Source organism: Sorghum bicolor, chromosome 2 (genome assembly GCF_000003195.3).
Source record: "Sorghum bicolor cultivar BTx623 chromosome 2, Sorghum_bicolor_NCBIv3, whole genome shotgun sequence".
Lineage (NCBI taxonomy): Eukaryota > Viridiplantae > Streptophyta > Magnoliopsida > Poales > Poaceae > Sorghum > Sorghum bicolor.
In genome coordinates, this window is record NC_012871.2 from 66,170,627 (window position 1) to 66,240,974 (window position 70,348).

General features: G+C 47.2%; 7 protein-coding genes across 7 annotated transcripts; 3 read left to right on the top strand and 4 right to left on the bottom strand.

Moving 5' to 3' along the window:
* LOC8070914 lies at positions 1,807-2,829 on the bottom strand. Its single transcript, XM_002462702.2, has one exon. The coding sequence runs from the start codon at positions 2,557-2,559 to the stop codon at positions 1,957-1,959; it is 603 nt and encodes a 200-aa protein (XP_002462747.1). The 5' UTR covers positions 2,560-2,829; the 3' UTR covers positions 1,807-1,956.
* Positions 5,840-8,604, bottom strand: LOC8070915 (acyl carrier protein 2, chloroplastic). Its single transcript, XM_002462703.2, has 4 exons — positions 8,426-8,604; positions 7,218-7,316; positions 6,636-6,758; positions 5,840-6,223 (listed from the first exon to the last, which is right to left on the bottom strand). The coding sequence occupies exons 1-4, from the start codon at positions 8,471-8,473 to the stop codon at positions 6,086-6,088; spliced, it is 408 nt and encodes a 135-aa protein (XP_002462748.1). The 5' UTR covers positions 8,474-8,604; the 3' UTR covers positions 5,840-6,085.
* On the bottom strand, positions 12,756-16,879 carry LOC8074826 (GDSL esterase/lipase EXL3). Its single transcript, XM_002462704.2, has 5 exons — positions 14,270-16,879; positions 14,027-14,157; positions 13,692-13,925; positions 13,302-13,557; positions 12,756-13,196 (listed from the first exon to the last, which is right to left on the bottom strand). The coding sequence occupies exons 1-5, from the start codon at positions 14,535-14,537 to the stop codon at positions 13,003-13,005; spliced, it is 1,083 nt and encodes a 360-aa protein (XP_002462749.1). The 5' UTR covers positions 14,538-16,879; the 3' UTR covers positions 12,756-13,002.
* LOC8067287 (mediator of RNA polymerase II transcription subunit 4) lies at positions 17,046-18,580 on the bottom strand. The gene has a single exon (XM_021453820.1). The coding sequence runs from the start codon at positions 18,469-18,471 to the stop codon at positions 17,263-17,265; it is 1,209 nt and encodes a 402-aa protein (XP_021309495.1). The 5' UTR covers positions 18,472-18,580; the 3' UTR covers positions 17,046-17,262.
* LOC8067288 (histone-binding protein MSI1 homolog) lies at positions 18,785-22,460 on the top strand. Its single transcript, XM_002460541.2, has 5 exons — positions 18,785-19,519; positions 20,447-20,590; positions 21,044-21,168; positions 21,632-21,727; positions 22,072-22,460. Exons 1-5 carry the CDS (start codon positions 18,884-18,886, stop codon positions 22,280-22,282), a joined length of 1,212 nt encoding a protein of 403 aa, XP_002460586.1. The 5' UTR covers positions 18,785-18,883; the 3' UTR covers positions 22,283-22,460.
* On the top strand, positions 33,256-34,649 carry LOC8063325 (bZIP transcription factor TRAB1). Its single transcript, XM_002460542.2, has 2 exons — positions 33,256-33,922; positions 34,033-34,649. Exons 1-2 carry the CDS (start codon positions 33,350-33,352, stop codon positions 34,105-34,107), a joined length of 648 nt encoding a protein of 215 aa, XP_002460587.1. The 5' UTR covers positions 33,256-33,349; the 3' UTR covers positions 34,108-34,649.
* Positions 52,314-56,921, top strand: LOC110432766. The gene is made up of 3 exons (XM_021453575.1): positions 52,314-54,194; positions 54,423-55,331; positions 56,100-56,921. Exons 1-3 carry the CDS (start codon positions 52,314-52,316, stop codon positions 56,919-56,921), a joined length of 3,612 nt encoding a protein of 1,203 aa, XP_021309250.1.

Sequence of the window (70,348 nt, forward strand, 5' to 3'; positions counted from 1 at the left end):
CATCCATCGATGGTGTAGAGTCCGCCGCGGGCGCAGCCACGACCACCACAGCGGGTCCTCCTTGAGGAGGCACGACCTGCACAGGCGACGATGGAGGCGGGTCCGTTGTGCCCGGAGTAACCGTTACCGAAGATGGGGCAACATGAAGCGTAATGGCGAACTCCTCTGGCATTGTGTCGATCCACGCGGGTGGCTCTAAGCTCATGAGTGGCTCCAACCCCAAGGGGTTAGGCACGGGGAAGCCATCGGCTTCGATGACAGTAGTGGCATGTCATCACCGCTAGGGTGTCGGTCCTCGCTGGCTTGCCTCGTCGTCGTCTCCGACATTGCCGGCTTCCCCCGACGCCTACCACGGTAGCCTGCACGTCTCTCCCCTCTGCGCAAGTGGAGCCTGGGCCACGTGCTGGGCCAGCGCAGCATGCCTGGGTCCCTATAGCCCCTGGCAAGGTGGTGGAGACCGCGATAGCGTAGGCAACGCCGAGGTAACCGGCAAGTCGCTACCAACGTCGTCAGTCCACCGGCGATGCGTCGAGCACTCCCTCGATGCAGGCCAAAAAGGAGTCGCGGTTGCCGAGAGGGAGGAGCTTGGGGTGGTCGGCGCTGAAGACCTAGTCCCCGACCCAACAGCGGCCATCACAGTCGCAGTTCCTGGGGTGGGGTGAACCACGATGGTAGCGCTAGTGCAGCCCACCGGAGGCGACCGACACGCCGTGGGGAGCGAGGCCCTGAGACCACGGTTGCCAGGGTCGATGTGCATCTAGAGGAGATGGGTGGCGCTGCTTCAAGCTGGGCCACCACTGTGCCACCGCCACTACCGATGAGGCCCGTCCCCAATAGGGAGCCAGAGCTTGGTGGCGTCGGTCGCCTCGCCTAGCTAGGCAGAGCCAGCATGGCAACGGCCGACGCAGGCGGTTCCACGCTTGCGCACGCGCGTGCACGTGGAGGAGAGGAGACAGCGAATCCAGGAGGGGCGCAGCGAACCCCGCGACCGGCACCATCGCCGCTGGTGGCGAACAGGTGATAGGCTGGTTGGGGTGGGGATGAGGAGGGGGACGCGGGGGAGGTAGGGAGGCAAGGTGGGTGGAGGAAGGGAGGGAGGCGGAGGAGGTCGATGTGGCTGATGGCGGCGCGGGATCGGGCAGGGTCGGGTCAGGGTCAGGGGGCAGGGTCGGAGTCCCCTCTCGCTGTTTCAAGTTTCAAAAATTTCCATTTGGCAAGCGCTCGAGCGTGTATACATCTTAGTGTTGAGTCTTGGTGTGTCGTGTGTGCATAACTTCTGATAGGAATAAAAAGACAAAGGAAAGAGAAGAAAGTAGAAAAAAAACCGTAATATAAAATCAGTATAGAGTAGGGCTTGAACCGGACGGACCAATGGTTAGAAAGTTATAATATTGAGAACCATAATCTAATAATATTATGTATGTATCATAATATTGATATTTTCTTATATACTGCCTCTGTTTATGAAAGCTTCAACTTCTATAATTGTTCTAAGTCAAATTTTTGAAATTTTGATTAAATTTCTAAAAAAAACAATAAGTTTTATAGTATCAAATTGATACCATTAGATTTATCATAGAATATATTTTAATAAGATTATTATTTTATATTATAGATATTGATGTTTTTTTTTCTAAAGTTGGTCAAACTAAAAAATTGATTGAGTTGAAGCTTTTAGAGATATAGACGGAGTATTTGATTTAAGTTGTAAATTCTTGAGCATTACCCTCAGTATGTATCATAATATTAGTATTTTGTTATATATCTGGTCTATAAGGTATAAATCATTGAGCATTACCCTCGGTCTAATGGGAAAAAACAAGCAAGCGAATTTGCATTAAACTGACGTCAAGAGAGTAACTACACTCAAATGAAAAAGAAAACTTGGAACAAAAATTAAAAATTCTTTGAAACTGGGGACGAAACCATATATGTTTGCAACACACACAGAAGGTGTCAAGAGCATGGTGCCGTTCTAGCGTTGCTTCGGCGGGTTCCGGACGAGAAGGAGTCGACCCTGAGGTGGTGCCGGAACGCCGAGATGAACTCTTCAGCCCGCTTGTTCACCTCCTCCGCATTGCCGGCCGCTTCCTCATCTGCCGCCACCACCTCCTCCTCCATCACCACCGCCGCCGCCGTCTCTATCGGCTCGTCCGTGACGACCAGCGCCATGCAGCAGCCATCCGCAACGGCGGCCTCGGCCGCCGTTCGCTTCTTGCTCCTCCTAGTCCTCTTGGCCCTCCTCGCGGCGTCTCCCCGCGCCGCCGGCGCCTCCCGTTCGTCGTCGATGGCGCCCGCCGACGACGCTGCCGCTCCCCGCCGCCGCGGCTGCACGGACGCCACGACGATGGACGCGATGATGACGTTGAGGAGCAGGAACAGCGCGGGCGACGGCACCGAGAGCGACGACGACGCGGGCCACCACCACGGCGCTACGGCCGCGGCCGGCGCCACCACCAGCCTCTTAACCCCCGACACGAGCAGCGCCGCGGCCGCCGCGGCCAGCGCGGCCTCCACGAGCTCCTCCTCCCTCGGCCTCGCCTTCTTCCCCTCCGCCATCCGACACTCCTCCTCAACTAAGGATCAGCTGGGCTCAGCTCGCTCTCCCTTCTAGCGCTGCGCTTTGTTTCGCCTCCGCCAGCTCCCTCCTCCTCGGATTTGCGGTGGAGCTAGCTAGTATGTATAGCTGCTTTTCTGCTGTGCTTGCAGCAAAGTTTTTCGGGCGCGAAAAGGTCACAGCCAGGCTATAATCGATGGGTGGGCGCGGGGGTGTCGTCGCGCACGCGCCTGCGTCTGCCGTGCCGACAGCCACGCAGGCATGCAGCCCGTGGTGATGGCTGTCGGGGGAATTTGCTCCGACAATGGCAGAATATTTTCGTTCCTGCAGAGGCAGAGAGCCCGCCACTGCTGCTTTGGCGAGGCGTCTCGAGCTGACGACGCCCACGGCAATGGCCGGCACCAAGAAGGCAACAACAGCACTGCAATCTGCAGGGCCACTCATGGACATGCTCACATGGTATGGTCTCTGATGAAAGTGAAATTATTGGATGAACATAAGGACACTAGCGTATGTTTAACCTGCTCGAAAGCAGGCATAATTGATTGATTCCTTTCTTTAACATGTTTGATTGTTTGAATAAACTAGGGGCGTTTGACTTGTATGGTTGTATTGTTTTTTGTTTTCGAGTATAGTCGAGTAATACTGTCACCTGCGAGTGGGTAAAGCTAGGCAGGGAAGCAGCACGCTTGAGGCTCGTGCGTTTTCGTTTGTCCCGTGCGCGTGCTTGGCGGTCTGCAACCAGAATGATGACCTTTTCCCTCGGTTTGCAGACTCGCAATGAGCAGTATAATTATAATCATGTCATCAAAAAGCACAGCATGAGCCTACTGAATAACTCGGGTTTATGCCTTTATTTATGGATAACCCCACTTACCTCTTGTACTTCAAACTCAATGAAGTACACAGGCTAGCTTTCGAGTCGCTCGGATCAAACCGTAGCTCCACTTATCAAGAACAAGCATATATAAGGCCAGTCTCAATGGAGGTTTCACCAGGATGTCATGCACATTTATTAGAACGCCATGTCAGCAAAACTGCACTTTTTGCATGAAACGAAGAGGAGAGAGAAGGAAGTAATTTCACCATGGTGAAACTCCACGGGCGTTGTTTCCCACACGGTGAAACGGGATGAAATCCCCACTGAGGACTAAATCGTTTCACCATCTTGCATATGATCCAATCATTTTGCAGTAATTAAATGCTTTGCACAGCCTAGGAAACTTCAAGGTGAAACTCATGCATTGTGGAGGTTGTTTCATTGCTGGTTTCATTGATGCTCTGTCAGCAGATTTGTTTTGGAAATAGTGCACTGAAACGGACCACTGAGACTGGCCTAAGCACGATTCAAGCCTCCTTCAATTTAGTTCATAGGAAACATACAGGATTTAGAATTCATATAAAAATTGGTACTATAGTACTATTCATGCCTTTGGTTCACAGGAAGTACATGGATAGTATAGCAAAATTTCCTTTGTATGCTATTTTAGAGAAAATTGTAGGAAACTTAGCGTGTGTTTGGTTCTAGGAACCAGAGATATGATACATGAGATAAAGAGTCATGTTGGTTGGAGTCATCTCTTTGAAAGAATATTCTCCAATTGTTTGGGTCACAGTTGTTCTCCTAAAATTAGGGGACGGGCACGCCGTCTCACACGGCATCACACCTCCGTTTGGCTAGAGTTGTTATCGTCTTCCTCTCTCACCTATTCCTAGGTGTTCGTCTCTATTGCCACCTACCTCTGCCACTTCCTAGGTGTGCCCTCTTCTTGGTCGGCACCTCTTTGCCAGTGTTGACATGGATGTGCGCAAGCACCAATAGTGCCCTCGTCGCTCAAGCTCGCATGCGTCAAATCTCTCGCCTCTCACTCCAGCCATGGTGCTCTTCTTCCTCGTCCTCACCTTTGCACGGTTGCCAGACCACCTACGCTATACGGGAGCACCGCGGTGTGACACCGACGCTGGCTGCCAACCGGCTTATGCGCTTGCATGTGGACACAGTCCTGAGCATGAGCAGGCTCCCATGTGCTCTTGTCCCAGCCATGGACGCCCACGCGAGGATTGCCGCACCGGCGTTCCGCCCTTGTGCGTTGTCCCAAGTCACAGGCATTCATAGAATATGCAGGCTGCTTCGCTTGGCTGGTCAGCGCCCATGCGTGGCGGCAACGGCTGCCCAACCACCTCCATGAGCATTTGCATAGGAGCAATGTGGCCCCCATCCCAAGTCCGAATAGGACCTCCGCCTCCTCGGCCACCAGGAGCTCCGCCGCGGTCGGATCTAAGCGAGAAGGGAAGGTCGGTTGTTGAATCGGCTACGGGGGAGGATGTGGGCGACGCTAGGATGGGTATGGTGGAGCGAAGGTCAGACGACACTAGAGGGAGTGTTGCTGCTATGCAGTTTACTCTGGTGGACTAGATTAGTGGCAGCGCGACGGTCGGATGGACGGGTTAACTACCAATTGCCCTGCGGCCAGTGTGAGGGAATGAGAGAGAGCGATCGTGAGAGAATGGGAGAGAGAGGATTCCCTCATTATTGTTCGATTTAGACCCTACTGTCGATAGCCGATTGCGTGAGCAAGCAAGACATGAGGAGGGGCAGTGACAAGGTGCGTAAGTCCGACAAAGCAAAAGGCGTTTTCGAGAGGTGACCAGATGCGAGATGAGGCTTAGCCAAGTCTGACCAGAAAAAAAAAAATGAATCCTCATTTTGTTTTTCTAGAGTTAGGTTAGGGCCTCCAATGTGGTTTAATTAGCTGCGCTTGGCTTCAGGTTGTTTACAAGCAACAAACAAAACAGACCGTAAACTCTCTCTCTCTCTTGCTTGCTACGCCGCTGCCAACACAGGCACGCAGCCACCGCCACGGCCGCTGCCCAGCACTGCCGCTGGCCTACAAGCCACGCGAGCCCCCTCCCTCCCACACACCAGCCGGATACCAGGTCAGCCATGGACGGATGGCCATGAGCTCAAGAAGAAGATGAGCAGTTGACCACTTTGGAAAAAGGTAAGAGGCAAAAAAAAACATTTGCTTCTTCACCTCCAGACGTGCATCTGCCTCGGGCATACGCAAAAACTTTGTATTAGAGTAAATTTTTTTCTTTGTTCCAGACGGCACATGACATCAGCACAATTGGAAAACCCATGATCCAAACAGGGTCGATTTGGAATGGAGTGGAGGACTAATCTGTGCCGTTAGCATGCTTGGCAGCAGGTCTAAATCGAACTCTGAAGGAAACCTCCCAGTGGCTAGTATGCTATAGCAATAACAAAATTTTCCTTGAACATGCGAAAAAGCTTCAATATATAATAACATATATATCGCAACATTTTTTTTTTCTTGAACAAGCACAGAATCTTCAATATGATAATAGTACCGCGAGATCCACAATGACAGTCATGACAAAGAAACAGCTCTCCAGGGTAGAAAAAGGGAAGGAGGGTAGAACAAGAGGGGCATAGAACAAGAAGGGATGCGCTGGTACAGGAGCAGGGTAAGCACCCAAAGCACTGCGACCATGAGTTTAATGCAATTATTTTGCTTTTGCTGCTTCTGCCGCAACAAGTTCGTCAATGAGATTAGCAGCATCTTCCACAGTTGCGATTGACTGTGCGCTTGACTCCTCCACAGTGATCTTGAAAGCCTCCTCAAGGCCCATAACAATCTCAACCTAAAAAACAGATCCATGGAAGATATTGTCTCATTGGGAAGTAAAGGTGAGCAATATAAGTTTGGTTTTATACAAGATTGGTTTATACTTAAAAACACAAATGACAATATAAGTTGGCATAAACTTCGGTGCAGAATTAGGTATAACAACTGTTCAAGAGGAACAACTACGGGAACATGGCACATCTACAAATGAAACTTGATCTACTGGCATAATAGAGAACTTGCAGACCGAGTAGAGAACTGGAAAACTGATCCTAAATGTTATTGAGTAATCAATTTATGATTGGTAGTTTGGTACATGTACAAAACGAAATAACCAATTGTTGTTCTGCTACCACAGAACCATACAAAAAAATTAAATAGATAAATTAAGTTGTTGAAAACTTAAAGGTGTGTTGTAGTTCACTTACAGTGTCCAATGAATCAGCACCAAGTTCTTGAAACTTAGAGGAGCCACAAACATCAGTGCCCTCAGCAAGTGCAAGCTGCTTCTTGACAATCTTACAAACCTCATCCACGGTCTCCTTTTTAGCCTGATCAAGTGCATATTTTACAGCACCAATAGAAAGATCATAATCATTAGGTAACACAAACTTCAGTTTATTGAAGATTGCACCAGTATAATCTACTGGCTAAAAACACAAACACAATGTGATGGGACGTTTTACAGCCACACCAGATGCTACACGTTAAAGAAAAATCCAGGGGTGCCAAATGCAAAGGAATAAAAGGATAAAGAAAATACTTCAGGAATTCTCTTGGAAATTCCTTTCATCAGAGCTATGTACTCACAAAATGCAATCAAGTACATAAATACACAGTGGAAGCACTTTAGTGCACAATGCATACAAAATCTATTCAGAAGCCAAACAAAGTAGTTGAAACTATGGCATATGACAGAAAAGAAATTAAATGGAGATGCATAGATGCAGCATCATGCAGTGATCAATTTATGCGGTTACAGATACATAGTACAACAACTAGTTACTTACAGGACAGCAGACTGCGAATCTTTGTGGCACTGGCTGCAGGCGGAAGGCTACATTATCCTTCCTTAAACCAGAGAAAGAGGAAGACTTAATGCTGATTGCCTGTGAAACACCAAAGGTAACATCGTAAGATATGAGAACCAAGTCCAGACAGCATAAACCAGTGCTTCAAATTGTCCACTTGACTTATTCTTTTATAGAATTGTCCACTTGACTATGTGTCATTGGTTCAAGCTTATTGTAGAACCATTGCCATGTACTATCACTTAACTCTAAGAGATAGAGTCAAAGACCTATATCGACATTACAAGCTTATCGAGAAGAAAAGCAAACAAGTACACACCAAACTCAAAGATGCATACTACACAGAATAAAATAAATCTCGGTATATCTCTTCACATATTATCCAAACTGTTCCTTTTGTTTTCAGCCAAACGGTAACACAGAACTACAGAAGAAAAAGGTTGGCGTTCGCCAGACCACATATGGCCACTGGATTTTGTGTTAGTTCAAACTTTGAAAAGAATATAACACTTGTTGGTCGAATGTCAATCCACTTGCAGGGCAAGAACATAAAAACATTCAGATACAGGTCAATCAACCTAAAATATGCAAACTAGCTATTCTTCTGACACACTAGGAACCAAGTATGTAGACACCACACACCAGTCCACATATAATCTTAAAATCATGAATGAACCGTTAATAGTACACAGGTGGTTAAGGGTGTAAGCCTGAAGATGATATAAGCATGGAAAGCTTTGTCACCAATATACCCCTAAATCATTGAGTCAGGTGAGACAATCTCAGATTTGATAGACAATTCCAAAAATCTCATGGCACGGATACAGCCGTACAGAACTTCTGACTCCACAAACATTCGGATACAGGTCCATAAACACCACGGACGCTGCGCCACTAATCCAAACGATGAAGAAGTGAGAGCGTAAACTTACGTCAGCGCAGATCTATCGATTTGAACTCTACAATCGACCGATATGATCACCGTGAATGGCTTCGCACCAAAGGGCGTCTCAAACGCGACCAGACCCAGTAAATAAACCAATAAGCACGCAGACATAAACCAGAGAGAGTAGAGAAATCGCGACCGGGGCAACAACCGGAAACCCTGCGCCGCTAAAGCTAAAACCCTACCCGTAATCGGATTATCTCACAGATCAGACAACTCGAGAGGTGATCCGGCGCTATACCTTGACGGGCCTCGCAAAGGAGAGAGCGGATCCGGTGAGGGAAGCCATGGACGAAGCTGGAACGGGCGAACGGCGGCGGCGGCGAGTGGAGGCTCACGGCGGGGCTCGGGAGAAATGAGTTGCAGGAGACGGGTGGGGGGCTAGGGAAGGTGGCGGGCCGTGGTATATACTCTCGGTTGGGAACATGGGCAGCTGTGTGCGCATCGGGCGTATCGATGCGACTCCGGGGACGGGCGGAGCGCACGAGGCCCGGCCCGTGACCCGTGATGCCGAAGCGGCGCGGCTGCGTCAAGGCTGCCCAGGCCAGGCCTCACACGGACCAGCGCGGCTCGCTCGCTGTCGCTGGCTCCGCCGCCTCGCCCTCGCGTACGGACGTGCCAGGTCGCGCGGCGTGGGCTGCTCCGCTCAGTGTACATTCCGGCTCGCGTGATGAATGTTGCCTCACGGCTGCGATTTGTATATCAAAAAAAAAAAAAGACTTGTGCGATTTCCAGCCTGCTGTGCTGTCGCCAGGAAGTCCAACATGACAGCCTAGGGGGAGAGATCGCCTACTGATTGCGAATGCCCCTATGGGCACGCACGACATATCCGGAGTTGGTGCGAACGTTGCATTGCATCTAGAATGTCAAGGATCATTTTGGAATGGAGGGAAAGTATAAAAAAAATGAAGAATCTAAATTCTATATGAAAAAAAAAATCATGTCAGGCTCTTTGGAACAAACGAATATTTTATAGCAATTTCTTTGAAATTCGTATGGGTTGGGCCATTATGAAGAAGTTTTGGAGAAACTAAACATGAGCTCCAAGTTCATTGTTTTTGTTTCATGTGTTTTTCCTACACATCTAAAACACATATATCACTTGAAGTGTTAAGGCATTTATTCCTCATTTTTCATATTCCTATATTTTATAAATCCTTTGTTTTAAAGGATCGGTCTCAACGGTATTTCATCATAGTTTTATGAACATTAAATATTCTGATGTGACATTGTATTAATGAAAAAAGAGGTGATAAGAGTTTCATGGAAATAAGATCAGTCTCAATGTGGTTTCGTTGGAGTTTCATGAACATTAAATATGCTAATGTGACACCATATTAATAAAGAGAGAAATCATAAGAGTTTTATGGAAGTAGAGATAGTTTTATGGGGATGAAACTCTTTTACACTGTTTTTAAAATATGGATGTGTTGGAAACTGGGCTATAAAACCTGCACTCGGGATGGCCTAAAGAGAGTTTCATGAGAAATAAAACTCTTTTACATTGTTTTTTAAAATATGGATACATTGAAAATTGAATCATGAACCCCACTGATGATGGTCTAAGATTTAAGAATCCCTTGGTTCTTACTCCATCACAAATACATGATTCTAAATAGACAACTACTGCACATATATGTTAATCTTTTATTCCTGTATATTTTTCAAATTGTAAGCATCTTCGTTGTCGGTCTTAGCATCATCCGTATTTAATTAGACTAGAGAAAAAATAAAATAACTTATAATTTAAAACAAAGGAAATACATGATAAATTGGCTAATCTATATTTTCGCTTTGTGCTGGTCATTTTGCTATCAAAATCATGATGCGAAGCGGTCTATCTTTTCTAGTATGTCCTTTAGAGTTTGAAAAAGACATCATGAATACCAGTAAACTAAACAACACTAAGTTTATCAAAACCAATCGACCCTCTACCGAAAGCAATTTGTCTTTCCATCCACTAAGCCTCTTTTTGATTTTGTTCTCAATTATTTTCCAGTCTTTGTTGTTTATTTTTCTAGTATTCATGGGTAGGTCAAGGTAACGAAAGGTATACTTACCAGTCACACAAACCAAACGACTGTGAATAGAACACTTCATGCTCTTTGGCTTTGCCAAAATAAAAGATTTCACTTTTGTGAAAATTTATTGTAAGTCCTGATAGTTGTTCAAAGGTGCTGAATAATAATTTCATATTTAGCGCCTTTTTAACATCATGGCTCATAAAAATTATTATGTCATCTGCATACTGAAGAATAGACATACCGTATTGAATTAGATTAGGAATGGCCCCTCCCACCTGTCCTGCTTCCTTTGCTCTGGCAATCAGTATAGCAAGCATATCCACCACTATATTAAATAGTATTGGCGACATGGGAGCACCTTATCGTAGGCCCTTTTTTTGTCTAGAAGTAGGAACCTAATTGACCATTAACTTTTATTAACATTGCCCCCTGCATGAACTTCTGCAACTAAGCACACCATCTGTAAAAACCCTTTCATTCTTAACATTTGTTGTAAAAAAAACTCTGTTTAACCTTATCATAAACCTTTTCAAAATCTATTTTAAAGATAACCTCATTCTGCTTTTTCGTACGAGGTGTAGTGTTTCATAAAGTATAACTACACATTTCATAAAGCTATGATTTTAAAGATAACCTCATTCTGCTTTTTCGTACGGCGTGTAGTATTTCATAAAGTATAACTGCACTCTTCATAAAGCTACGATTAAAAGTATTATTTGTTAATTCATCATGAGAAAAAATACTATTATATGGTTGGTAGATTCGACGAATAAATTAAAGCGAACAAAACAACTAGCTTTTTACTTGTATAGATAACGAAACAGCTCTAGCTTGGGGTCTTAAACTAATTTCACACCGAACAAATAAACAAAACAACAAGCTTTACAACTTTACAACAAGCAGTCATTGCTGAATTCTGAGAACTGGAACTGGGTGTCATTTCCTTCAAATGCACGCGTTCTCGTATCTTCAGCAATATCACACCCTGGACAATTCCAATTTCTTAGATGATCTCATTCTGTTGAAGGGAACAGCAACAACCATCTCCGGTGACCGTAAAATACAAATTGTAGCATATTTATTATACTATATATAAGTTTTTTTAGAGCACGTTTAAGTGCTATTTTATTAAGCAGGAGAGAGTTTAAAATACAAATTACTTGGTAACAGAGACGTTACCAACCTAATTGAACCTATTTCTACTAGATCCAAGACTTAAGTGCTACATGTTGTCACAACTTCCACCAACTACGGAGACGGCAAAAGTTCAATCAGCAATGCGGGTCAGCACTCTTGCCAGATGCGTGTTCCCAGCCTCATGCCACCTGTCAGCTTCATCCTTGATGATAGAAGCCAGCCTCTGCGCATTTGTAGCCCGAGCCGGGAAAGTTCTGGCATTCCTCTCCTTCTAAAGGGACCAGCCAATAAGTAAGACATAGGAATCGAAACCATGACGGAAGAATTTAGGTACCGATTTCCTTGAGTTAATCCACCATTCCAGAGTAGACTGCTCCCTTTGCTGGGCGTCCAGCCAAATGTACACTCTCTCCAAGCAGATATGCTACACCTCGTGGCTATAGCAACAATCCATCAGAATGTGGTCCAAAGTCTCACACTCTTGGTCGCAGAAGATGCAGAGGTCGGAGTCTTGCAAACCATGGCGAAAGCAACGAGCTCCAGTCGAACAACGGTTGTGAGTGGCGAGCCAGAAGAAGAACCACACGCGAGGCGGAGCGGCCGTCTTCCAGACGTCTTTGGCTCCAAAGACTGGGGAGGAACCGAGGAATATGGCACTGTACGCCGAAGCAGCCGAGTAACGCTCATCCAAAGATGGACTCCAAATGAGCCATCGGTCTGTCCAAAAGAAAGTCGATCTCCCATTGCCCAAATGGTGCATCGTTGCTTCCTGGAAGAGTGCAATCACAACACGCTCACCAGACGCTGGTGCACGCCCACTTGTCCTGTCCTTCCAAACCCAACGCACGCGAGTGCCACTCCTGCTTTCCTGAGGGTCAGTTATGCCCAAGCCGCCCAACTCTTCCGGGCGGCATACACAACCTGTCAATCGAGTCGATCACCCATGGAGAGAGGCACAAGGCGATGGACGTATGCACGAGTATGGCCGAGAGAGTGACCTTTACCAATGTCGTGCGTCCAGCAACGTTGAGAAGATTACCTTTCCAAGTTGGGATCCGCACAGCCACCTTATCCACCAAATCCTGCTCATCCGCGCATCGAAGACGGTGAACGAAGAGCGGAACACCAAGGTAGCGGCATAGAAATGGCTCCGTACGACACATAAGAATGTGCTGCACCCTGGTCATGTCCTGGGAGCAGTGGATCGGTGTAGCCACACGTTTATCCAAATTTGAAAATAATCCCAAAGCAAGACCAAAGATTGATAGCGCTCCTTTAATGGTCAGCAGGTCCCGCTCCAAAGGTACAACAAAGCTGACCAGGTCATCAACATAGAGGCTGACCCTAGCGCCCGGTATCCCAGCCAACGGGGTAAAGAATCCATGTTCCTCCACCCAAGCAAGGAGAGAGTTAAGCACCTCCATGATCAATACGAACAATATCGGCGAGAGAGGTCGCCTGGACTGATACAACACTAAACTCCCTGCAATTGAGCTTTTGCTCTAGGACCTATTTTATTGGTTTCCTCTGCTCATAAGACAACAAATGTAGATAACCAGCAGTTGGAACAAAAATGCCAGAGCCAGTTGAGTTTAAACATACACCATATAACTAGGACAAGAAACAAATGAAATAAGCGATGCCAAGCAGGAACAATTCATAGTAGGTTCTCTACGTATCTTGGGAACAGGTAGTCCACGATAATCTCGTATGCTCTCTCGGTAGGATGAAAGCTGTCCCAGAACACATACTTCCGGTCGTCGGGGCACGTCGTCGCCGTCACCTGGTTGCACAGCAGCGACACCTCGAACTCCCCGGTGCCGCAGCATCCTCTCGTCGACACCTCGAAGCCTGCAAATGCAATGCAACCAACGAGGAAGCCATCAAATTCAGTCACAGGCCAGAGGCTCAGAGTCAGTTCAGGATGGCGGCCAAGGCAAGCGAGGTGGTGCGCACCGTATTTGCAGGGGTTCGTGATCATGTCCTGCAGGATGTCGTAGATGTCGACGTAGCCGATCTTCTGGCACTGCAGCTCCTCCTGGAGCCGCGCGATCTCCTCCTTCAGCCTGGAGTTGTACAGCTGCGCCGCGTGGTTGCGAGCCGGGTCGCAGTCCCTGGCGAGGCCGCCGGCGAGGGTCCGCTGCAACGGCACGCACCCGACCGGCGGCATCCCCAGGATCGCGATCCTCCTGGCCCCTTGCTGGTACAGTTGCTGCAGCGACAACACGAGCAGACATGACAAGAGACGTGAATGTGAATATATATGCAAATTGGTGAAAAAAAATATATTCAGTAAACTCCAACGCTTGGATAGGTTGCGTTTGCGAGCGGGGAAGAAGATTTCACCCTCATGAAGTCGCAAGCCTGCTCAACGAGGAAATCCACGTATGCTGAGATGTCGTACTGCAGAGGTCTGACAGGGGCGAGGTAGTAGTTGTTGGCGATGTCGTCGGTGCCGGCGCAGACAAGGAACAGGCTGTCGGCGACGATCCCCGCGGCGGCCGCATCTCCGACGACCCCTGCGAGCTTCTCCTTGTACTCGGCGAACATGTTGAGCTCCTCCTGCATCGGCAGGACCGCCTGAAACAACGAAGAACGCACATGGCGCGCGGCATTTCAACATGCATCTCGACAGCAGGGGACATGGACGAGATGATCGTCGTCTGTGGTTGTTTAATTACCACGAGAGTGGAGGTGAGGGGGTCGTAGCCGGTGCCCCCAGAAGCGAAGCTGACGCCAGTGCAGAGGTCGTCGTCGGTAAGGTCAGTGCCAAGATACGCCGGAACCAGGTCTTTCAAGCCGAGCCGTGAAGCTGGACACAGCGTATATAGTCACGGGAATGTCGTATTACAGGCATTCATATATTCATATATACTAGTGATTGTTCGTTAGCTTCATGCTTGAGCTGGAGAGTCGAAACGCACCTACGAAGTCCGTCGGAATCCGGCCGTTGGAGAAGCGGCCGGTGGGGACGCCGCCGTTGAGGTCCTTGCCGTATGGCCTGAAGTTGGACTTGGTGAGCGTGAGGACGGCGTTGTTGTTGCCCGTGTCGACGATGGAGTCGCCGAACACCAGGATGGCCGGCACCCGCGGCCTGCCGCCTCCCGCCGCCCCGGCGGCCTGCCATGGCGACACAGTGAGCACGAGCACGAGCAGCAGCAGCAGCGACATTGCGGTACCGCCGAGCTCCATGCATGAGCTGTATCCTAACCACTAGAGTTTGTTGCCTTCGAACGATTCCATTCTCGCCACTGTGGCAGCAGGTTGATTGGGATAAGATGTGCCTTTCGGCTGAGAAGGTCGTGAGATACCAATGCAAGACGCACAAGGGGGCGTCGGCAGCAGCGCAAGAGAGTTCCAGCCACTACTGACCGATCCTGCATCCCTGATCAACCTTTGTTCCGACCTGGGACAGCTGAATGCACCGCATGCATATCTGGAGTCGTTTGACACCTAACCACGGGACCATACGAAACGACCTTATTCAGATCACATGCATCCTAGGACCTAAGAAATGCAGCATTCACATGTATAAGCATCGCCGACAAGATTCGGCTAAACAAGAAAACAAATTCAGTTAAAACATGGTTGGAGCCGATCCGGTACTGCTAGTCCCAGTACATGGTTGAACGAGAACACTCTACTCTCTTGTTGCACATTACGATCATAAAAAAAAAACAATTGTATGATTGAATTGCTTCAGCCCTGGAACAGTTCAAGGCAAGCTCCCTTCAAGTCTGAAACAGTTTATGGCCGACTGTCCAAGAGTTGCTCACTTCAATATAAACTGATACGATATATTGATATGAAAGCAGATGACAAAAGTAAGACAAGTCCTTTTTATTCGTTGGACGTCATAGTTTGCGACACACTGTCATCACCTTATTCTTCTTGTGGGCAAAATTGTATACAAAGTATAGAAAGGCATGGAAAAATTGAAGAAAAAAACACATGTAATCTGACAGAAACGAACACTCACCATATATGAGCATATCTCCTGTATCAGACCATTTAATCCAATCTCAAGATTCAGGAAAACAAAGCATGACTAAAAAAAGCAAAGCTACAGAGGGAAGGGGAGGATTACAGCACCAATCCAGTGCGCAAGCACTACAAGAGGGAGAAGAGGAAGGGCCCTGCAAACCTGCAACCAATAATCCCATCCAGCGAGCACCACCAGATCTCAGGCACCATGAACGGAGAGGCACAACTTTAAACCTGGCCACCTCAGATATGCAGGAACTATCAGAGGCCATGTCACCTCGTAGGCTCGTACTCACCGTCACCAACAGCGCCTTCCCCTTCCCCTTCCCCTTGTGGCCTTCTTTTGAACAAAACCATCCACAGCAACAGATGTAGGTTCTCCTCTCCTCAAGCGGCTTGGACACAGACAGGGGTAGAGTTGCAACGATCCCAGAGACAGCTCCATGATAATTGATAACGCTCGCCGTCAGCATCGGGCATGAGCACCCCAGAGACTGGCTCCATGACAACGCTCGCCATGAGTGTTTCCAGTAAGCCTGGGTAGGAATCGTAGGATCCATGCATCGGACATGAGCATCCCAGAGACTGGCTCCATGATAACGCTTGCCGTGAGCGTTTCCAGCAAGCATGGCTGCATTCCTAGAGCCTGTCTAGCCCATTAACTGCTCATCTAAACACACCCGATGTGAATTTTGTGATTTGCAATGCTGCAATTAGCACGCAACACAGCTTATTATGTTGCTGAATAGGGTCAGGATAACAAATTAAGTATGTCTTTTCAAGACTGATCACGGACCATAGTACCTTAACATGTACACCCTGAAAGAAAAACATGGAGTGGAGGACCTTTTTTTCAAAAACACATATTTAAATGCAAGGCATGTAGATCCCCTAGCAATACTGATATCATTAGTGCCTTCTCCAGCCAACCACATATATTTAACAGTGTTTCCCTTTTTGTTGGTAGCTCATGCTGAGCTTCACCTCTAGCCTATCCCAACTTGCTTGACACTAGAATGCTTTGTTGTTGTTGACAAATGACAAGTATACAGTATGCACACACTTAACATCATCAAGAAGCTATGGTAGATTATACCAACTGAAGACAATTTATCCCTTTTCTCAATATACTTAAGGGTTAATATAAGCAAATGCTGGAATGTGGATGTGTGGTATCGTTGCAATCACATATAATGCCTTGCACATCACACCAAAAGCTTAAATAAAGTTCCAGGTTGCATTTAACAGCTACATTCCCAAGGTTCATGCAAACGGAACCAACAAACCATTTGTTGAATAGTGAATCACATGTTGATCATCCAACTAGCCTAGACTAATCTTTAGCAGAGTATATTCAATAACAAGGTAGTTGGAATATCTATTAAAAATGCTTTACCAAGTTATTCAAATGTACTGGAGTCTGTCATTACTTTACAATGTGAACGATAAGCTTCGATATAGAGAAGATATGGAGTAACTCCTGTAAAACAAAGGCTCACTAAGAATAAAAATAAACGACTGTAACACATGAATCTAAAGTGCAAAGTTAGAAGTTCACAATCACAACACTTTGTAACTCCATTGGACCATTCTCAGCTATCATTATTATTTGGTAAGAACACAAACAATTTGAAACTAATAACAATCTACTGTATTGCAGGAATCTAACAATTTAACAAAGTAAGGTACTAAGGTAAACAATTGATACTAGGCATATATAATAAGTAAAATCAATGGTAGAATACACTGATTTATGAAGTTCAGGATAAAGCACCCTTACAATGATCTGAGATCAGACCTAAAGTTCATAAGTAGTCAGGAAGACATGAGGAGGTAAAATCGCTAGCATAGAAGATTCTACTCGAAAAGCCCAAGCATATGATAGAAGGCAATTACAATTGAAAGCCAACAAAAAGGAGCAGCTTACCAAGCACTAATCCTCATCATCTTCTTCTGAGCTCCCAACGTCACTACTGTACTCATCACTACTACTGCTATCAAAATCAAGCTGCACAGGCTGGACCTGTATTGGCTCTGCGCCCATTGGCGCCACTGGTCGCACTGGAACATGTGGCTGTGGCACAGGGGCCTGTGGCTCTTCGCCCTTGATACCAGGTAGTATCTCATCAGGTGGCAGCGTGATCGGATCTCCAGGCTTCCATCCCGGCGGCGGCTTTAGCTCCTTCGGGAACATGGGTGGCAAGGTGTTTGGTAGCCTCGATGGCCCCTCCTGTGGTGGTTCATACAGGGGTGCAGCCTCCACTTCTGCTGCGATCCCCTCCTTCGCATCCAATGGCTTCTTGGGCACCCCTACATCCAAATCAGCAAACAGATACAGCTGCGACGCCCTCATCTGATTCTCCTGTGGTACAGGTGGCAGGCTGACACGGAGAGGCAACCCAGCACCATGCTCTGGCGGAGCAAAGGTTGTGTAACTTATGCGATGCGCATAGGCCAGGATGTCATCCAGCTTAAGGCTGGAGTGGAGGGACGTGCCGAAGTCGCCCTCCGACGCCGGCTCGGGGTCGTCAGCCGCAGCGGCGCCACGCGGCCGTTTGGGATCGCGGCGGTAGTCAGCGTAGTCGTCGACGAGGCGGTCAAGTACTTGGTGAGCCTCGTGCAGCTTCTTCGCAAAGGCTACCAGCGCAGCATCCTTGGCACGCGCCTCGCGGGCAAGGCGCGCGCGCGCATCCTGCAGGTCGAGGGTCTCTTGCAGCTCGGCGACGGCCTCGAAGAGCTGCGTCTGCAGGGTGGTGAGAAGAGAAAGGGCGTCCTTGGTGGAGGAGATCGGGGTTGGGAGCGGCGGCGCGGAGGAGGACGCCGATGGGAGGAAGGTGGGGAACGACCCCCGGTACGCTTGGATCCACGCGGCGCGGTTCGGCGAGAGCTCGAAGAGGTTGGAGGCGAGCGAAGATATAAGCTGGAGCAGCGATTGCGCGCGCGGAAGCGGCGGCAGGAGCGGTAGCAGCGACGGCGAGGTGGTTAGGGTTGGGGCCGCGCTGGCGCCAGCGGCTGCACTCGAGGGCAGACTGCCGGGTGGAGGCGATGACGTGGGATTCAAGGGGACCGGATTGGGAGGGAGCGACGGCGACGAGGCTGTGAGCCCCAACCTCGCCGGGGAAGGCAGGTGCGACTGCATCATCGCGGCGGCGGCGGCGGCGGAGGGCGCAGCAAACGGACGCGAGCTCCAGATGCTCGTGCTTGATAAGTCAAGCCTCCACTTCGTGGGCTCGAGGAGTATACTAGCTAGATGTGTTTGGGCCTTTTATGTCTTTATGAGGCCCAATTAATTTTCGTGGGCTCGAGGAGTACTAGCTAGATGTGTTTGGGCTTTTTATGTCTTTATGAGGCCCAACTAATTTTCGTGGGCTGGAGGAGTACTAGCTAGTTGTGTTTGGGCTTTTTATGTCTTGATGAGGCCCAACTAAATTGCGTTAAAAGCCTCTCCTTGCCTACCCACCCGCCGCTTCGTCGTCCCAAACCCTTTTGGCGGGAGACGAGCAGCACGCCGCCTCCGCTTCCCGCGCAACGCAAAGCAGCGAATCGAAGTAGCCATGGACGGCGGATCCTCCACACCGGCGAGCCCCCCACCGTCGGCGGCCGCGTCCGCGGCGGAGATGGAGGAGTACCGGAACTGGAAGAAGAACGCGGCGGTGCTTTACGACCTCGTCATCTCCCACCCGCTGGAGTGGCCGTCGCTCACCGTGCAGTGGCTCCCATCGGAGTCCTCGGCTCGCACACACCGGCTCGTCGTGGGCACTCACACCTCCGACGAGGCCCCCAACAACCTCATGGTCTTGGACGCGGTGCTACCGCTCCCACCTCGCCTCGCTGCAGCCGCCGCTGCTTCGTGCGGCGCCGTCCCGTCCCCGTCCGTGTCCGTCTCCTGCGTGGCGCCACACCGTGGCGAGGTCAACCGCGCGCGCTGCATGCCGCAGCGTCCCTATACGGTGGCCACCAAAACGTGCGTCGACGAGGTGCACGTGTACCATCTCGGCGATGGCGACGGCAGCGGGAAGAGCGGCGCCGATGTTGTGCTCAGGGGACATGAGGCGGAGGGTTATGGATTGTCATGGAGCCCGATGAAGGAGGGCTGGCTGCTGAGCGGCTCGTATGATAAGAAGATTTGCTTGTGGGATCTCTCCTCTGGAAGTGGAGCTCCTGTTCTGGATGCACAACAGGTGTTTGAGGTAATGCCCCGGTGGATGCTCCTGTTTATTTTTCTTCGATTAATTAATGTGCTCAGTGCTCTTTAATCACTGTCACTGCATTTTCGAGTCATATACATACAGTCACTTGATTATCGTGTGACTTGATGCACTGGAGCAATTTGGGAGATGCTCCCCGCGCTTGCCAGGCGCTGCACTTGAGCAATTTGAGAGGTGCTCCCTGCGCTTGCCATGCAGTGTACTGGAGCAATTTGATTTGTTCTTTTCTTTTCCTAATGCTACTATGTTCATTTGTTTGTATTATAAAAAAATTGGGATTAGAACAGTTTCTGCAGTAATTCGAGTTCATATAGATTTTCCGTAATTATTTATGACAATAACCGGTCAACTGGAGGTGATTGAGATGTAGGTTTAAGGAAAAGTAGCGAGCCTAGGCACATCGTGAGGGAAATTTGAGCATGCAGCATGTATTCATACTTTTTATGTCTTATTCTGTAAACAAACTGATTATGTCTGCACAGTGTGCAGAGTAACTTGAGTTCATTTAGATTTTTCATAATTATTTTATTATAATACTCTGAGGTGATTGGGATGTAGGTTTAAGGAAAAGTAGCAAGCCTAGGCACATCCTGAGGGAGATTTGAGCATGGGTTTATACGTTTTATGTTTTATTTGTTCTGTAAACCAACTGATTATGTCTGATGTAAGAAGTTTGTATGCTTTGTGATGTTCAACAAAGGAAATAACCTAGGCCCTTCCGTGTGTTTGTTCTTTCCTCACCTATCTAATAAGTACTGTCAGATTGCATTCATTCAAAAAATGTTAGAAATCCAGACTTTTATGAGGATTATTTATTTATATGTCCAACTATACACAAAGAAGGGCATAATGATCTTCTTGCCAATGTGTTGTGTTTATTCATGGTCTAATGAATATTTGCTTTTTAAGGCTCATGAGGATCTCGTTGAAGATGTTGCCTGGCACCTGAAGGATGTAAATATATTTGGATCTGTTGGGGATGACTGCAAGTTGATGATGTGGGACTTGCGTACAAACAAACCTGAACAATCTATTGCTGCGCATCAAAAGGAGGTAGGCATGATGTAATAATGGATTATCAAACTGTATGTTGAGGCCTGGATGATTGCACATTATCCTAACATGTTCATATTAACCAGCAGTTCATAGGAGCAGTATATTAAACAAGTTTTATAAAGCTATATATAAGATAATGTTCACTGCACCCCCATCAGATAACTTCCTCTTTTGAGTTTATTGTTGGACATTATGTATTGACACTTCCTACTGCTGGTACCTTATTTTTATTGCTGAGATAATTTTACACACATGATTCAGTTATATGTTGCCTCCCTTGTGATAAGGCAATGGTGTGCACTGATGGTCATCCAACCTTTCAGTTGGTGTTTTTATTTGCTTCATAGAAAAGTTTTTTTTTTGTAAAAATTGGTATATGCTCGGTATGTCAGTCTTGTCATATGTCATGGATTGGTTTCTGTTCATAGTGTTCGTGCTTCCCTTTTCCAGGTCAACTCTTTGTCATTCAATCCATTCAATGAATGGATATTGGCTACAGCATCTGGAGACGCAACTATCAAACTATTTGACATGCGAAAACTATCAAGAAGCTTGCATACTTTCGACAGTCATGAGTACGTTTTTTTTTTCTGCGCCCTATGTGTTCAGTCTTTATTTCTTCGATAGTCATAGAATGTGTCGCAGCCAAATAAACAGCTGCATTATTTAATCCTTTTACATTTTTGCATTGTCCACATTTGTACCGATTTGTTGAAGATAACAAGTATATTAATGGGGCGGGGCAGTGGCAGACTTCGCTTGCAAACCATTTGTGGCACTATTTGTTGTAATGTGCAGTTTGTACAGAACATAGATTATACAGTTTTCTTTAATGCGCAAACTTATCAATCTGCAAAGATCAATTAGAAAAGTCAATTTGCAAACTTTTTTTTCAGAAAGTATTAACAACCTGCTTTGAAGCACTGAAGCACACTGTATAAGTCGGTCTATCTGTTTCTCTTAACTCATTTACGTAGCTTCTGTTACTTTTCTCTGTTATGTGTCTGAAATTTTATGTTGAGCAATTTGCACCTGTAGGGCGGAGGTGTTTCAGGTTGAATGGAATCCAAATTTGGCTACTGTATTAGCTTCATCAGCGGCAGACAAGAGAGTGATGATATGGGATATTAATAGGTAAGTTGAGTGAAAATGAGCTCCAAAGTGCTATTATGTTTGCAGTTGCATTCGGGGAGCTCTCCAAGCAAATAATTAGCAGATTTACAAATGCTAACTGTACAAACCCTAAATCTATAGGAATTACCTTTGAGAGCTTTTAGTTGCAAAAGCTCATGTGATTTGCTAAAATTTCATATTCTCAAAGTCAAATCCTTGGTATTTTTTTTATGCTTGGCATGTTACATCAGCATGACAGATTCCAATACAAGCTGAAGCAAAGGCTCGGGTCTTATTGGTGACCATTTCTTTTGACCACCGCCCCTTTCCCTTTTTTTCTGATTCTCTTTGCTGTGTCCCTTTAGGATTGGCGATGAGCAGTCAGAGGAGGACGCAGACGACGGACCACCGGAGCTGCTGTTCGTTCATGGAGGCCACACAGCCAAGATATCAGAACTGTCGTGGAATCCTAGCGAGAAATGGGTCATTGCCAGCGTGGCTGAAAATAACATCCTGCAGATCTGGGAGATGGCAGAAAGCATCTACTGTGATGACCTCTCCATGCAGGTTAACTGACCCGACTCATGCCTCAAAGCATAACGGTGAGTTACCTGTGCACAATGGTGCAAGCGTATCTCGAGGGATTGTATGCAGTTAACCTGTAGGATCTGAGATACTTTTATTGTGCTATCTTTTGTTCACTGCGGAGTGGGTATCTATAAGAACTCTTTAAATTCGGCCTTGTTTACTTCCACCCAAAATTCAAAAACTTTTCAAGATTTCTCGTCACATCGAATCTTTAAACGCATACATGGAGTATTAAATATAAACGAAATTAAAAATTAATTGCACAGTTTAATCGAAATTTACGAGATGAATCTTTTGAGTCTAGTTAGTCTATAATTGGACAATAATTATCACAAACAAACGAAAGTGCTACACTATCCGAAAAAATTTAGGCAAGGAACTAAACGAGCCTTCGTATCGTGCCGTAGTTGACCTAGTCTGGATCTTTTTCTGATTGAGCCTTTCGTCAGGCCTAAAATCGTGATCAGTTCGTAAGTTTGAAATTGTAGGTTGCAGTTTGTACGTCGGGGCACTGATGCGGGCAACTGCATCTGTGATGAACGGACATTTGTAGTCGTAGAACGCTAGAACCTCGACCTGGTTGAACTGCTGGACTGGAGACATGTTCCTCATCAATCATGCCACATTGGCACATCGCAATCATTCGCTTCGCCTTGCTGTCAGGCCCCATTGCTCGAGACGCAACGCGAAAAAAGCTCGAGATGCGTCCGCCCACGTCCCGTCCAGGTCCAGCCGTCCTTTCCCATCGCGCCGTCGCGAGATGCGCCCCCGGAGCGCTCAAAGGCAACTCTCGGCATCAGCCATGCACGGAAACGCAACATGTGGGTGCCGAGAATAACCCTGGGCAAATTACCGATACCCATTACCCGTACCCGAATTACCCGGATCCGAACCCGAATTACCCGAACCCGAGGTACCCGATCCTAAATTCGGATAGCGATTTTGATTACCCGAAATTAGTTTGGGTAATTCGGGTAATATCCCCCGATACCCGAATTACCCGATTGTCTTTATCTTTGTATATATCATGTGTTGTTAGCTAAATATTAGAATTTATCAATTTAATAGAACATAATTCTCTTTGTTTGAACAAGTGCTAGTAATATATTATTCTCTACAAAATGCTATTGAAATTATATAAAAATTGCTGCTGAAATTATATATAAATTGCTATTGAACTTTTGTGTAGTGTGTTGTTTTTTGAAAATTCGGGTAAATCGTGAATACCCGAACCCGAACCCGAATTATCGGATACCCGAAATTGCGGGTAGTGTTTTTTCGGGACTAATATCGGGTAGCAATTTTGAATTACCCGAATTACCCGACCCGAAAAAATCGGGTAACCCGAATGTCCAGGCTTAGCCGAGAACGTGGCAGCGATCTGAAGCAAGATTCTGAACGAACCCGTCAATCGGCCGACCCAACGCAACGCAGCGCTGCCGCCATTGGAGTTGGGCAGTCCAAAGCCGGGGCACCCCGTCCGTTTGGTTCGTTCCTGGTGTCCAGTTCCTCTTTTGTCCCCTGGGCTCGGCATCCGGACCATGGCACTACTATGGCAGCGGCCAATGACGACGGGCTTGGGAGCGAGCATGATTGATCCGACTATCTGGTCACCTCGTGTCATCGTGTGCCATTATATATTGTCATCCCTGTCCATGTGCTGTGATCCCGCATCTCCCAGGCTCCCAGCCCAGTGGAGCGCTACAACTGTCTTGAAAGTTGCTGGCCCAGGCTCTAGCCTCTAGTATTTCAGAATCTTTGTTTCATTCGTATACTCAACTGATGCAAAAACTGAACAAATTATAGTCCTTCTATTCTAACTTATAAATTATTCAATTTTTTTAATATATACTCCCTCCATTCTTGTTTACTAGGCGCAATGAGCTTAAGGGCCCGTTTGACATGGCTTCTTTTTAGCTCCTCCTCTAGCTCTAGAGGAGCCCTGCCAAATATTTTTGTGGAGAAGCTGAGCAGATACCAAGACATCCGCCTGTAAGCGCGGATAACAAATTAATTGCTTACTCACACCTCCTTTCATTGGCTATATCCATGCGTGCTTCCAATTTTATTGGCCACCCCCATTTTGCTTGTATTGTATGCATGCATTAACTTGCTAAAAGCAAAAAAAAAAAATACGTGAGCACCCATGGTATACCGGAATGGAGGGAGTAGCTTTTACTATGCTCTTGGTACAAACGTGAGCACCCAAGATATACACTGAACTAGAATGAGTTAGAGCATCTCCAACAGTTATGCAATTGAATTTTGCATTTTTGAAATTTGTCAAAAACCTTAAAAATTGCTCTCCAACAATTTTGCATTTGACATATACATTTTGGCAAACTTGTTGATGGACCAAACTTGGCATTTTTGCATAGGCACAATAGCTTGGCAATTTTAATATCTCGAGAATCTTGGACTCCTTGTCGTGCCCGTACTCCCCACGTCGTGGTAGTTTCCCGCGAGACGACTCCTCCCCACGTCGCGGAAGCCTTGGGACCTGGATGCCGCGGTGCTACCTGAGACTGTTGCCTCGATCGGATCTCCACGACCTGGACCAAGCGGCGATGTGGACTTGCGGGATGAACACGGCCGCACGACGCGCGAGAGAATTGGTGGCGACGGGCGAAGGAATTGCGCGCGAAAAAGAAAGTGTCCGCGCGACGCGCGAGAGAATTTCCCGCGAAGATGAAAGATTCCCGGACAAAAATAGTTGGATCCACTATTTTAGGAAATGCAAAGTAAAAATGTCAAACACTTGGAGATGAACTTATTTTTCCTTTGGCAAAACGTTTAGTGACTTAGCAAACTCCAACAAATACAAATTCCAATTGCATAACTGTTGGAGATGCTCTTACAATTTAAAAAAAAAAGAGTAGGGAAGTTGAGTTATTCTTGGTCTTTCTAAATAGATGAAGTATCGGGAACATCAGCACAAAATCAAACATGATTATGCTTTGCCCTGATCAAATAACATTAGTTTTGTTCAAGAAAAAAAAAGGAGAGCACAAATTTACTAAGGCTCCGTTCGGTTCTGGAGGATTTCACCAGAAATTATTCCATTTGATCAATGCTTATATAAATTTCTAAAGCCATTCCAGTAGAATTTATTCCAAGCACTAATTCTATGCCAAACGAACGAGGCCTGAAGAAGAAACACAGAACAAAGTATATAAACTGGAATCGCGATTCGTTCCACCAATCAGGACCTCAGAGCGAATTCCGGCTTGGCTGTTGGGCCAGCATTGGCTCGGCGTCGCTGGGCTTGCATTGGCCGGACCGGCAACACTGCAGCAACAACAGCCAGCAGCCAAAGGTAAGGTACCAGGCACGAGCACGACAGGAGGCACGCGCCGAGCGTACGAGTACGCGCGCGGGGGGCGGGTGCCCATGAAAAGGGCGCGAAAGGCATCAGGGGCCCGCGTGGCCGTCCGTGCGTGCGGCCGCGGACGAACCGGTCCATGGCGTGCGTGCCGCGCCCGGCGCCTGGCGCCTCGACGGCCACGCACGCGCAGAGAGGTCCAGAGCAGCAGCACTGCAGCAGAAGGACGCGGCTTCCGCGGCCACTACTTTTGTGTGCTCAAACCCACCCCCCCCCACCCCGCCACCCGGCCACCCCCACTCTCAAGTGACGGCCAGTTCTCCGCCCAAATTTTTTTCGTCTATCTCATCAAATCTTTAGATACATACATGAAATATTAAATGTACATAAAAAATAAACTAATTACACAGTTTAATTAAAAAACGTGAGACGAATCTTTTAAGTCTAGTTACTTCATGATTAGCTGTAGATTAATTATGTTTAATAGATTTGTTTTGTAGTTATATATAATTTATTTTTTATTAATTTATAAAAAACATCTTTCCAACGCATACGACGTAACACAAAAAAAATTCATCAGGGCCGAAGTCCCCGAGCTGATGAACTCAGCTTCCCCGTGTGGTCACGCTCGGGGTCAATCTCAGTGACAGTCCCCGGCGCAGCCCGTGTCGGTCCGGGTCCCGTCCACCTCCAGACCTCCTCCTCTCCCGGCCAGCCTCCCCTCCCCCTCCGGCCTCCTGCACTGCAATCCCTTCCCGGGCCGTGTCAGCGCGCCACGCCACGCTATGCTGCCGTTGGGAAGCGCGAAGGCTAGAGTATCTAGCGCTGTCGTAGTAGTACTCCCCCAGTCCCACGAATTTTTTTTGACGGAGGGAACCATGCTCTCTCTCCGTTAAAAAAATAGTATAATTCTAGCAATAAGTAAGCCTAGCATTCGGGTTATCCGATTTTTTTCGAGTCGGGTAATTCGGATAATGAAAATTGTTACCCGATATTAGTTCCGAAAAAACAATACCTGCAAATTCGGGTACCCCCGATTTATCCGAATTTTCAAAACACAACACACTATACAAAATTTTAATAGCAATTTATATATAATTTCAGCAGCAATTTGTATAGAATTTCAATAGCATTTTTATAGAGAATAATATATTACTATCACTTGTTCAAACAAAGAGAATTATGTTCTAATAAACTGATAAATTCTAATATTTAACTAACAACACATGATAAATACAAACATGTAGACAAATATTTGGATAATTCGGGTAGTTCGGGTACCGGGAGATATTACCCGAATTACCCAAACTAATTTTGGGCAATCAAAATCGCTATCCGAATTTAGGATCGGGTACCTCGGGTTCGGGTAATTCGGGTCCGGATAATTCGGGTACGGGTAATGGGTATCGGGTAATTTGCCCAGACCAAGGCCTTGTTTATTTCTTTCCCTAAATTTTTTTTGCGACACTGTAGTATTTTCGTTTGTTTATGGTAATTATTATTCAATTATGGACTAACTATATTCAAAAGATTCGTCTCGTAAATTTCGATCAAACTGTGCGATTAGTTTTTATTTTCGTTTATATTTAATATTCTATGCATGCATTTAAAGATTCGATGTGACGAGGAATTTTAAATTTTTTTTAGATTTTGGGTAGAAGTAAACAAGGCCTAAATCCAGGTTCGTTGGTATAATTGTGTTTTTATGGAGGGGGAGTACGTGTTTTTTTTTTACGGAGGGAGAAGGCGTTTAGGAGTGGGCGCGGCCTCCCGTCGCGTCAATCAGTCAGGCAGGGTCTGGGAGTAGTATATGCCGCTCTTTAATTGGCAGTGTACTAGGCGGCAACGGGACGCCCAAATCGAGGGGAGGCAGGCGTGCGCCGGCACCGGCACGGCAAGCTGGTTCGTGGCCACGGCCACGGGCCATCACCAGCTCCGGCGGCTTGCTTCACCGCCCTTCACGTGCTCGGGGAGTTTTTTGTGAGTTGTGACTGTTGTGGCATTGTGCAGTTCAGCAGTCGTGCGGGCTGTGGGGAGTACTCCTCCTATTGCCTAGTAGTAGTAAAAGTTACAGCAGTTATGCTGGTCTGGTAGTACCCCGTTTCTGGTCGTTGCTGCTTTCCAATTCCAACAACGGACACGAAGACGCAACACAATCCTCACGACTGTACAGTAAACAGACTAAGGCCTGGTTTAGTTCAAAAAATTTTGCAAAATAGACACGTTAGCATTTTCGTTTGTATTTGACGAATATTATTCATTCATGGTCTAATTAGGCTCAAAAGATTCATCCCGCAAATTACACGTAAATTGTACAATTAGTTATTATTTTTATCTATATTTAATGCGTCATGCATTCGCCGCAAGATTCGATATGACGGGAAATCTAAAATTTTTTGAAAAACTTTTTGGAAACCAAACAAGGCCTCTAGTTGTGATCAAGAGGTTCCACTTTAATATGAGGCATTGTTTCGTGGCACCCGAAATCTACAAACTTTTTAAGATTGTCCATCACCCAAAATCCAAAAACCTTTTGAATCTAAATCAGGTCTGAGTAAATTAGTAAATTATTCCAATACACTCCACCTCTTACTCATATGTATGTGAATCTAAACTCTTCTCCGCGTTAGTTTCCACCCAAAAACCTAAATTTTTTCAAGATTCTCCGTCACATCGAATCTTTAGACGTATACATGGAGTATTAAATATAGATAAAAATAAAGAGTAATATACAGTTTGGTCAAAATGACGAGACGAATATTTTAAGCCTAGTTAGTCCATGGTTGGACAATAATTACCACAAACAAACAAAAGTGCTACAATGTCACAAAATTTTTTCGTTGAGGAACTAAACACAGCCTTAGCAAAACCACAATGCCAGTGGCCCAACGCCCGCTTCTAGATGTTCTCCACCTCCATGACTGCCTCCACTTTGGACGGCGCCTTAGCCACCGTCGGCCATCCACCCCCGCCGCTTCTTTCATGTCCTTCCTAAATCCTATCTCGTCAACTTGCTTCTTCCTCTCTCTTCGCCGCTGCATGAGTCGTTTCTACGGCTAATACTAATATTCTAATAGAAAAATATTATTCTATGACTAAAATTTAATAGCTAATAAGCTCAAGCGAAGAGTCCTTGGCTACTCAACGTCGCCCGCCCACCCCGTTGTTCCTTCCCCGCTCCTCCTAATTTCAATCCCCGTGACTTGCCATAGCTTCCTGTTGCCCCCTTCAGTGGCATTGCCCCACTGCCGTCGAGTTGCACTAAGAGCAGATATAATAGTAATCGTTTTTTAGCCGGCAAGAAGGATCCACGTCATCAAAAAAACAGCCATGTAAATAGAAAGAATTTAGCGGACGGTAAACTCCTCGTCGACTGCACAATGTATGAGGAGAAAACGTCTTTTCCCAGCCGGTTGCTAGCGAGAAGCTAGTGTTTCTGTTCAGCTTCACGGTACTTATTGTATACACATGTAATTATTAAATGCTACAGCTAGCTAAATAGCTAAACCATAATATGAGTCGGCTACTGACTATATATAACATGGCATGTTGTTACAGCGCAACAGGCTAAATTATTAGCCTTGCTCTGTGGAGGTGGCGTTTGAGTAATATTATTATCGTTAGCAAAATCCCCCTGATATTCTTGCTCTTGGGAAGCAAACAAACATGACGGAGACTGACTCTCACTGTAGATTACTAAGGCCTTGTTTAGTTCCTCAAAAAAATTGCAAAATTTTTTAGATTTTCTCGTCACATCGAATCTTTAGACGTATGCATGGAGTATTAAATATAGATGAAAATAAAAACTAATTGCACAGTTTGGTCGGAATTGACGAGACGAATCTTTTGAACCTAGTTAGTCCATAATTAAATAATATTTGTCGGATAGAAACGAAAGTGCTGCTATTCTAGGAGTACCCTACCCTTTCGTGGTGGGAAGTGAGAGCAGTTCCCAAGACTTTTGAATAGTCCCGTCCGGGGCCATACTGCGTGTTTGCTGTTTCCCTGTTTGGAAGCGAGGATGTTAGAACAGTGTCGGAGCCATAGAACAGTGGCGTATGTTTGTCAAAAAAAAAAAAAACTGGGCTGCTCGGTGCTCGTGGCCTCGTGCCCCCACCAAGGGAGCCGGGAGGCGACATGGATTGCAAGCCAAATAGCGAATGCGCCAGATAGGGGACGGCTCCCCACATGGCGCCGTGTACCAGACTACGACCACGGCTCCGGCATCCATCGCGGGGCTGTAATTTTTTCACGTCGCCAAAACGGAAACAAATATGCACACACAGCCCTGACTGCGAGAGCCCCCCTCTGAAAAGAATCTCGCTGTGCGAGGAGCTGTGACCGGCAGCAGCAGGGGCAGGAGCCCAAGCACTTTCTGTCACACCGAGTAGTGTGTCGATGTGTCATTGGTGGGGTCTGCTGCTGCTGCTGCTGCTGCCAAGATCTACGGAGACGACGACGATGACGAAGCCGTCTGTACATGTGCATCCATGCAGTCAGCCAGAGCCAGTCACCACGGTCTCCCTCGGGGACGCAGATGAAGAGGGGGGAAAAAATGCATGTGTGCTTGCTTGCTGATGCATTGATGCTGTGCCTTCTCCCCCGGGACCGGAACAACGGTACGGTTGAAACAGCTGCGACTTTGGGAGGCAGAAGGCCTTGTTTAGGCCTTGCTAGTTCCCAATTTTTTTTTGATTCAAGATACTATAGCACTTTTATTTTTATTTAGTAATTATTGTTTAGTTATATACTAACTAGGTTCAAAAAATTTATCTCGCAATTTACAGGTAAACTGTGCAATTAGTTTAGGTTTTCGTTGTGCCGTAAGATTCGATATGATAGAGAATCTTAAAAAGTTTTTGATTTTTTGGGTGAACTGAACATGCGTGAAAGTTTTTAGCTTTAGTTACTGCAGTATTTTCGTTTTTATTTGAAAATTATTGTTCAATTATGAACTAGACTTAAAAGATTTGTCTCGCAAATTACAAATAAACTGTGAAATTAGTTTTTATTACTCTAAAGATTTAATATTATAGGAAAATTTTTAAAATTTTGGGAACTAAACCAGGCGAGAGTATCCTACAACAACAGAACATGAGCTTGCGGCTGAAAGTTGAGCACGCAACACACACCCTCTCGCCTTGATCCCGTCCCCCCAACCAGCAGCAGTCCAGAGGTACTCAGTTTCAGTTTTTCATTTTTTTATAACGATTTTTTTGTTTTTTATTGATAATAATAACACAAGCTTTCAATACTAATATAATTGAAAATTTTAAAACCAAGGCCTTGTTTAGTTCCAAAAAATTTTACAAAATAGGAATAGTAGTACTTTCATTTGTATTTGACAAATATTGTCTAATTATGGACTAACTAGGCTCAAAAGATTCGTCTCGTCAATTCCGACCAAACTGTATAATTAGTTTTTATTTTCATCTATATGTAATACTCCATGTATACGTTTAAAGATTCGTTGTGACGGAGAATCTGAAAAATTTTGTAAAATTTTTAGGGAACTAAACAAGGCCCAAATCACTTTGAGCACGAAGAGGATATGAGTGAAGTTCAGAACTGGCTCTAGAGAGTGAATTCCCCTTGAACTGTTAGAAAAAAATACTAGCAGCATATGAAAGCTTGTGTTATTCATATCGGACGGTTATGATCGCCTATTACTTCTCGAAAATTAATAGATGAAATATATATTTATTTAAAAATTTATTTTGTAAAATAGAATAAATAAGGTCTAGATTGGATTGATGCATGTGCTATCTATTGTCATGGTAATATTTTATAACTTTTGACTTAATATATTTTGATTATCATGTATTTTTCATGGGCCAACGTGATTTGTATGCTGTGTGCCAATGTGATTACGTGAATTGCATGTGATACAACATAGGTCTGCGCAATGTGTGTTAGATAAGCATGTAATGTGAGTGAATATCATGTGCATGTAACGTATTTGTCGTTTGTAATTGTTGGTGGCTTGTTAGACTATTAATATGATTTGCATATCTAGACCATCGATCGTCTTTTCTCAATATAAAAAATATTTTACCTTGATAGGATAAATGTTATTTAACAAAATTTTCTCTAAATACATTCATATGGATATTAACAACCCTTAACTTGCTGAAGCAGGAAGGAGAGAAAGAAAAGGAGCAGAGGCGAGGACAAAGAGATGTGATCGAGTATAAGTTTAGTTCTAAACTTCGATAACATTTTACACAGCATGGGTGGTGCCCTTGTATCTGCATGCGGGCGATGGGCAGGAGATAGCTCAGACACCACCACCAGCTTATTAGTTTGAGATTATCTACCAAATTGCAACCATTCAACATTGTTTTTTTCGCATAATAAATTAGTGAACAATATTTTTCATCCAAGTGACCGTGTTGCATATCCCCATTGTAGACCTGGTTGGGTCGATGAAGTTGTTTTGGCTTCTTGGTCCTTGCTTGACGCAGCGGAGCCGGTCCACACTCTTGGTGCACATGTTCCACAGCATCGATCGTTCTTCCACCGCCATCCTCAGTAGATTGACGATGTCCGCTATCATCCCCCTTTCTTGTCATGCTAGTTCTCCCAAAACATGAGCTCGAGGAAACAACTACTTCAATGGTTTATATAGATCCTCCCATGTCGCCAACAAAGCTAACGGATTAGACTAACCCCTGCGGCTTAGTAGAGTCATCTTAAACTAGAGACCAGCGCTGCAAGATGGCCACTAGAACGTTCCACTGAACATCAGCCTCAGGCGGAATGGAATAACCAATTGATGCTTCCTAATCATCTTCTTCAGCTGTGAAACATGAAAAAAAAAAACAGTTGCATCGAAAAAGATGGTGGCCCACCCTGGAGAGCACCTGATAAGGACCGGAGTACTTGAAGTTGAGGAATTATTTGGAGGCTTTGTTTAGTTCACCTTAAAAATAAAAATTTTTTCATAATTTTTCGTCATATCGAATCTTGTGGTATATGCATTAAGCATTAAATATAGACAAAAACAAAAACTAATTACACAGTTTGCCAGTAAATCATGAGATGATTTTTTTTCTAATTAGTCACTGATTAGACAATAATTATCAAATAAAAATAAAAATACTACAGTGTCTAAAACTAAAAAGTTTTCAGAACTCAACAAGGTCAGAGTGTCAATGTCGGTGATAGTGTATTTGGCCATGTGGAATCATTGTTGCTGTGATCTTTGTTATCGTCTCAGCATGAATCCATTTAGTGGATTGCAGCAAAGCTATGGGCGTAGCCCTGCGCGAACTTTCTTGTGATAAAAACTGTCTACAGATTAAAAGTCTTCAGTTTAACGTGATTGCTTGTTTAGGAATTAGGAGTATTTTTTATAAGGATTTTAACGGCGTCAGTAGACGTCGTACATACTCCTGTAGATTTACCCATTAATCCACGGCGGAGAAAGGGAGGAGCATTTGACCAGTGCCAGGTCTCACTCACTGGTCAACAGTGATCTCTCGGTCATTGGCTGCCAAACAGAGACACCACACAGTGACGCTGAGCTGGGCTTCTGCTTCTGCCCCCGAGCCCCCTCCTCCTCCTCCTCCTCCTCCTCCGTTTGGACCTGTTGGAGTCCGCGGCTACTAAAGCCAGCCAGCCACCCCGCCCTGTGGCCCTGTGGGGCGCCGGTGCGTGCCCAAAACAAGCAAAGCGTAGAGGCGCCAACAGGCAACGAGCGTAGCCAGAAAGAGAAGAGAGGGGAGGGGGGGATGGCGGCCATAGACATGGAGGACGACGACGACATATGGGCGAACACCGCCAGCAGCCCCAGCGCGTCCCCGCCGCAGCCTGTGGCCGCGGCCTCCACCTGCAGCGCCTTCATCTCCACGCAGCTCAGCCTCAACTCCCGCCTCCACCTCCTCTCCTCCGCCGCGGCCGCGGGCGGCTCCTCCCCGACCACCCGCGGAGTCGGCGCCGGCGCCTACGCCGCGGACGGCGTCCGCCACCACATGTCCCTCGGCGTCGGCGGCGGCTTCCGCAATGCCGTGGCGTCCCCGGCGTCGTCCTTCTTCCCGTACAACCTCGACTCCGCCGCGGCCGACGTCGCGCCCTTGGACGCCGGCCCCGCCCGCGGCTTGCTGGAGGACGAGATGTGCCTCGGCGCCGGCGCCGCCGCCACCTGGGCCGGCGGTGGCTCCGACCGCCGCAAGAAGCGCATGATCAAGAACCGCGAGTCCGCGGCGCGCTCCCGCGCGCGCAAGCAGGCCTACGTCCGCGAGCTGGAGAGGAAGGTGCAGATGCTGCAGGACGAGAACGAGAGCCTCCGCGTCAAGTACGACCAGGTACCAAAACCCATCTTGTCCATCCCTCTCCCTCTCCTTCTATATTTGCATGCTCAACTCCTCAAACTCAAAGGCTCGCGCCTTGTCTGTCTCTGGATTGGATTCGGCAGCTGAGGGTGTCCGTGGAGGTGGCGGTGCCGATTGTGAGGAAGACTCTGCAGAGGATGCCGTCCGCGCCATTCTGAGGACGGACTCCGATCGACGAGGACATTGACCATCAAGTCAGTCGAAGCAAGTGGGTGCTCTTCTTTTTGGAGGCGATGATGGTAGTAACCAGCGGTGATAATTACGTACGTGCTAGCTAGTAGCAATCAAGTGACTGATTAGTGAGTGCTGCTACCTGTTGGTTACTGGTAGTAGAACACTACACCAGTTCATATGCCATATGCCGCCGTCGGTGGTAGTGCTCTGCTACAAGCTCTACTAAGCTTTACTTAGTTCCTTGGCCTCTGTCCATGTACATAGATCAAGTCCATCGATCTCATGTTTAATTCCGTCTAGCTGGTGCCTTTCTTTGATCGATCCCTCCCACGATCTGTACAGTGGCAGCTGCCTGCCTAGAAGAGGCGGCTGCCGGTTTGTCACTGCCCATGGCGGCGCCCTGCTAGCTGCTATATTTAGTAGTATGTCTATATGTGTAGCTTGTCGCGTGGGATTAGGCTGAAAGATGATAAGCCTGCTTGTACAAATGTGGTTGTTATAAAACATGTTGCCAGCGGTTAGTATCTTTCTCTCTCCATCTTTCATGATCAACATAATAGATAAAAATAGAGAACAAATAGACACAAGATAGGGAGACTATTCTTTATTCCTCTGAATATTGGTGATTACAACATAGATCTCCCACGTATATATAGTCCTGTCAAGGCCTAAAAGTTTTGGTAAGAGCCCACATACAAACGGACTAGGATTAGGATTCCTCCTTCACCTTTCCTTCTAGAATCAAGTCCGTATGTTTTACAACACTCCCCTTTGGGCGATTACCACGATATGCACATGCCTCATTAAAAACTCCATCTGAAAACCCAATGGGAAAAAACGGATCTTGGAGAAAAGAGTACATCACATTCGTTAATTGTATTGCACATGTTGTCTCATTAAAAACCTTGTGTGAGAAACCTTCAAGTAAAGACTCACATAGAAAAAAAGAGTACAACATTTAACCTTTGTGGTTATATATTCTTCACGATACCATATTCTTCATTAATAGATATTTATCTTCATGATCTATGCATAAACTTCAATGTTTTAGCAAATATGATCTACTAGATCTTTGTAATTCTAGTGGTTTTACCTTCAATGTAGATACAATGAAAATATGCTTCCCCTCATAATGCCAAACTTGGAACTTTATTGTTCAAAATCACACTGTTCACAAATGTGTGCTTAATTAATGGTATGCAGTACCACAATACTATATCTTCCAAAAGTTGGCTTATAATTCTTCTATGAATTATATGAGTATAAACAAGAGCAATATGCTTCACGTAAAAACGACCACTTATTAGTTGTGCAAAACAAATAAAAAATTATCTTCAGGGTAATGAATCCTTTCAGAGGATTATGGGGTAAATAATTACAATATTCAATATCTTCTAGATAGTGCACCAAACTTATAATTCTTGTTTAGTAGATTTTAAATTATATATTCTATAAATCTTCAGGATTTTGATTATACCACTAAACAATAAATCCAGTCTTACATTTGGCATTTAGGGGATAATTCAATTACCAAAATTACCATTATTATTATACCTTCTATGGTATTTAGAGGATATCAAAACTTTATTGCTAGCTTTACAATATACACTTTCTGAGTGTTTGTATGATATCTTCATTATATTTAGAATTCCTCATTTTATTTCTTCTCGGGTCTACATTCACTTCAGGGAGTAATGGTGCTTGTTAAGAATTGTCTGGTAAATCCTTCAAGGATGTTCTTATTCTTAGCGAATAATATCTCTTTTCTATGAGATATATTCTCTACTGCATGAGAGATTATTATGTGATATACATAATAAAATAGTGATATTCACTACAAGGTCATTCAATGACTCTTTTCCTTCTAGGATATGCTCTTCTTGAGACTTTAATATTCATTTAGGAATATATTATTCTACCTTAGACTTCTTAATACTTAGTATGAGATTAATTTTTATATGTTGCGATTTCTATTCTTCAGGAACTATATGGATTTTCTTAATCCACTTACTAACTGCATATTTCATATTTATTCATTGTATTTGCCAGTGATATAGCAGAACATTTATTTCTTCTTAGTAGGAGATTCAACCTCAATTGCTTTCTTTATTGACCCGATATAATCGCTTCAAGCGACTTTGCCATGGACTTTGTTTCTGGATCCGGGTTCTCATAAGAGAAACATTTGCAATTATAGAGGTAGTGCTGTCGACAACTATTATTTTCTCCCAATACTCTCACAATGTGAGATTATCCTATCTCTTTGTCATTTTCTAAACAAGAGATAATTTATTGTTCTGCATACCCAACACTATGGTGCGTGCGCTTAATGTGTTGGATTTCATCTTCATGATGATCCTCTTCATGAGGTGCCTAACCTTCTTCATGAGGTGTTCTCTTCATAAGAATGGAGGAGTTTATTTTTATTTCATTTAACAAGTATACACTAAACTAGAATCCACAGGCGTCCCCGTAGCTTCGTAGTATACACATTTAGTTTACTACTAGTAAACACAACTTCTTGTTTATAACTTCAAATTACTCCTCTCATTATCAAAAATATCTGGCATATGCTCTGCTTCATGCTTCACAAGAGCATTAGTCAAACTATTGTTTGATTTAGTGCGTGATACTATTTCTCCTTCAAGCTTCAAGGAATATTTTCTTTTAAGATCATTTTCCTTCTATGGAAATAAAATTTGGCATTCAACATAGGCTCTCTCCCCCTAATGCCAATATTAGATCTTTAATAGCATACTTCAAAAGAAATCTCCTATGATGGGCTTAAACTAATTCAAATTCATGTATCTCCAACTACAAGTGGAGGCCCATTCATATATGCTATGAAAAAAATTTATATGAAATATTCACACACATATTTAAATATGGGGGTTATTATACATTATATGCAGTGAGCTAGAATTCATAAAGTGCACTTAAGAATGTTCAGCATTCCTACGAAATCAAGGATGTTCTCCCCCTGATTTGCACATATCATAGTTTATAAAACTATTTTATTATCTAGCTTCTTTATTCTTTAGCCTAAAAAATTGATCCAAGTACTCATACATAAAAAATGGACCATACATTTCAAATGTATAAAATACGCAATATTCAAATTTACATGGAATTTCTTCAAGAATTCTCTAATTGCCATTAATGCAATATCCTCAAATGCCTTTTCTTAATAAATCCCAAATCGTTTAAGCATGTTATCCACCATCTTAATTCCACTATAATTCATCCCTTCAAATTGGGTTACTTCTCCATTTAGCTAATTTCAGATTAACTCACTCCCCCTGATCTTAAGCCGCTTAGCCATAGACCAAAATATTGCTTATGTATGCAACACATGAAAAGCAAAATATTTCTTAGTTCAACGGGAACTATATAGACATAGCGTACTAGCTAGCCAATCTAATTATGGAGGAGTGCAAGGTAGCTACTAGCTACAAATTTAGCTTCTTCTATGCTAATATCCATGCAGGAGTGGAGATACTTACAGCTCGACGGGAGCACAACATAGTAATTCACATTCAAGTGTAACGTGGAATGTTGGTATTCAATCTAACATAATAGATAATAACAAAATGCAAAGCTACAGGCTTACATGCAATTTGTGCAATGTAGAGAAAATTAACATAGCCGGAAAAGTCACAACTAGAACATCAAGTCCTTATACATGCACTTAAAGATAGATTTAGGAAGGCTATGCCTACTAAATATATATTATCCACATTTTCTTATGCCTTTACTTAAAATTCCTCCCCCTTTTCATGTCATAATTACTTCAAGTAGTAATATGCTTCATGCATTATCTATGATTAATCATTTCAAATGTTCCATAGAATTTAATCATACTTCTAGCATTCAATAGTTGTGACATGAAATATACATATCGCGTGTACTATTCATTGTAGAGCAACATATTTGGGGTAGGACATAAACTTCTAATTTTTTTTTGAGCTGAAGTATTGAATACTTAGTTTATGGATTATACAATTTTTTGGCTAAATTGATCCTTGCGAGATCAGTTCATATGCCAGTATAGTCCAATCATTCATATGCTTCTAGGAAATTCAATCTCCCTTCTACCAACATGGTAGTATTGCACAAAGAATGATAACCTTCATGGTTAATAAGGCTTCTTTGTGGATAAAAATAATGCAAAACTTATTTACATAGGCAAAATAAGCAATTGTTTATATGTGAAACATACAACTCTAATTCATTCCATGTAAGATTGACACATATTACTGCAAGTAAGAATTGCAACTAAGAATATTAAATGCTTGATATTAGTCTTCAAGCTAATAAAATAACCATTAACTCTTCTACGAGTTTATATAATCCACTTAATTCAACGGGAATTAAAACTTAAAGCACTGCCACCACTAATACTTCAGGATATTAAAAGACAAAACAAGTCTATAAGCACATGATTTAAGTTCTTCTTCAAGAAAACCTTAAATATTCTAATTTTTATCCATTCTTACATGTCTTAGCTTCTATGCTTGACATTTAGCAGCTTCATGCATGCTTTATTTCATAATAGTGATATGTAATAATAATCCTTCTACGAGTGCAACATATGCAAGTCATATATCCTGGTTCATAGAGCTGTCTAAAAATTCTAACTCAACTTCTATTTGAGTCATTTCTAATGATAAATTTAAATACTTCATGTATTTTATTGCTCTTGAATATTCTATATACAAGAGAAATTTCTTCAAGAATATTTACCGATAAAATTTTTATTTACCATCATGTCTTCTATGACATTTAATACAAAGCTTTGGGTCATTGTATTTGTTTGTAGAGTAGCATATATATCTCACAGGATCATGCATAGCTTGAAAATTCGATTTTCAATAATATGGGATATCTTCTAAAATTTATCATGCATCCCACAAAGACCTTTGAGATTTATTATGGCCATATACTTATTTAGAGGAACTATAGTGCCTGAGTCTACTACACTTCAGTTGTAGTAGAATATCCTACTAGGATTAAGAATGACCATGCTATATAATTCTTTTATTCAAAGCAAGTCCAAGATATCCTTCTTCATGAAGGTATGCATATATATCATTATAACTGGAATTATTATGTGCCTATAAATTTACTGCAAGTAAACAAGCAGCAAGGTGCAAAAAGATAGTGGATGGTTATAAAAATAATATTCATAGAAGCATTCTAGCATTTTTTTTAGGATATAATCATGGTACATGCTAATTTTCAGAATTAATATCAACCATGTATTCATCCCGAAAATTCATTATGCTAGATAAATTGATATGAGCTTCTTAGAGGTGGTAAGTCTAAGGTCTGCAGAATTTAGAGAACCCATATACCGTATACCATGTTTCTAATGTAATCATTGAAGATTTTATTTTTGCAAGTAAGCAAGTACAAGTTATAAAATTCATAATGTGTGGTAGATAAATACATTCAAAGGAGCATAAGAATATTAACGCATAGCGTATATATAAAAACAATAAACAAATGTTTGTAAATAACATACACACACTATTCTTCAGGAAAGAGTGCTTATTTGCTTAATTCAGTGCCACTGTGATTTATTTATAAATACAAATCCAGATTTATTTTCACTGATTATTCTATATTTAATTCTACTATGTTTTCAGGCCAGAGTCATGCATTCAAGTTCAAATACCGTGGCCTAGGCCATGCAACCCTGACACGATGCATGGTGTGATGCGTTCAGGACATCATTACCATGCTCAGCGATTTCAAACCAACTCTACTAGAGTCATAGAACATACTTGCTAATGCTGATGTCGAGAGGTGCAATGTTTATGGAGACGAACTTGCTGATTCGCTTAAGGTCACGAAGGAGATCATCCACTGGTAGCAGTAGCAGTGAGCCTTCAGGCTCGTGCATATATAGATGCTCCTGCTTGGCAGCAGCGCTAGCCGGCGAAAAACATCATAGTATATATACAACTCGGCAAAACTTCCAGTTTTTTTACTTTCATCTGAGTACTATGCGGGGTAGTTGCCTTGCTATATTGGCATTTTTTTTATCAATGCATGTCCGCATAGGTATATATATACATATATATGCACTACTGCACATATAAATTAAAAACATAATAATTTAGCTTGATGCATGGTCGATCGGTACTGAAACATGCTGGCTTAGGGTCGGATGACAGTGATCGTGCAAGATCAGTTTCTCTGCAACGTACACATTCAGTGATTTACATGACGATAGAAGCATGTATCCGTATTATACTCTTGGTGTACCAACCGTGTGTGTATGTTCATACTTTCGTGTGCATGTATACTTCTTGTACAGTTCAATTATTCAAGAGAATAATATCTATATAGACAGGCTTGATGGCTAAGAAAATGCAATCGGCGAGATGCGATTCTTTCATACCTTGTATAGGATGCCAATTTGATCTACCTCACATACCGAGTAAGGTAGTGGTTAGTAGATATATACCGCGTAGGGCGTTTTGGCATTGTCGTAGATCCGCCTGCTTGATGACGATAGTCCATGTCGATGCAGTGCAGATTAGATCTAGGTAGAGGTAGCAGATCCGTTCCGCTAACAACGCTGGGATATCAACGTCGTCGTCGAAGTAGTCATGTCCGGCACGTCGGCGGCATGAGCGTCGGCGTCGAAGGGCGACGGCGGCTTCAACGGCGATGTCAACGTAGAGCTTGTCGTGCTGATAACGTGTTATAAAACATGTTGTCAGCGTTTAGGACCTTTCCCTCTCCGTCTCTCATGATCAACATAGTAGATGAAAGTAGAGAACAAATAGACACAAGATAGGGAGACTATTCTTTATTCCTCTGGATATTGGTGATTACAACATAGATCTCCCACGTATATATAGTCCTGTCAAGGCTTAAGAGTTTTGGTAAGAGCCCACATACAAACGGACTAGGATTAGGATTCCTCCTTCTCCTTTTCTTCTAGGATCAAGTCCGTATGTTTTACAACAGTGGTAACTATTGCTTCATGGAACAATGACATTTTGGAGGCGCAACGCAAGAGAGAACAATCCAGGAAGCAGCAGGTCCCTTGTGTGTTTCCTCTTTCCCCCTTTGCTCCCCTCCTTTGTTGTGTTGGTTTGTTCGCCTGTCAAGCTCCGAAAGCGAGATGCGGCTTTATTTCAGATTCAGAATAGTCTTTTGGTTGATGAATATATTTGCGGGAGGTGGAGTCGTTTTCTCGCTTGGCCTAAAAGCCACAACTCAAAATACTAATCTTTTTTCTGAGAGAAAAATACGGTTAAATGTCCTGTTTTCATGCTGTTGGCCACTGCTCAAACAGACAAGACAACCTGTTGTTAGTACTAGGTTTGCGATAATTTGCAATCAGAAAGAGACGTTTGCTGAATGAAATAGATGCCTGCCTCCCTTCTTCCTTTCGCTGCTCAACTCAAAACTTGGGCTGAGGGAAAGAGAAAGGTGGCAATTTTGATGAGGGCATTTCGTTTTCTGCAAACTTGGATCGAATTTTGGCACCCTTTGGTGCTTTTCTTTGTCGAATATCCTTACTCATTCAATAGTGTTTTCTCTCATAATAAATTATCGAACAGTACTTAAGATCGACCTCCATGAGTGTGCAAATTGTGTGTCATGTTGTATGATAAATTTTTGGTATATAATATTCCCTGTGCCAAGTAACACGGGCTGCCAGCAGGGAGTGACCCGTGCAATGTATATATAGCTTTCTAAACAATATATGCATATACACACACGTATGGGTCCTCTATGTCATGACGTATAAGAATCTTGAGGAAATACGTATTTTCATATCGAACTATCATAGGCACATGTTTATGTAGTTGTTAATTATAAAGGAGCTTATGACATGTGGGCCATGCTTGCTAATGAAGTCCCATCGGAAAGTGTATGGATATCTTTATAATATATGACGATTTGTGAGCAAATCCTAATACCATACGTGTGTGTACGTATACGTACACTAACCAGGTGTTGTCTCGGTAACTCACGGCTGGTTAGTTGGAGTTGGAACCTGTACATGGATGTATATGTGTATATGCTAGCTGATGGGCCCTAGTTGGATACGACTCATTGTGGCCGGTCGGTTAGGATTTATCCAATCTAAACAAACACGGTTACTTGGCGACGAGGCCAACGCCTCCTACCTGCTCCTATATAAGCCAGCCCCGCCAACAGGTTTTGGCCCCCTGCTCATTCACGGGACCCTCGTCTGTCGAGTTGCTGATGGCGAAGCCAAGCTCTATAAGAAAAGGTTCAAGACACGCGAGACAAGAACGTCCCGCTCGTTGCAGGGCGCGAGACGGAAATTTCCGATCGTCACGATGGTAAAAGAGGGGATGCGCGAGATGGAAATTTCCACTCGTTGCAGTGCTCGAGACAAGAACGCCCGCTTTTTGTGATGATAACAGGCAAGACGCACGAGACGGAAACCCGCTCGTCGCAGCGCGTAAGACGGGAAACTCCCGCTTGTCGTAATAATGAAAAGTCAAGACACGAGATGAGAACGCCTCGTTTCGTTATAAAATATTGATGTCGAGAGGCTGTCGATTCCATCACATGAGCAACTATTGTTCGAGCGTATATTATGTCATGATGAGAGCTGCCATCAATATAGTTCTACAATTATACATATATCTTGGAGATACATACGCACATATGTACATGCCGGCGTCCTATTCTTTGATCGGAGAAGATGCCATATTTGAATAGTTGGTCATGCCTGCTAGTTGCTCCACGAGATGCATGCACTTATGTATACGTGATTGTATAACTTGCTGAATTTCTACCCGAGGATCCGCAAATCGGCACCTGTATGTGAAGCTATACGCCTGGTAGAGAGCCAGTTTGCATTCAACGATGCAGGCTGCGTCTATTGTTGTTCGATCCAAATACAAAAGCACTTAATGGCGAGTGTCCATGATCACCAAGATTTAATAATCGACGAGGGGCTTGCCTAGTCTTACTCCTACATATAAAAGTGGTTGCGACCAAATTCGGTGTAACGCTCGAGTTAACGCAAGTAGCGCCGGGAGGCTGTCGATTTGATCTCATGAGAAGGCATCGTCTAAACCATACTTTACCGCTAATTGATTTTTGGCGGATTTCTACTATTTGCGTCTAGTACCGACGACGAGGCTAGGCGGAAGTCTGGCCAAGTGCCGACGAGGCGAGGTCACTAGTCCATCTACATGTTCCAATTGACGGGATCGGACAACATCATTGCTGGGCACCGACGAGGCAAAGGCAACTCACATATGTCCGTGTTAGTGAAGGCCAGCGTACATGACTGGGCACCGACGAGGCGAAAGTCACCCCCTTTATTAACATATTCCGTTTATTACTCCGACGTGGCGATGGCAATGTCGTGACCGAGTTTCGGCGACATAAAGCCACCCATAATCATTATGCCGTATATCACATATGGCTATGACGGCGACCAATATATTTGACGACCATAAAGCGCAGCTTAATCGGAGGTTTTCCGCAAGCTCGTCTTGCGGATGTAATTAACCGGAAGCGCCCAACAGGCCCCGGGAATCGGCGAACTACGCAATTTTCTCTACAAGTCAGACCTCTCCTCAAGCATGACGCTGAAGACGGAAGAAGACAATTTTTTCGTTGTTCATGTATTTTGTATATTCAAGAAATAATTAATGAAATATGTGGTTCTCGAATATGTGTGCATGTGTCTCCCTTGCATTACATTATTTTTCTATGTCTTCGCCCGGTTTTCGACCAAACAAAATGGCACGTCCAGTGGGACTCGATTCTCCTCCCATCTTCGCTGCGCTTCAATGGTCGTCAAAAAAAAGGATTGCCCGTTCGTGGTTGTTGTATATGATCGGACGATGCTTGCTCTGAAGATATGTCTCGTGGCTGCTATGTGAGGAAAAGATAGTAACAAAAGAGAGACACACGTGCCTCCTTGTCGGAACAAAATATATGTCTGATATGTTTATGCGTTACAGACTTATGTACACATATACATATATACACAAAAGGGCCGATTGGTGCCTAGTTTACTTCGTGCTAGCTTTAGAAAAAAAAGAGATGTTCCATGATCCACGTTATCTAGAAATCATGAAGCAAGGAGAAATTGAGCATGGCTTGCTGGTCCAAACAGCCAAAGCCGTTTTAAAAAAAAAACTAGAGGAGAAGCACGCCGTGTTTATATATACATGTGAAGCTTTAAAAAAAATATATGTTCATCCATACAAGTTTTATTACACGGTGTACTAATTGAAGGATTCCCTCTCGCAGGTGAGTCCTTCCCTGCCATCACCATCAAAGAAGCGATGAAGTTCTCTCCTGCTCCGTGTCTGATTCATTTCGGCACTCACGCGCCCATGGCAGTCTTCACCCACGGAGAGAAGAAGTACTACCATCTCACACAAGATTTCGCACCAGTTCAAGCTGGAGAATCGAAGAAGGCACGCGAGCGTGCGGCTGCTAAAGCCAAGAAGGCAAGACAAACTGCCGTTGCCGACGCTCGTGAACTGCTAGGGAAGCCCGAAGCGCTCTCGAATGCACGGGAGCCGAGTTGTCCAATCTCAGAGGCCAAAGTCCTCGAGGCACTTAATGACGCCTCTTATTCCTTGTCCTGGTCAATGTGCAATGCGCGCTCTAGGAACAAGAAGAATGCTCTCCGCAACTATCGAAGGAAGCGGAGTAATGTCAAGAAACTTCATGCTGAATTAAGCGCACGCGTTGTAAGGAGCACAACGCCTAAGCAAGTGCAACAAGTCCCTGAGTTCCTCGACGTTGTGGGAGAGCCTTATGTGCTATCTGTAAAGGCCAATAGGCCAACTGAATTAAAGAAGCTTGTCAGGCAAGCTATTATGAATGAATTTTGGACACGTACATTAAAACGTGTAGCCAAATTTCCTGAGTGCGAAATTGCAGCTCGCACTAAAAATATTCTTCTACGCCCGCCTATGATGGTTGCATCATACCATACCACGGCTGATGCCAGCCCCAAAAAAAATAAATTTGCTGCACTAGCAAATGAAGTACCGGCGCCTCATGCAAACGCACCACCAACCGATCAGCTCCAGCAGCAATTTCAGCAGCTGCAAGCTCAAATGAAGGAGTTGGAAAGGCAGCTCCAGGGTCGCCAGCCAACTGCATATGCAGGGGTAATCGGAGGCCTATCTCTCCTGTTCGTAACTCTCAAGAATCGAGGCCATTCACGCGAACTGGTGGCAGGTCTAAGTACCAAGGCCCTGGTCGTTATAGTCACGCTCCGGAGTCTTCTCAACAAGCTGGTGGCAGGTACTATGTCGCTAGCCATCGCCCCCAAGATGAGCGGAAGACGCTAGCACCACGGAGGGATCTCCCTCCACGCCCGTTTCATCATTCAAGACAGGCTCCATTGCCTCCTCGCTGGAATTCGTGGGCACACCAAGAATGGCAACCAAGAGATTTCAGAAGGGACCAATATCATGCGAAAGAGCAACAACATGAACATGTTGCGAGCGCACCACCCACACGACCAAGGCAAGTGCCGCAGGATGAGCCGCGCTTGAAGGTCGCACCTACTCAGGTGGCGTCTTCATCAGGCCCTCAAGTAAACTCGTCGCTCTTGCCGACTCCGGCAATTCCACCTAAAGCTCCGCGGCCTCCTACCGCTAATCAACGCAAACGCGAAAACCGCAGGAGGAATCGACGCGCCATGTACCAAGAGCTACAAGATCTGGTACTTGGCAGCGTGCATGTTCGGGTCCGCCCCGAAGGGCAAGTTCACCCCTTCTACGACAAGATTACACTTCGCCTTTCGCCTACTCTACTCCAAAATGAGAGATACAAGTATCTCGTGGATAATCTCGTGCCGAGACCACGTCTAGTACAAGGGGATGAAAGGCCAAGTGTGGCTAAAGAAGAGAACCCTTCGCTCCAAACCTCCGCTAAAGGGTCTTTGGAGAAAACGCAAAATGATGTCACTATGGAAGACTCCCATAAAGATATTCAACAAGAAAATATGCACCCATCGTCTCTGATAAAGGAGATTGAGCAAGCGGTGTTGACTGCTCACCAATCAAGAGAGCAGTCTAAAAGAATGCAAGTTGAAGATAGGGAGCATGGTTCTACCTCTCCTATTCAGATGGCCTTGTGTGGCACTACGTTCACACATGCTGAACATGAAGATGATTTGATATGGGTACCTCCACAAGTTACCCATGATTTCTCATATCCTTCGGATGAGGAGATCGTACCTAACCCCAAAGCAACCTTTTCTAATGGTTTGCTTTCGAAATTACGCCGCCGGTCCAAGGGACCTGGTAATCAAGAACAAGAGGGTGTGTCATCGGCTCCATGCTGCCCGATTACTTCTGGTGGCTCTAAGTCTGAGGGTGGATTATCTCCACGTGCTTATAATGACCTACAATCACAACTCCCTCAAAATCCTGCCTCCTTAGAGCGGATAGCACGGCGCCCGGGTGCTTCAACCCGATTGAAAGGAATCGCTATGCAAGAAATTGAAGGCACTATGTAACGACCCAGAAATTTTCGCAAATTACCAAAATTACCACCTGAAAATTTTTTTTCTAAAAATAACCCTTGTTTGGTGAATTCATACTAGAAAAATCCCTTGTAGATGCACAAGTAGAACCTATTTAATTTTTGAGCATATGCATATTTAATTCAACATGTGATTTGGCTTTTATCGATTTTATGTGGTGAGTAATAAAATCAATAACCTTTATTTAACTAGTGATTTCTCTTCAAAAGCTGACCCTTGGCTTGTGCTCAAGTTGGAAACTAAGTTAAGCAATTAGGGAATCAAGGGGTTGGAGAATAGACTTAGCAGAAATTAGAAAACGGTTGAAGCTAGGGCTGGAAAAATGAAAAGCAAATTTGGCCCGAGAGCAGCTCGCGGCCCAGCACGCGCACCCCACCCGCGCTCGCGTTCGCCGCGGCCCAGCATCGCGCGCGGCCCAGCACGCGCACCCTACCCGCGCATAGCCAGCAGCCCAGGCGCCGTCGCGGCCCAGCGGGGCACTCTGCCGCGGCCCAGCGCCCGCCAGCACCGCGCGCGCGGCCCAGCACGCGATCCACACCGCGCGCGGACGCCCAGCAACCACCCCGCGCGGATGACAGGTGGCCCCCGCCTGTCATCCCCCACCTTGCTTCCCCTCCTCTGCTTTTTCCTGCCCGATTCCTCTGCCATGGTGACGCCACCGGCTTCCCTTTTGACCGGGCGATTTTCGAACGGGAGATCACCATCGCGCTCGCAACCACCCCGCACCCCCCAAACCCTAGCCTCGCGAACACAGGCGCCCTACACGTGTCCGGATGACACCCCGGCCGTCCACCGCAAGCCATGATCAGGGGCGGCTATTTAAGCCGAATTCCGAGCCCTAGCGCGTCCCATCCACACCGCCGCCGCGCCGCGGCCCAGCCACCACTCTCCGAGCACTGCAAGCCGAGGAAGGAGCGAGGAGGCGGGGCGACCACGCCGCGGGGACCGTCCAGGGCACCGGAGCAGGGGAGATCGCCGCCGCCGTCCCTCCCCCATCCACGCGGCGGGCTTCACGGCACGGCACAGCGAACCATCTGCACGGCGTCAGCTCTCCACTGCGACACTAGCCACCAACCTCGCCACCCCCGGTATGCCCACGTTTCCGTCTTCGTGCACCACCAAGCCGAACGCTTGCGCCATGGCCGCCGCAACCGCACCCAAGGCGTTGCCTCTCTGCACCTCTCGCGTCCGTCGCACATCTGCACGCGCACGCGTACACGCAGCACACACCCGGGGCCGGGGAGCGAGTCCCGGCCATGCGAGGTCGCCGCGAGCCTAGAGCCGAGGTACCGCTCGCGACCGCCATGGGCGCGCCCTGCCGCACCGAGGTCACGGCACGAACCCGCCTGGGAAGTGCCCAAGGCGCCACCTTGAGCACCCTTCGCACCCGCCAAAGCGCCACGCCACCCACGCGCGCAGTCCGGCGCGTCGTGCGCACCCGAGTGAGCGCCCCTGCGGTCGCGGGCGCCACGGGCACGAACGCCCCGACACGCGCGACGTCCGGCCGACACGCACCAGCAGTGAGCCCCGAACCGCTCCGAGCACCTTCGCCACGTCCGAGAACGCACCATGCACTGTTTAAAGTAGAGAAGCGAGGGGAAGAGCACCGGAGCACCGCCGGAGCGCCGTCGGGACACTGGGCGGCTCTGGGCGCCGTCGGATAGGAAGAACAGGGGAGAGGAGAGGAGGAGAGCTACCTGGGTGCGCCCGGTGTGCCGTGGACCGAAGAGAAGGGAGAGGGGAGTGGACCAGGTTCGCCAGCCCGCCGTGAGCCGCAGCCGGCCGCGCCCCGCGCCTCCACCCCGCACCCTGGCCGCTGGGCCGAGCCCAGCGCGAAGCCAAGGCCCAAGAGCACCAGCCCAGCAGCAGACCAGCAGCCGCGCCAGGCCGTTCTGGGCCGAGCCACCAAGCCGCCGCGGCCTTCCACCCCCCCCCCCTGGCCGCCACCTGGGCTGGTTTGAGGCCCAAACCGCGGATCTGTCTCCCTGCCCCTTTTTCTTTTCTTTTTCCAAGTTTATAGCTTGCATAAGTCTTTTAAAACCCCAAATGGATTCCGAAAAACACAAACCAAGTATCTAAATTCTTATAAAAAGAAACTCTACGTCATAGGCTTATTTATGAGTGCATTTGGTTCTTTCGATTCTTCTATTGGATTTTTGTGATATCTGTAGGAGTCGCTTATTGCGACCATATGTCTCGTTTGACAGACCCGGAGGAGCCGACGACTGAGGAGTACGACCCCGACTACACTGAGGAGCTCGAGGACGACTTGCCAGGTGCCACGTCCCACCCAACCTCGTAGAATCCTATTAGTCATGCCATGAATGTAGGAGCTAGCGCTTTACTTTTATGCAATAATCTGAGATAGGATGCATGGTAGAAATGCTTGTGAGCCGTTACCTTGTCGCAACCTACTACCCTTGCTTACCCGCAGTTAGGTTAGAAGCTTGCATCTTACTACTGGTACTCTACTCTGCATTATATCTGTGATGTGATGCTTGGTGGACAGTTGTTGGGATTGGTTAAGGCATGGAATGCCGATATCGGAATTTGGGGAGATCTTGGCGTGTGTTTTGGGTGTGTAGTGAGGGTTGAGTCGACCGAGCAGGAATGTACGACGAGTCTTGGGGCGAGTCATGCCGGGAGATGCTACCTGGGCGTTTCCCAAGAGAGATGCCTGTGGCGGGCACATGTGACAGGGTGAGGTCCCGGAGTGGAGTGTCTTCGTGGGACGAAGCGCCGGGATGGGAGGTGCTGTTTAGCACGGGGTGACCGGATGTCCCGTTGAGTGGGGCATCGGCCGACCCCACGTGAAGATGTCTTGCTTGGTCACTTAAGGACTGATATGTTCTGGGAACCGGTTCGTAGGAAGCCTTGCATTCCCACTCGCCTTAGCCATGGAACGGGACGGATGTACGACCAGCTAGGGCGGTGCCACTACTACTAGGTTGTTAGCGGAAAGTGTAGGGAGGTACGGGCATGGGACCCACACCCTCCTAAGACAGCGTAGTGACCTTGGGGGCCCGGTACTACGTCTCACAGTCTCAGCGTGCCGGTGGTACTCCGGCATGGTCCCAGTCCTGAGTGGTAGGGTGGCATCGTGTTTAGTTGGAAGGCAGCCCGGTATCAGCCTAGACGATGTACAGCGTCGAGGATGGTGATCTTGTGGGTAGTGCAAACCTCTGCAGAGTTTCTGGTTGATCGATCGATACATATGCCGTTTACGGCTATGGACCTTTCCTATGTTTCCGCTTCACTTGACTAGAGAGAGGAGTCCTTTCTATCTTCCCCTGGGTTGTGTGGGATCCGGCGTTGGCCGTTGAGGCAAGGCACGAGCGGGAGTCGTCCTTGCCGCCTAGAGAGTGAGAGTGTGGTGAGATGTGTGTGCTGGGATGGGAGGATGTGTGTGAAAGGTGTTGGTATAAAAGTTGACTTATTATTATGAAACTTGACGTATTCGCATAGGAAACTACAGCCATATATTAGGTCTTTTGATTCAAACCCTTGCATTCCACCTACCACAAAGCTTCGCAAAAGCATAGGGTGGGAGCCAGTGGCCAGTACAAATCGTACTGATACTTTGGCAGCAGGTTCTGAGCCTGAGTACGACTACGCGGGTGATGATTGGGAGGAGTAGGCGTCTCATCCTACGCTCAAGTTTGGAGGATCCGGAGTTCGCGCCTTCGCTATCTACCCGATGCTGTTCCGTATGCTGTGTGTGTGAGTGTGATTCCGCCAAGTGGCGATGTAATAATGAGTAAACCCCTCTTGTACTCTCTTTTGTTCGTGTATGACTTGTATAACAGCTGAAATTCGGGTAATTCGAATTGACTCCTTCGCGCGTTAATTCGTTTTACAATTCGAATCTGGGGATTTCCCTTCGTGGAAATCTAGATCGTTTCAGTTGGTATCAGAGCCATACTTGACCCTAGGACGAGACCCTTAGGATTGGACGACAAAAATCAGGAATGAGACTTGTCTTTTCGGCCTATATTCGCCGACCTTGCATCTTTTGTGCATGGCTTAACCTTACATCTATTCTTTCACCACCTGAACCTCACTAAGTTCCCTTCTAACCTCATTCTTTGGTAAATGCAGAGCACCATGTTGGTCGTTGAGATGGCTGTGGACGCCCAGCAGTACGGTGGCTTTGTGCCCCTGCTGTACGACGTGCTGGCTGAGCTTGGAGTCCCTACCGAGCCAATCCGCTACGTCTGTCGTGGAGAGGCGGGACCGGACGGACAGCTTCAGGGTCACATTGTGATCAACCTCACCGTCCCCGCCAGCACTACGCTTCCTGGAGTGGCAGCTTTCCAGGAGCTGGCGATCGAGACTTCGGTCGCCAACTGCGTCCAGGCTGCGACTCGCCAGGCCCTCCGCCACGTCGTTCAGGACACGTGGGAGCACATCCAGGGCGGCAGATTCCGTCTACTTCCTCGTGTCCTGGACCTCACCTACGTCGAGGGAGCCACCGTCCGAGTGTTGGCTGCAGACCAGCTCGCTCAGGAGGAGACAGACCCTTGTCTTCAGTTCTCGGGCCGCTATATCTTGGCCCAGGATCGCTACATCACTGCGGTCGAGACTGAGAACAAGCGCTACCGAGACTTGGTGTTCACAGCCGACCACGTCATCGAGATGGAGCAGGTGAAGAAGAAGATACTGAGGGACGCTATCCTGACAGAGCGCCACAGCCGTGACCGCCTGGAGGACTTCAGCCGAGCTCGCGAGGTCGCCTTCAGGCAGGAGATTCAGGAATGGCAGAACAAGGCCCGGGACTATGAGCTCCGAGGCGACCACTTGGACGCCAAGGTGCTTGAGCTGGAGGACCGACTAGAGCGCCAGCGTGTGCTCTTGGGCGAGTTCCGTCAGAGGGAGAAGGAGAAGATCTTCAGCAAGCTGTGTCTGGAGACCCGCTATGAGCGTATGTCACAGGAGAACGAGGTGCTGAGGGTTGAGTCCACCCACAACACTCGTCACCTGGCTGAGCTCATCAAGACCACAGAGTACTTCAGGGACAAGGCCCAGAGGACCCGCCAGGCTTGGATCGCTTCTGACAACAAGCGTGTCAAGGAGATCGCCCGTGTCCAGGAGCCCCTTCCTCCCAAGATGCGCAAGGAGGCGCGCAAGCACTCTTTCCGTCCTGCACCCACCACCCTCAACCTCACAGCTTGCCCTTCTGAGCACTACCCTGAGGTACCAAGGACCATACAGCTCAAGGCCGCGGAGGAGTACGTCGGCCGACTTCACCGCACTGACGCCGAGCTCGAGGCTATGGACAGGGACTCTGAGGAGCAGCTCCCTAGCTCTCGCCCCACCACACCACCTTACGTCCCTACCCAGTAGAGTAGAGTAGTCGACCTGATGATGTGCCCTGCGTGGCGAATAATGTGACATGTAACTCACTATCTGTAGTAGAGCGGAATGTCCTGTCTTTTGGAGCCTACCTGCGTGTAGAGCGATTCCCGCGAGCCCTCTGGTGTAGTTGCCCAAGGCATCGCTGTGTAATGAACTCATGTAATGAATGTTTGGGTCTTAATGGATTTTATCGATGTTATTTGCTTCTTTGTATGAGTGTTGGATAGAATGTTTTATGAATTAAATTGCCTAAATATCTAAACACTGTCTTAACACATTAAATCATGACCTAATCCATGCAGAGAGATGGTGTGCCGCCGTTCTGAACGCCTCAACGTCCGTTCCCCTTCACCCGAGGTGGAGTACCACGGTCGTGGACGTGGGCGTGGTCGAGGAGCTGGCTCTCCCGCCCCCAGACTCGAACGGGAGGTGGAGGAGCAGCCCGCCCCAGGAGAGCCTGCCCTAGAGGAACTCCACAGGAGAGCTAGGTCCCCTCAGCTCGGGGACAATAATGCACCACCACCGCCGCCGCCGTCTCTGTCTGAGGTGATGGATCGCCAGACCCGCCTTCTGGAGGCACTGGCGGATGGCATACTGCGTCGTCCTGGAGGAGGTCCGCCCAATGATTTCCAAAGGAAGCTAGAAGGCTTCCTCAAGCTGAGGCCTCCTACGTTTGACTGTGCTGATGATGATCCCATTGCCGCCGAGGACTGGCTGCGTGAGATCGAGAAGAAGCTGGACCTCACCACTTGCACTGATGAGGAGTGTGTGGGAGTTGCCGCTCACCAGCTCACTGGCGCTGCACGCGCATGGTGGGACAGCTACAGTGACACCCACGAGAACCCCGGGGGCATAACCTGGGCTGAGTTCACTGAGGCGTTCCGTGAGCAGCATGTACCTGAGGGTGTCATGGACGCCAAGGTGGAGGAGTTCCGCAACATCTCCCAGGGCACTCAGAAGGTACAGGAGTATGCCACTCGTTTCACCCGCACCATGAGGTATGCTCCAGATGAGTCCAACACTGAGAAGAAGAAGATGTACTTCTTCAAGAAGGGTCTGAGTACGCGCCTCAAGGTGGCCCTCTCGGGTCACACCTGCTACACCCTCCGGGAGATGATCAACAAGGCCCTGGAGATGGAAAGGGATCGCCTGGAGGCCGATGCTCAGTACAAGGAGAAGAAGCGCCGGTCCGAGAGTTCTTCTCGTGGCCCGGCACCCCAGAGGCCACGTGCTCACGTGCCCCCTCCGTCGCGCCCCCGCTCTGCCCAGGGCGCTGCACCGGCTCCGAGTCGAGGAGGTGGTACCCACACCGCCAACTACCACCGCCCCACTCAGAGCCGCCCCGTGCAGAGTACCAGCACGTGGAAGGCCACTGCACCCACCTCCACTGGCAGTGTGCCTTTCGCTTGCTTCAACTGTGGTCAGCCAGGCCACAAGGCGGCCTACTGCCCTGCGAAGGCTGCTCCACCACCTGCCCCGGCTGCGACCAGGCAGGCACCTGCTCAGGGTACACCCCGCAAGCCAGCTGTGGGAGCCACCCGCGGCCGTCTCACCCACCTGACTGCACAGGACGCTCAGGACGCCCCCGACGCGGTGTACGGTATGTTTTTGGTACAGGGAGTTATGGCATCAGTTCTATTTGACTCTGGTGCAACTTGCTCATATGTATCCTCTAGTTTTGCACGAGAGCACAACCTACCCGTGACACCACGGAAGGTACCTATAGACACCATATCTCCTTTAGGCAACCTCAGATGCACCCAGAAATGTCAGGGAGTGAACATCACCATCGAGGGTTACCCTTTTCTAGCCGATCTCACCTTACTTCCGTCAGATGGACTGGATGTCATCTTGGGAATGGATTGGCTGACCCGACACAAGGGAGTGATATCTTGTTCACCGAGGTATGTGGAGATAACGCACCCGAGTGGTCGCGTGCTCCGATGTGAGCCTAACCATGAGAAGAAGGCGCCCATGATATGCGCCTTAGAATCCAAGTCAGTTGAGGTAGTGCCTATAGTGAGTGAGTACCCTGACGTGTTTCCAGAGGAGTTGCCGGGTATGCCGCCTGACAGAGATGTGGAGTTCGTGATCGACCTTCTGCCGGGTACGGGTCCCATTGCTAAGAGGCCCTACCGCATGTCAGTCGATGAGCTGGAAGAGCTCAAGAAGCAACTCAAGGAATTGGCAGATAAGGGGTACATTAGACCCAGTGCTTCACCATGGGGTTCCCCTGTCTTGTTCGTAAAAAAGAAGGATGGTTCCATGAGGATGTGTATTGACTACCGGAACTTAAATGCCGTGACTGTCAAGAACAAGTACCCTCTCCCAAGGATCGATGACCTTTTAGACCAGTTGAAAGATGCCAAGTTCTTCTCAAAAATCGATCTCAGATCCGGGTACCATCAGATGAAGATCAGACCGGAGGATATACCCAAGACAGCCTTTGTCACAAGGTATGGGCAATATGAGTTCACTGTTGTGTCCTTCGGACTCACGAATGCCCCGGCTTACTTCATGAATATGATGAACAAGGTGTTCATGGAAGAGCTAGACAGGTTCGTTGTGGTGTTCATTGATGATATTCTTGTCTATTCAGCCTCTGCCGAAGAACATGAGCAACACTTGAGAGTAGTTCTAGAGAAGTTGAGGCAGAACCAACTCTATGCCAAGTTCAGTAAGTGCGAGTTCTGGCTTGAAGAAGTCACCTTCCTTGGGCATGTTCTCACAGCTGAGGGAGTTGCAGTTGACCCAGCCAAAATAGAAGCCGTGAAGGAATGGGAGCAACCCCGTAATGCGACGGATATCCGCAGTTTTCTGGGTTTGGCCGGGTACTATCGTCGATTCATTGAGAATTTCTCTAAGATCGCCAAGCCAATGACTAACCTTCTCAAGAAGACCAACGAGTTTGAGTGGACACCTGAGTGTGAACAGAGCTTCCAGACCTTGAAACAGAAGCTTACCACCACTCCAGTGCTAGCCTTGCCCGACATTCAGAAAGATTTCGTAGTCTACTGTGATGCTTCGAGACAGGGACTCGGATGTGTTCTGATGCAAAGTGGGAAAGTCATAGCATATGCGTCGCGACAGTTGAAAGACCATGAGCAACGCTACCCCACGCATGACCTTGAGCTGGCAGCTGTTGTGCATGCCTTAAAGATCTGGAGGCACTACCTGATCGGCAACAAGTGTGACATTTACACTGATCATAAGAGCTTGAAGTACTTTTTCACTCAAGAAGATCTGAACATGAGACAACGTAGGTGGTTAGAACTCATAAAGGACTACAACCTGGAGATCCACTACCACCCGGGAAAGGCAAATGTAGTTGCTGACGCCTTGAGCCGCAAGAGCTATTGCCACAGTTTGTCCATGAAGACCGTACCATTGGAGTTGTGTCAGGAAATGGGAGATCTACAACTGGAGATCATACCAAAGGGCTTGCTCAGTGAATTGCGAATACGCTATGACCTAGAGGAACGGATTCGGGAGGCCCAAAAGAGTTGTCTAGTGATCCAAAAACTCCGTAGGATCATGGAAAGGGGTACGTCTCCTTGGTTTCACGAGGACGAACAAGGGACCTGCTGGTGCAAAAGCAGAATCTGCGTGCCTCACGATAAAATCTTGCGAGACGAAATCTTGACTGAGGCGCACGATTCCAAATATAGCATACACCCTGGCAGCACTAAGATGTACGCTGACCTGAGGAAGAACTTCTGGTGGAAGAACATGAAGAAAGACATCGCCGAGCATGTCGCCCGATGCGACACATGCAATAGAGTCAAAGCCGAGCATCAAAGGCCGGCTGGGTTGTTAAAACCACTAGACGTACCAGAGTGGAAATGGGAAGGCATATCCATGGACTTTATCGTGGGTTTACCCCGATCCCCGAAAGGCCACGACTCAATCTGGGTGATAGTTGACCGACTGACCAAGGTAGCACATTTCATACCAGTCAAGGCAGTCTATCGTACCGAGCAACTGGCAGATCTATATGTGGACCACATTCTTAGACTCCATGGCGCACCTACCAGCATCATATCAGACCGAGGGCCACAATGGGTATCCAGATTCTGGCAGAGTCTGCACAAGGCCATTGGCACCCGTCTAGATTACAGTACCGCATATCACCCGCAGACAGATGGGCAGACTGAGAGAGTGAATCAGATCCTTGAGGACATGCTCAGAGCTTGTGTACTGAAGTATGGGTCAGATTGGGAGAAGAGTTTGTCTCATGCAGAGTTCTCCTACAACAACAGTTATCAGGCCAGCATCCAGATGTCACCTTTCGAAGCCCTATACGGAAGAAAGTGTAGAACCCCGCTGATGTGGTCACAGGTGGGAGAGAGAGCGTTCTTTGGCCCTGATAAAATTAAAGAGGCCGAAGAAGGAGTCGCCCATGTGCGGGAGAACCTGAAGATCGCTCAGAGCCGACAGAAGAGTTACGCAGATAACCATCGGAGAGATCTTGAGTTCAATGTGGGGGATCATGTGTACCTCAAGGTCTCCCCGCTACGTGGGACTTTCAGATTCCATGTGAAAGGAAAGCTCGCACCCAGGTTTATAGGCCCCTACCGAATCGTTGCTAGAGTTGGCAAGTTAGCATACAAGCTTGAGTTACCAGAAGAGCTAGACAGAGTGCATCCAGTGTTCCACGTATCTCAGTTGCGCAGATGTCTGAAACTGCCAGAGACACAAGTGCCCGTTGAGTCACTAGACCTACAGGAAACACTAGAGTACCGGGAGTACCCAGTCAAGATTCTAGACAAAGCCACCAAGGAAACTAGAAGCTCTACCATTCCCATGTGCAAGGTTCTGTGGAGCAACCACACAGAAAGAGAAGCCACTTGGGAGAAAGAGTCTGAGCTGCAGTTACGATACCCCTACCTCTTCGAAAGGTACGTCACACCTTAAATCTCGGGACGAGATTCCAATGAGGGGGAAGGACTGTAACGACCCAGAAATTTTCGCAAATTACCAAAATTACCACCTGAAAATTTTTTTTCTAAAAATAACCCTTGTTTGGTGAATTCATACTAGAAAAATCCCTTGTAGATGCACAAGTAGAACCTATTTAATTTTTGAGCATATGCATATTTAATTCAACATGTGATTTGGCTTTTATCGATTTTATGTGGTGAGTAATAAAATCAATAACCTTTATTTAACTAGTGATTTCTCTTCAAAAGCTGACCCTTGGCTTGTGCTCAAGTTGGAAACTAAGTTAAGCAATTAGGGAATCAAGGGGTTGGAGAATAGACTTAGCAGAAATTAGAAAACGGTTGAAGCTAGGGCTGGAAAAATGAAAAGCAAATTTGGCCCGAGAGCAGCTCGCGGCCCAGCACGCGCACCCCACCCGCGCTCGCGTTCGCCGCGGCCCAGCATCGCGCGCGGCCCAGCACGCGCACCCTACCCGCGCATAGCCAGCAGCCCAGGCGCCGTCGCGGCCCAGCGGGGCACTCTGCCGCGGCCCAGCGCCCGCCAGCACCGCGCGCGCGGCCCAGCACGCGATCCACACCGCGCGCGGACGCCCAACAACCACCCCGCGCGGATGACAGGTGGCCCCCGCCTGTCATCCCCCACCTTGCTTCCCCTCCTCTGCTTTTTCCTGCCCGATTCCTCTGCCATGGTGACGCCACCGGCTTCCCTTTTGACCGGGCGATTTTCGAACGGGAGATCACCATCGCGCTCGCAACCACCCCGCACCCCCCAAACCCTAGCCTCGCGAACACAGGCGCCCTACACGTGTCCGGATGACACCCCGGCCGTCCACCGCAAGCCATGATCAGGGGCGGCTATTTAAGCCGAATTCCGAGCCCTAGCGCGTCCCATCCACACCGCCGCCGCGCCGCGGCCCAGCCACCACTCTCCGAGCACTGCAAGCCGAGGAAGGAGCGAGGAGGCGGGGCGACCACGCCGCGGGGACCGTCCAGGGCACCGGAGCAGGGGAGATCGCCGCCGCCGTCCCTCCCCCATCCACGCGGCGGGCTTCACGGCACGGCACAGCGAACCATCTGCACGGCGTCAGCTCTCCACTGCGACACTAGCCACCAACCTCGCCACCCCCGGTATGCCCACGTTTCCGTCTTCGTGCACCACCAAGCCGAACGCTTGCGCCATGGCCGCCGCAACCGCACCCAAGGCGTTGCCTCTCTGCACCTCTCGCGTCCGTCGCACATCTGCACGCGCACGCGTACACGCAGCACACACCCGGGGCCGGGGAGCGAGTCCCGGCCATGCGAGGTCGCCGCGAGCCTAGAGCCGAGGTACCGCTCGCGACCGCCATGGGCGCGCCCTGCCGCACCGAGGTCACGGCACGAACCCGCCTGGGAAGTGCCCAAGGCGCCACCTTGAGCACCCTTCGCACCCGCCAAAGCGCCACGCCACCCACGCGCGCAGTCCGGCGCGTCGTGCGCACCCGAGTGAGCGCCCCTGCGGTCGCGGGCGCCACGGGCACGAACGCCCCGACACGCGCGACGTCCGGCCGACACGCACCAGCAGTGAGCCCCGAACCGCTCCGAGCACCTTCGCCACGTCCGAGAACGCACCATGCACTGTTTAAAGTAGAGAAGCGAGGGGAAGAGCACCGGAGCACCGCCGGAGCGCCGTCGGGACACTGGGCGGCTCTGGGCGCCGTCGGATAGGAAGAACAGGGGAGAGGAGAGGAGGAGAGCTACCTGGGTGCGCCCGGTGTGCCGTGGACCGAAGAGAAGGGAGAGGGGAGTGGACCAGGTTCGCCAGCCCGCCGTGAGCCGCAGCCGGCCGCGCCCCGCGCCTCCACCCCGCACCCTGGCCGCTGGGCCGAGCCCAGCGCGAAGCCAAGGCCCAAGAGCACCAGCCCAGCAGCAGACCAGCAGCCGCGCCAGGCCGTTCTGGGCCGAGCCACCAAGCCGCCGCGGCCTTCCACCCCCCCCCCTGGCCGCCACCTGGGCTGGTTTGAGGCCCAAACCGCGGATCTGTCTCCCTGCCCCTTTTTCTTTTCTTTTTCCAAGTTTATAGCTTGCATAAGTCTTTTAAAACCCCAAATGGATTCCGAAAAACACAAACCAAGTATCTAAATTCTTATAAAAAGAAACTCTACGTCATAGGCTTATTTATGAGTGCATTTGGTTCTTTCGATTCTTCTATTGGATTTTTGTGATATCTGTAGGAGTCGCTTATTGCGACCATATGTCTCGTTTGACAGACCCGGAGGAGCCGACGACTGAGGAGTACGACCCCGACTACACTGAGGAGCTCGAGGACGACTTGCCAGGTGCCACGTCCCACCCAACCTCGTAGAATCCTATTAGTCATGCCATGAATGTAGGAGCTAGCGCTTTACTTTTATGCAATAATCTGAGATAGGATGCATGGTAGAAATGCTTGTGAGCCGTTACCTTGTCGCAACCTACTACCCTTGCTTACCCGCAGTTAGGTTAGAAGCTTGCATCTTACTACTGGTACTCTACTCTGCATTATATCTGTGATGTGATGCTTGGTGGACAGTTGTTGGGATTGGTTAAGGCATGGAATGCCGATATCGGAATTTGGGGAGATCTTGGCGTGTGTTTTGGGTGTGTAGTGAGGGTTGAGTCGACCGAGCAGGAATGTACGACGAGTCTTGGGGCGAGTCATGCCGGGAGATGCTACCTGGGCGTTTCCCAAGAGAGATGCCTGTGGCGGGCACATGTGACAGGGTGAGGTCCCGGAGTGGAGTGTCTTCGTGGGACGAAGCGCCGGGATGGGAGGTGCTGTTTAGCACGGGGTGACCGGATGTCCCGTTGAGTGGGGCATCGGCCGACCCCACGTGAAGATGTCTTGCTTGGTCACTTAAGGACTGATATGTTCTGGGAACCGGTTCGTAGGAAGCCTTGCATTCCCACTCGCCTTAGCCATGGAACGGGACGGATGTACGACCAGCTAGGGCGGTGCCACTACTACTAGGTTGTTAGCGGAAAGTGTAGGGAGGTACGGGCATGGGACCCACACCCTCCTAAGACAGCGTAGTGACCTTGGGGGCCCGGTACTACGTCTCACAGTCTCAGCGTGCCGGTGGTACTCCGGCATGGTCCCAGTCCTGAGTGGTAGGGTGGCATCGTGTTTAGTTGGAAGGCAGCCCGGTATCAGCCTAGACGATGTACAGCGTCGAGGATGGTGATCTTGTGGGTAGTGCAAACCTCTGCAGAGTTTCTGGTTGATCGATCGATACATATGCCGTTTACGGCTATGGACCTTTCCTATGTTTCCGCTTCACTTGACTAGAGAGAGGAGTCCTTTCTATCTTCCCCTGGGTTGTGTGGGATCCGGCGTTGGCCGTTGAGGCAAGGCACGAGCGGGAGTCGTCCTTGCCGCCTAGAGAGTGAGAGTGTGGTGAGATGTGTGTGCTGGGATGGGAGGATGTGTGTGAAAGGTGTTGGTATAAAAGTTGACTTATTATTATGAAACTTGACGTATTCGCATAGGAAACTACAGCCATATATTAGGTCTTTTGATTCAAACCCTTGCATTCCACCTACCACAAAGCTTCGCAAAAGCATAGGGTGGGAGCCAGTGGCCAGTACAAATCGTACTGATACTTTGGCAGCAGGTTCTGAGCCTGAGTACGACTACGCGGGTGATGATTGGGAGGAGTAGGCGTCTCATCCTACGCTCAAGTTTGGAGGATCCGGAGTTCGCGCCTTCGCTATCTACCCGATGCTGTTCCGTATGCTGTGTGTGTGAGTGTGATTCCGCCAAGTGGCGATGTAATAATGAGTAAACCCCTCTTGTACTCTCTTTTGTTCGTGTATGACTTGTATAACAGCTGAAATTCGGGTAATTCGAATTGACTCCTTCGCGCGTTAATTCGTTTTACAATTCGAATCTGGGGATTTCCCTTCGTGGAAATCTAGATCGTTTCACACTATGAGTCCAGTTGATGGAGCCTTCAAAGATGGAGAGTTGGATGATGATTCCAGCATTTCTCTAGAACAACACACTAACTCCCCTCGCTATTCTGAACTTGCTCATTCTGTAGTATCAGACGAGGAGAGTGAAAACGAAGGTCAAAACACTGTCCCGGTTCATATGGTCTCGGACGAAAATCAAAAGCAAGATGATCTAGTTGATCCCAATGGGAAGGACGATACAAGTCAGGCTAAACAGCCAAACCCCAAGAACAAAGACAAAACCCTTCTTGAAAATCCACAATATGGAATGCCCCCGCACCTTTGGCCGGGAACAAGTGCACAGGGAGCTCATGACGGGTCGATTGACGAGAAGCTGCGTAACCAGCAACAACAAATAAATAATTTGTCCTTAAAACTCGATCAACTTGTTGAGATCCTAACAGGTTCTGGGCAAGGTGTACCTCGAACTCCACAGAAGGCCGCAGCTGACCCACAAATAGAAGAGCTGGAAGATGCGGGTCATGTGCCCAAGACTAATGAGGTACCCAAGCCTCCGCCGCAATTACAGTTCACCTCACTGGGTGCAACAGCTAATGCTGCGCCTCCCCCGAACACATTGAAGAATTTTCATACTATCATAGAGGACCTAATAAATAAAAAGATGAGACAAGTGAATGTTGATCAGTCACCGCAATCGTCCGATTATGAGCTTGATAAGCCTTACGAGGCTTGGCATGATTTGGTGCAATTCCCAGCTGGCTGGAATCCACCGAAGTTTCGACAATTTGACGGAACGGGAGACGCACGAGAACATTTGTCGTACTTTGAGGCAATGTGTGGCGATACTGCTCGTATCCCTTCTCTCTTGTTACGACAATTTTCTAGCTCATTAACGGGCGCAGCCTTTCATTGGTATAGTCGCTTGCCAGTTGGCACCATACCTGACTGGAAAACCATGAAAGAGCTATTCAAGGCACACTTTGTATCAATGAAGAAGGATTTTTCAATAATCGAGTTAGCACAAGTTCGCCAGAGGCGTGACGAAAAAATTGATGACTACATAGTCCGTTTTCGTAACAGCTATGTACGCCTCGCACGTGAGATGGATCCCGAGGATGCAATTGAAATGTGTGTCTATGGCATGCAACAACACTGGTCACTGGAAGTTTCACGGCGTGAGCCCAAAACATTCAGTGCTCTTAGCTCAGCGGTGGCTGCGACAAAATTGGAGTTCGAAAAGTCACCTCAGATTATGGAACTCTACAAGAATGCTAGCACTCCCGATAATGTCAGGAGGTTTAACTCGACCTTCAAGGGCAATAATAATAATAATAATGGCGGCAAACAGAAGGCTCCAGCCGAAGCTAACACTGCAAGGGTTGAAACCTCACAGCATCAAAGGAATGTGCCTATATTGGGCATGCGAAATAATACTGGCGCCAAGACACGACCATCTATTCAAGAGCTCCTTCGGAAGCAATATATATTTCGTCGAGAGGTGGTGAAGGTTTTCTTCCAACAAGTTATGGAGCACGAGTACCTCACCCTGCCTGATCCTAAGCGACCGGATCAAGTTAAGATGGTCGACAATCCTTTGTATTGCCCATACCATCGGTATGTCGGGCACGTCATTGAAGATTGTGTCGCCTTCAAAGAGTGGCTACAAAGAGCCATCGATGAAAAGAGGTTGGCAATCCCACCTGATGCCGTCAATCCGGACTTTCATGCAGTAAATATAATAACCACAAGGACGAACGCTGCTGAAGCAAATGATGATAGCTGGGTACCACTTGCTCAGGTTGAGCACCGATTAAAAAGTTTGGAGCTCTCTCAAGAAACAGCTGAGCAGAACCCCAATGCTTGGCAGACCGTTACTCATCACAAGTTGTCGCCAAGACGCATACATCAATGTGATTCAGGACGTAGAATTTTGCATTCTATGGATGTACCCTCATACAGGTGGCACGATCCAAGTCATCGTCGTATGCCGCCTAGATTTGTACCTAAGGCGCAAGGAAATGAATCATTCCCCCGACGAAGCCAAATGTTGCCTACGCTTGGACATTTCATGCCTCATAATTGGGAGCAACAAGCTAAAGCTCCAAATGGTGAGCCACAAGGTAAAAAGGAGTATACTATATTACATCGTGGGCCTGATATGGCTACGTGTACTGTGGTCCTTAAATATAATGATACGACTAGTTCTGAAGCGGATGATGGGCTTACACCTCGTGAGCGCCAAATGCTTATGGATGAAGTATCACCAGAGTGTTCTGAAGTAGAAGTTAACATGAATTTGCGAAGCGGAAAGGCCTTGCCAGAGCTCCAAAGGCCTCAGCCAAAAAAGGGTGCCAAGGAAGACGCTCCTCGTACAAAGGATGCAGCTGCTCAAGAAAACGCACAAGATATTCCACCCAATAGTGGGGGAGAGTCTCACAAAATTGATTACAATGTTGTCGCACACCTAAAGCGCATCCCAGCATTGTTGAGCGTCTATGACGCATTGCTACTAATTCCAGAGCTACGCCAGGCCCTCATCAAAGCGCTTGAAGCTCCAGAAGTTTACGAAGTTACTATGGCTAAACATCGACTTCTTTGCAATGCAAGTGAAGTCAACGAAATCACCTTTTTAGAGGAAGATAAGTTGGTGGAGGATGATAATCACAATCATCCACTTTACATCGAAGGAAATATCGGCACTGCTCATTTGCGTCGTGTGCTCATTGATCCTGGTTCCGCGGTGAATATTTTGCCGATTCGAAGCCTCACCCGTGCTGGATTTACAATAGATGACCTTGAACCGACTGAGGTGGTGATCTGCGGGTTTAATAACCAGGGCACTTCAGCCCTAGGTTCCATCACTGTGAAGATTCAAATGTCCACTTTTAGCTTCAAAGTGCGGTTCTTTGTAATTGAAGCAAATACATCATACTCGGCGCTCTTGGGTAGACCGTGGATACACAAATACCAAGTAGTCCCCTCGACACTCCACCAATGCTTAAAATTCCTAGATAATAAAGGAATGCAGCATCGCATCGCTGCTAATGAGTCCCCATATACCGTTCATGAGTCGCATCATGCCGACGCGAAATATTATTTCTCAGGCGGAGAGCTGAGTAAGCATCAAGGACGTGTTGCACCAGCTGCTGACATAATTATTACACCTGGCTCGAATACATCTTCTGAAGTGGATGCCTTGAGCACCCCATATTCTGGAAGAAGAATTCAAAAGAAAGAACAAGTTAAAAGGCACGGAAAATCTCTCATGGTTACACCGTCCTTCAATATTAAAAATACTCCGTCGACACCAAGCTCAGGTGCGCCAGCTACGCCTATACTCTTAAGTTCTGTGCCTGGACCCCAATTGACTTTGGGGGCTGAAGCAAAAGACTCTTCAATGATAAAGTCATTAAAATCCAATGACTTGACTCATCTTAATTCTACAGGCGCTCGAGGAGTTCCTAAGCTTCTCACGTCAAAAGGCAACATGCCACCTCCCCTGATGCTACGTACTGATATTACAAAGGCAGGAACTACAGTTTCTCAAGAAGGGATGGTGTGTAAAAGGGTGGCAGAAATTGAGGATCAAAGGAAGGCTGGGATGAAACAACCTCCTTCAATGTATACGTCTGTGACGACACCATTAGATGTGTGGCTAGTTCCTAGACAAGCAGGCTATAAATCTCCGATGCTCTTCTACAAAGCACCACAAGCGTTGCCTTGTGATTTTGTAATTAAATTTCCAAAAGTCTGTTTAGAGACAGGAGAACCCACCACTACTACCAGAGCTGAACCAAGGATGGTTCGCTTACTCGAGAAGTCTGGGATTCATCTTCGGCAAAATTGTAGGTTACCACCACCACCCGCCATATGTGAAGAGTGGTGGGATGAAATAGAGAAGATTTCTAAGATGGCTGAAAAGAAGACAAACCAGACTCAACCAAAATATGGCTTGGGTTATGTTCATTCAGATTCATCTGAAAGCGAGGGTGATAACAATAATGATCCATGGCGAGCGATGTGTCACATGACGTCCGTCGTTGCAAATACAAATGATAGGGAGGGTGCAGCTTCTGACAATGAGGATTGTAACCCGTGTCCTATACTTCACCAGTCACGATCCTTGCAAGCTGCTGCTAATGCTTATCAAGGGTTGAGAGACGAACAATACCTTCTGAATCGAATCTATAAAAACATGAACGTGGAACAAGATGAAGTTCTTGACGCTGCTTCTGCTCCTCAACAACTCGAAGACGGTGTCCAATTGACTATTGATGAGCTAGTTGAGATCAACCTCGGAACGGAGGATGACCCACGTCCCACTTTTGTGAGCGCGACCCTCACAATGGAGGAACGCGAAAGTTATCGAATTTTCTTAACAGAGTTCCGTGACTGTTTTGCATGGAGCTATAAGGAGATGCCTGGGCTTGACCCTCACATCGCCACTCATAAGCTGGCCATCGATCCTCGGTTTCGGCCAGTCAAGCAGCAACCTCGTCGAGTTTGTCCTAAGCTACAAAATGACATAGTTGCTGAAGTTGATAAATTAATCGCTGCGGGCTTTATAAAGGAGGCACAATATCCTCGTTGGCTATCAAGCATTGTTCCTGTTAAGAAAAAGAATGGTCAGCTTCGGATTTGCGTCGATTATCGCGATCTAAACCGTGCTTGTCCTAAGGATGATTTTCCAATTCCCATCACAGAGATGGTAGTAGATGCTACCACCGGCTATGGCGCCTTGTCCTTCATGGATGGTTTTTCGGGTTATAACCAAATTAAGATGGACCCACAAGATGCATTCGATACAGCTTTTCGAACGCCCAAAGGGAATTTCTACTACACTGTCATGACATTTGGCTTCAAAAATGCGGGCGCGACTTATCAACGTGCTATGACTGTGGTCCTTGATGGCCTCATCCATGAGACGGTTGAATGTTACATTGATGATCTGGTCGTGAAAACAAAGGATCGCCAAAAGCATCAGGATGATCTACGTATTGTCTTTAATAGGCTACGGAAGTATCAACTAAAGATGAACCCGCTTAAATGTGCCTTTGCGGTACAATCAGGTGTGTTCTTGGGCTTTATTGTTCGTCATCGAGGCATTGAAATTGAGCCAAAGAAAATTAAAGCTATTTTTGATTTGCCGCCTCCCCAAAATTTGAGTGACCTTAAATCATTACAGGGTCACCTAGCATATATTCGACGCTTCATATCTAATCTCTCAGGACGCACTCAGCCGTTCTCGAGACTAATGAGAAAGGGTGTGCCATTCCATTGGGACGAGCAGTGCCAAAATGCGCTCGACAGCCTTAAAAGGTATTTGCTTAACCCTCCTGTCCTGGCGGCACCTGTGAGAGGACGCCCACTAATTCTTTATATTGCTACGCAGCCCTCTTCGGTGGGCGCGCTGCTCGCACAGCATAATGATGAAGGAAAGGAGGTAGCATGTTACTATTTGAGCCGCACCATGGTAGGTGCCGAACATAACTACTCACCTATTGAGAAGTTGTGCTTGGCCCTCGTCTTCGCACTAAAGAAGTTGCGACACTACATGTTGGCGCACCAAATTCAGCTCATAGCAAGAGCAGACCCCATAAGGTACGTGCTAAGCCAACCGGCCCTGATGGGACGTCTTGGTAAATGGGCTGTATTTATGTTGGAATTTGACATTACTTATGTCCCACAAAAAGCAGTTAAAGGGCAAGCTTTGGCTGATTTTCTTGCAGCCCACCCTGTGCCGGACGATTCGCCACTAGTGATTGATTTACATGATGAAGAGGTATTTTCCATCGGTATTGAATCACCGTGGGAATTATATTTTGATGGTGCATCCCGTACCGAAACAAATCCTGACGGCACGCTTAGCAAAAGAGCCGGGGCCGGACTCGTATTCAAGGCGCCGCAAGGCGAGACCATCTACCACTCATTCTCCCTCCTTAAGGAAGAGTGCTCAAATAATGAAGCTGAATATGAGGCCCTGATCTTCGGCCTTTTACTTGCACTTTCTATGGATATTCAGAATTTGCAAGCATACGGTGACTCTCAGCTCGTCGTCCGCCAAATCAATGATATTTATGAGGTACGCAAACCTGAGCTGGTGCCATACTATGTGGCGGCACGTAAGCTCATGGAGAAATTTCAGAATATTCAAGTTTCACATATTCCACGAGGCAAAAATGCCTCAGTTGACGCATTGGCTAAACTTGCAGCAGCGCTAGTGCTCCCAGGTGGCGAGCCCGCTGAAATAAAAATAGAAGAGAGATGGCTACTCCCCGCTGTCCTAGAACTTGTTCCTGAAGAATATGAAGTCAATCAAGTGACGACGATGATTGTTGAGCAAGATGATTGGCTATATCTTGGAGATACATACGCACATATGTACATGCCGTCGTCCTATTCTTTGATCGGAGAAGATGCCATATTTGAATAGTTGGTCATGCCTGCTAGTTGCTCCACGAGATGCATGCACTTATGTATACGTGATTGTATAACTTGCTGAATTTCTACCCGAGGATCCGCAAATCGGCACCTGTATGTGAAGCTATACGCCTGGTAGAGAGCCAGTTTGCATTCAACGATGCAGGCTGCGTCTATTGTTGTTCGATCCAAATACAAAAGCACTTAATGGCGAGTGTCCATGATCACCAAGATTTAATAATCGACGAGGGGCTTGCCTAGTCTTACTCCTACATATAAAAGTGGTTGCGACCAAATTCGGTGTAACGCTCGAGTTAACGCAAGTAGCGCCGGGAGGCTGTCGATTTGATCTCATGAGGAGGCATCGTCTAAACCATACTTTACTGCTAATTGATTTTTGGCGGATTTCTACTATTTGCGTCTAGTACCGACGACGAGGCTAGGCGGAACTCTGGCCAAGTGCCGACGAGGCGAGGTCACTAGTCCATCTACACGTTCCAATTGACGGGATCGGACAACATCGTTGCTGGGCACCGACGAGGCAAAGGCAACTCACATATGTCCGTGTTAGTGAAGGCCGGCGTACATGACTGGGCACCGACGAGGCGAAAGTCACCCCCTTTATTAACATATTCCGTTTATTACTCCGACGTGGCAATGGCAATGTCGTGACCGAGTTTCGGCGACATAAAGCCACCCATAATCATTATGTCGTATATCACATATGGCTATGACGGCGACCAATATATTTGACGACCATAAAGCGCAGCTTAATCGGAGGTTTTCCGCAAGCTCGTCTTGCGGATGTAATTAACCGGAAGCGCCCAACAGGCCCCGGGAATCGGCGAACTACGCAATTTTCTCTACAAGTCAGACCTCTCCTCAAGCATGACGCTGAAGACGGAAGAAGAAAATTTTTTCGTTGATCATGTATTTTGTATATTCAAGAAAGAATTAATGAAATATGTGGTTCTCGAATATGTGTGCATGTGTCTCCCTTGCATTACATTATTTTTCTATGTCTTCGCCCGGTTTTCGACCAAACAAGGATTCATCTTCGGCAAAATTGTAGGTTACCACCACCACCCGCCATATGTGAAGAGTGGTGGGATGAAATAGAGAAGATTTCTAAGATGGCTGAAAAGAAGACAAACCAGACTCAACCAAAATATGGCTTGGGTTATGTTCATTCAGATTCATCTGAAAGCGAGGGTGATAACAATAATGATCCATGGCGAGCGATGTGTCACATGACGTCCGTCGTTGCAAATACAAATGATAGGGAGGGTGCAGCTTCTGACAATGAGGATTGTAACCCGTGTCCTATACTTCACCAGTCACGATCCTTGCAAGCTGCTGCTAATGCTTATCAAGGGTTGAGAGACGAACAATACCTTCTGAATCGAATCTATAAAAACATGAACGTGGAACAAGATGAAGTTCTTGACGCTGCTTCTGCTCCTCAACAACTCGAAGACGGTGTCCAATTGACTATTGATGAGCTAGTTGAGATCAACCTCGGAACGGAGGATGACCCACGTCCCACTTTTGTGAGCGCGACCCTCACAATGGAGGAACGCGAAAGTTATCGAATTTTCTTAACAGAGTTCCGTGACTGTTTTGCATGGAGCTATAAGGAGATGCCTGGGCTTGACCCTCACGTCGCCACTCATAAGCTGGCCATCGATCCTCGGTTTCGGCCAGTCAAGCAGCAACCTCGTCGAGTTTGTCCTAAGCTACAAAATGACATAGTTGCTGAAGTTGATAAATTAATCGCTGCGGGCTTTATAAAGGAGGCACAATATCCTCGTTGGCTATCAAGCATTGTTCCTGTTAAGAAAAAGAATGGTCAGCTTCGGATTTGCGTTGATTATCGCGATCTAAACCGTGCTTGTCCTAAGGATGATTTTCCAATTCCCATCACAGAGATGGTAGTAGATGCTACCACCGGCTATGGCGCCTTGTCCTTCATGGATGGTTTTTCGGGTTATAACCAAATTAAGATGGACCCACAAGATGCATTCGATACAGCTTTTCGAACGCCCAAAGGGAATTTCTACTACACTGTCATGACATTTGGCTTCAAAAATGCGGGCGCGACTTATCAACGTGCTATGACTGTGGTCCTTGATGGCCTCATCCATGAGACGGTTGAATGTTACATTGATGATCTGGTCGTGAAAACAAAGGATCGCCAAAAGCATCAGGATGATCTATGTATTGTCTTTAATAGGCTACGGAAGTATCAACTAAAGATGAACCCGCTTAAATGTGCCTTTGCGGTACAATCAGGTGTGTTCTTGGGCTTTATTGTTCGTCATCGAGGCATTGAAATTGAGCCAAAGAAAATTAAAGCTATTTTTGATTTGCCGCCTCCCCAAAATTTGAGTGACCTTAAATCATTACAGGGTCACCTAGCATATATTCGACGCTTCATATCTAATCTCTCAGGACGCACTCAGCCGTTCTCGAGACTAATGAGAAAGGGTGTGCCATTCCATTGGGACGAGCAGTGCCAAAATGCGCTCGACAGCCTTAAAAGGTATTTGCTTAACCCTCCTGTCCTGGCGGCACCTGTGAGAGGACGCCCACTAATTCTTTATATTGCTACGCAGCCCTCTTCGGTGGGCGCGCTGCTCGCACAGCATAATGATGAAGGAAAGGAGGTAGCATGTTACTATTTGAGCCGCACCATGGTAGGTGCCGAACATAACTACTCACCTATTGAGAAGTTGTGCTTGGCCCTCGTCTTCGCACTAAAGAAGTTGCGACACTACATGTTGGCGCACCAAATTCAGCTCATAGCAAGAGCAGACCCCATAAGGTACGTGCTAAGCCAACCGGCCCTGATGGGACGTCTTGGTAAATGGGCTGTATTTATGTTGGAATTTGACATTACTTATGTCCCACAAAAAGCAGTTAAAGGGCAAGCTTTGGCTGATTTTCTTGCAGCCCACCCTGTGCCGGACGATTCGCCACTAGTGATTGATTTACATGATGAAGAGGTATTTTCCATCGATATTGAATCACCGTGGGAATTATATTTTGATG

What these genes read in the sequence shown, in the direction of transcription:
- LOC8070914 (XM_002462702.2), bottom strand. Translation starts at nt 2,559, where the DNA reads ATGGCGGAGGGGAAGAAGGCGAGGCCGAGGGAGGAGGAGCTCGTGGAG.
- LOC8070915 (XM_002462703.2), bottom strand. Translation starts at nt 8,473, where the DNA reads ATGGCTTCCCTCACCGGATCCGCTCTCTCCTTTGCGAGGCCCGTCAAG. An exon ending in CCTTTGCGAGGCCCGTCAAG is followed by an intron (nt 7,317 to 8,425) that starts GTATAGCGCCGG and finishes GGTGTTTCACAG; the next exon opens with GCAATCAGCATTAAGTCTTC. An exon ending in GATTCGCAGTCTGCTGTCCT is followed by an intron (nt 6,759 to 7,217) that starts GTAAGTAACTAG and finishes GCACTTGATCAG; the next exon opens with GCTAAAAAGGAGACCGTGGA.
- LOC8074826 (XM_002462704.2), bottom strand. Translation starts at nt 14,537, where the DNA reads ATGGAGCTCGGCGGTACCGCAATGTCGCTGCTGCTGCTGCTCGTGCTC. An exon ending in GATTCCGACGGACTTCGTAG is followed by an intron (nt 14,158 to 14,269) that starts GTGCGTTTCGAC and finishes CGCTGTGTCCAG; the next exon opens with CTTCACGGCTCGGCTTGAAA. An exon ending in CACGAACCCCTGCAAATACG is followed by an intron (nt 13,197 to 13,301) that starts GTGCGCACCACC and finishes TTGCATTTGCAG; the next exon opens with GCTTCGAGGTGTCGACGAGA.
- LOC8067287 (XM_021453820.1), bottom strand. Translation starts at nt 18,471, where the DNA reads ATGATGCAGTCGCACCTGCCTTCCCCGGCGAGGTTGGGGCTCACAGCC.
- LOC8067288 (XM_002460541.2), top strand. Translation starts at nt 18,884, where the DNA reads ATGGACGGCGGATCCTCCACACCGGCGAGCCCCCCACCGTCGGCGGCC. An exon ending in CATACTTTCGACAGTCATGA is followed by an intron (nt 21,169 to 21,631) that starts GTACGTTTTTTT and finishes TTGCACCTGTAG; the next exon opens with GGCGGAGGTGTTTCAGGTTG. An exon ending in ATGATATGGGATATTAATAG is followed by an intron (nt 21,728 to 22,071) that starts GTAAGTTGAGTG and finishes GTGTCCCTTTAG; the next exon opens with GATTGGCGATGAGCAGTCAG.
- LOC8063325 (XM_002460542.2), top strand. Translation starts at nt 33,350, where the DNA reads ATGGCGGCCATAGACATGGAGGACGACGACGACATATGGGCGAACACC. An exon ending in TCCGCGTCAAGTACGACCAG is followed by an intron (nt 33,923 to 34,032) that starts GTACCAAAACCC and finishes TGGATTCGGCAG; the next exon opens with CTGAGGGTGTCCGTGGAGGT.
- LOC110432766 (XM_021453575.1), top strand. Translation starts at nt 52,314, where the DNA reads ATGGTGTGCCGCCGTTCTGAACGCCTCAACGTCCGTTCCCCTTCACCC. An exon ending in AGAAGCAACTCAAGGAATTG is followed by an intron (nt 54,195 to 54,422) that starts GCAGATAAGGGG and finishes CATCAGATGAAG; the next exon opens with ATCAGACCGGAGGATATACC. An exon ending in ACCACCCGGGAAAGGCAAAT is followed by an intron (nt 55,332 to 56,099) that starts GTAGTTGCTGAC and finishes AGTCTGCACAAG; the next exon opens with GCCATTGGCACCCGTCTAGA.